We start from the raw sequence: 72,089 nt of genomic DNA, 5'->3' as shown, positions 1-72,089 counted from the left end.
TGATGTGTGTTTTTGTTTTGTGTGTTCTTGTTTTGTGTGTGTTGTTGTTCTTTGTGATGTGTTCCAGTTCTGTGGTGTGAGATGTTACCTCATTGTTATTTTGATTTGCATCTTCCTGATGACTAATGATGTGGAACATTTTTTCATGCGTCTCGGTCATTTTTATTTCTTCTTTGAGAAATTGTTCATTTCTTCTCATTTTTGATGGGGTTAGATGTTTTTTTTTTCTTGTAAATTTCTGTCATTACTTTGTATAGCTTAAATTTTGCCCCATATCTGATAGGAATTGGGTAAATAGTTTTTCCCATTCTGTGGGTGGTTTTTGTATCCTAGGCATTATTTTCTTAGAGGTTCAGAAGCTTCTCAGCTTAATATAGTCCCATTTGTTTATCTCTGCTTTCACATCTTTGAAGAGTGCTGTTTCTTCCTTGAAGATGTCTTTTTTTTTATCAATGTCTTGGAGTGTTTTTACCTATGTGTTGTTATATATAACTTAAGGTTTTGGGTCAGATATTAAAGTCTTTAATCCATTTGCATTTGACCTTTGTGCAAAGTGTTAGATGGAGTTTGTTTTTTTGCAAGTGGCTGACCAGTTGTCCCAATACCACTTGTTGAAGAGGCTTTCCTTGTTCCATTTTGCAGTTATTGCCCCTTTATCAAAGATTAATTGATTATAAGTCTGGGGAACATTCTCTATATACTGTAGTCTAATCCAGTGAAATGTGGGTCTGTCTTTATTCAAATACCGTGGTGTTTTAATGATTATAGCTTTGAAATATAGTTTAAAGTTGAGAAACGATGCCCCCATATTCTTTTTCCAAGGGTTCCTCTAGCTATTCACAGTTATTTATTGTTCCAGAAGAAATTCATGAGTGTTTGATCCTCTTCTTTAAAGAATATCAAGGATATCCTTAGAAGAATTGCATTAAATCTATAAAATGCTTTGGGGAGTATTGACATTTTAATTTTAAACCCCCAATCCATGAGCATGGTATGCATTTTCATTTCCTTATGTCCTTTTTTATCTCTTGAAACAGGGCTTTGCAGTTTTCTTTGTATAGGTCCTTCATATCCTTAATTAAATTAACTTCACAGAAATTGCATTTGTGTGACACTCATGTGTATGGGATTGTTTTTTGTTTTGTTTTTGTTTATTTTTTGTTTATCTTTTTTAGTTTTGGGTCACATCTGGCAGTGCTCAGGGGTTACATCTGGCTCTATGCTCAGAAATCGCTCCTGGCAGGCTTGGGGACCATATGGGATTCAAACCAAAGTCCTTCTGCATGTAGAGCAAACGCCTTGACTCCATGCTATCACTCCAGCCCTTGTTTTTTTGTTTTTTGTTTATTTTTAGGGCCACACCAAGTGACGTTCACGTGTTACTCTTGGCTATGTGCTCAGAAATTGCTCCTGGCTTGGGTGACCATATGGGTTGCTGGGGGATTAAATCACAGTTTGTCAGAAGCGCCCTGTGCCACCTCTCTGGTCTTTGTATGGGATTGTTTTTTGATGTCCATTTATTCTCTATTATTATTGTTGCACAAGAAGACCATTGCTATTTGCATGTTGATTTTGTAGTCTGCCACTTTACTATAGGAAACTATTGTTTCTAGAAGCTTTTTGTCATAGTGTTTAGGATTTTCTAAATATAATATCATGTGATCTGCAAGCAATGAGAGCTTGACTTCTTTTCCTGTCTGGATGCCCTTGATAACTTTTTCTTGCCTAATCTCTATGGCAATAACTCCCAGCACTATGTTGAATAGGACTGTTGAAAAAGGACAAACTTGTTTTTATACCACATTGTAGAGAAATTGCTATTAGTTTATCTACATTGAGAATAATATTTGACATTTGCTTGTGGTAGATGACCTTGACTATATTGAGAAAATTTCCTTTCGTTCCCATCTTGATGAGAGTTTTCATCAAGAATGGGTGTTAGACCTTACCAACTACTTTTCTACATCTATTGATATAGTTCATTGTTATTTATATAGTGTATTATATTTATTAATTTATGTATATTAAACCATTCTTGCATTCTGAAATGAATCCTACTAGGTCATGATTATTACCTTCTTTATGAGGCATTATATCCTATTTGCCAGAATTTTGTAAGGATCTTTGCATCTATGTTTATCAGGGATATTGGTCTGCAGTTTTCTTTTTTTGCAGCACCTCTGTCTGATTTTGGAATCATGGTGATGTTAGCTTTGTAAAATCTATTTGGGAGTATTCCTGATTCTTCAATTTCGTGTAAAGAGTCTAAGAAGGATTGGTAGAAGTTCCTCTTGAAAGGTTTGAAACAAATTTCTTCTCAGTATCTATTTTTGTGTCCACAGATTCTGATAATATGAGTCTTCATTGTCATTTATTTCCAGGAATCTTTGATTACCTCTTTGATATCATCTTTGACCCACTGGTTATTCAGTAGTAAGCTGTTTAATTTCCAATTGTTAAAGTTTTTCATCAGTGTACCTTTGTAGTTTACATCTAATTTCAGAGCCTTGTGTTCAGCGAAGGTAGTCTGCACAATTTCTTTCCTCTTGATTTTAAGGGTGTGTAGTATGTTTAAGAGTGTAATTTACTCTTGTTGTACATATCTTTTATTAGTAAGAAATGGCCATCTTTGTCTCTTTTCTGAGTCTAAAGTTTGTGTCATCAGATATTAATATTGTCGCTTCAGCTTTTTAAGGGAGTTCTTAGCTTGGATGACTTTTCTTCAGCATTTGATTTAGAGTCTATGTTTATTCTGACTATTCAGATGTGTTTCTTGTAGCAGAAAAATGTTAAATTCAGGTTTTTGATCAATTTTTCCACTCTGTATCTCTTAACAGGAGTATTTAGTCCATTGACATTGAGAGAGAGAATTATCATGGGACTAATGCCACCATTATGTAGAAGTTTGGTGTGTCTTTTTGTCTGTCTTGTCTTAAAGTAGTGTTTTCATTTTTTTCTTTTAAGGTTGTTTGTGAGTCCATGAAGATTTTGAGCTGTTATTTATCTATGAAGCCATGTATATTTCCTTCAAACCAGAAAGTAAATCTGGCTGGATGCATTCATTTCGTTGAGTTTTGTCACTATATCTCACCTCTACTTTCTGGTCTTGAGGGCTTCTTGTGACAGTTCTACTGTAAATCTTAAGGATGCTTCTTTGAATGCAATTTTCACTTTTGATCTTGCTGCTTTCAGTATTGTATTCCTATCTGTGGGATTCACAATTGTGAGTTGGATGTGTCTTGGGGTGCTTTACTTTGGGTCTCTTTTAGCTGGTACTCTTCAAGAGTGCAGGATTTGGTTGCATGTAGTCTTTAGCTCTGGGAGTTTCTATGTAACTATGTCATTGACTTTTCCTGGGGATTTTCTTCCTGTGCTTCTGAGACTCCAATGATTCTATGTTGTTTCTATTAAATTTGTCAGACACTTCTATTTTTATCTGTTAACATTCTTTGAGTATATTTTTTATCATCTGATAATTTGCTTTAAGGTTTTTTTCCAATCTCTTCTGCTGTTGGATTTGTTATGTATCTCATCTTTCAGATCACTGTTTCTGTCCTCGGCTGCTGTTTCTTTGTTGGAGAGGCTTTCCGTTAAGTTTTTCATTTTATCTACCAAGTTTTTCAATCCTGTTATTTTAGTTTGGAGTTTTCTTATTTTTATCTTTAAGTTTTGTTCAGTCAGATATATGCTTTCTTAGACTTGTATGAGCATCCTCCATATTTCTATTTTAAACTCTTTATCTGACAGGCCAATTAGGTGGTTGGTACTTTTTCAGTCATCAGAGCTGTCATCTTCATTCTCTATGCTTGGTATTGGGCATGCTTTGTTTTCTAATTGACAAGCTTATAGTGTGGTTTTTACTTCGTGTTATGATGTGGCTGATAGGCTAGAAGATGTGACAGAGTAAAGCAGAGTAGCCATGCTCTTCTGGCTTCACCTTTGTGGGTGAAAACAGCCTACCCCTGTAATCGGCCCTGGAGTGCTTGTTTGTTCTGATCCTCTTTGGCTACTGCACACAGGAAACAGAAAATCAGGCAGGAGCACAGGTGCAGCCCTTTACAGTGTCCCCTTTGTGCCTAAACAGGTAGGAATCAGCGCACATTCTTGGGGGGGCAAAAACAGCCTACTTCTGTGTAGATAAGTTTTGAATGACTATTTCCATCAGATTACTCTCTCCTAGATGTTACTTGGTTATTGCCTATCTATAAATGTTTGATAAAAAAATTGGTAAAATATTTTCTTTTGATGGTCATTTGTTTTAGGGCATACTCAGGGGTCCTCATGTCTCACTCCTAGCTCTTTGCTCAGGTATTATTCCTAGTGTACTTTAGGTATCCTCTGTAGTACTTTAGATCCAATCTGGGTTGGCTAGATCCAAGGAAAGTGCTCTTCCTTCTATATAGTCTCTTTTCCCCTTAACTATTAAGACATTATATATGGTAAATATGTGCACTGTTGTTTTTTATATAATAAAGTAGATTTCTTGACATTCTATATATGCCTTCCATCAAGAATGATAAATTGTTCTCAAAATATGTAAAATATTATATTATCAGTTAAAAAGAACACCACCAAATTTTCAAACATGGCAAGAGTGTTCTAAATATTTTAGCATATCATTATTGACATTTTATTGTGTCATTTTATTTATCATGCAACTTTAAATATTTTGAATTTTTTTCAAGAAAGAGGCACCCAAGTGGAGCTTAGGAAGCCAGGGAACCCCACCAACAATTATTGATCAATAGAATCTGCAGTTAACAAAAATGGTCTAAATATCGAGTATTCTTTTGGCCCCAGTGGTTGAGAAAACCAAACTTCCTCAATGATGCTAGAAGTTTCCAGAAATTCTCAGAAACCTTTGAAGATTGCATACTGCAATGTTTTGTGGACCACATGATATTTGGTCAGACATAGGCAGGGCATTGCAAAATATGAATAGCACAATATTTTATAGAGCTTTGGTTTAAATATTTATTTACTTATTTATTTGGTTTTTGCTCAGCAATGTTCAGGGACTACTGAAGACTCTGCACTAAAAAATTACTCCTAGATGTAGTTGGAGGATGTTGAGGAATGAACCTTGTCTATCACATACAAATGATGTGCTCTATGCTGTGTACTATCTCTCCACCCCTAATTCATTTTTATTATTTAATTAATTTTTAATTTATGCAAATGAAAATGTCCCTAAGAAGTACTTCGTGATTATAGCCAACATGGGATAGCCTCAAGGTCAGTTAGTTGGATTCTTGTGCGATAAGACCCTCTCTGTGTCCTCCTCAGGAGCACCTGTATTGCTTGATTGACCATATAGTTCTGGGCATTGAATGTGAATTGACTTCATGCAAAAAATACAGCATAATCCATCATTATCCCTCTGCTCCTTTACCTCCTATTTTAATGAATATTGCAACCAAAAACCACAGAAGTTTTTAAACAGAAGTAGGATATCACACTGGTATGCTGCAGTCTTTTTGAGGTAGTACATTCTTGACTATGGGTCTTTCCTGTTGTGCTTCTTCTACTTTATAAAATATTTACAAAGATATTATACCTTGGCCTACTTCTCAACGTTTGTAGTTTTACTGACATTACTATCTAAATAAAAAGTCTCTTATCACATTCATATAAGCTTTTATCCTTGATCTTACCATTTATAGGACAAATAAATAAATATTGCTTATGTTTGTATTCTAATGTTTGTCTCTACTAAATGTATTATTCTTTTGGTAATAGCTTTATTTTTACTTGTTTTTATATGTCCTTACTATATAAAATAATGTCCACATTTATATATGTTAACTAAAAATATGTATTTTCTACTTATTGTTTTTGTGTTAATTTTTCTTAGACTTTTGCCATATAAGAACTTCTGATAATTTTAGATTGATTTCTGGATAAATAATCTTGGAATATGAGTAGGAAATATCTATAAATTACATGTTGGTAACATTTAAAATATCTCTAAATCATAATCTATAAAGTGTATCCAACTAAGATGTAAGGAGTCTAGTTATAAATTAAGAATATCATAAAATAATATAATAACCAATCAGAAAAAGTATTGAAAATAAATAGTATTTTAAAGTAAGAGTAGAAGTTTTACATCAAAAGAATATTTGAAAGTTTAAAATTGAGTGTCATACTTTTAGTAAGTCTTCAGAATGCATGATAAATTATCTATATTCAACCTTAATTTCTATGCCTATAGCTTTGGATATTAAGTGGATTGATATTTTGAAAAGAATACTATAGCTATTTTAGTTCTACATCTCCTTATATATCATAATGCTACTTAGTTTTGAGCTCAAAATTTGATACAGATTCTTCCTGTATGAATATTAGAGGATCTAATAATTATAGTTTAATAAAATGAAACTCAAGGGTGAGATTCATCAACTAGAGAAATGTAGGATTTTTCCCTCATGCAATTTAATAACATCAAATGACCTCTATAATCACTTTCCACATAAAAGAATAAAAATGCCTTAACTGGACTCATACAAGTAGTTAAAAATGTGCACAGGCATATCATGTGGAAGTATGACAATTTTATTTAAGTTATATTTTAGTATCATTTTTATAGTTAGTGATAGTCAGATAAACTCTGACCATTAATATTCAAATTTTCTAAAATTGTATTATAAATTTTAAAATAGAGGGCAAACAGAAATTTAGACAATTTAAACACAGTAGGGTTGGCAATGAGTAAACTTTACAATGAACTACCCGACAGTTATATGTTAGCAATATTTCCAAATACCACTAAGGCAATCCTAACAGCAACATAAATTAAATATTACTGAGGTAATTTATGGATGAACACAAAAGTTTCATTTAGTGAAGATTCAACTATCTCTAAACTAACTAATTCAACTAACTCTAAAACTAGCCTTTAACAGAAGAAATTGGTTTTCCTTAACTTTGTTGATGCTGGGTTGCTCATTAAAAATGTTTCAAAAACATTCAAAAATATTCAAAATATTACAAAGCTATATTAATTATAATAGTTTGGAGACATATCAGGTGATGCTCTGAGCTTACTCCTGCCTGGATTTTCTCTCAGAATCACACCTAGATGAATTCCAGGACCAGATGTAGTGCAAAGGAATTGAACCTGGGCTGGCCAAATACATGGAAGAGCCTTATTGTACCATAACAATCACCCTAAAATTAATATATATTTATAACGTATTAGCGAAGAATAAATATTGTGGATTATATCCACTGCAATATTTTCATAATATACTCTTTATTTATTAGTGCACTTTCTTGTAGATAGCTGCATTACCTAGTTATTTTAGCTGACTAGGAGACTTCACAAAATTTTACCTTTACTTTAGAATTCCCCATTGGTTTGTTGAAAAATGGTTGAATCGATGCCACAGTTGGTGAATCTCCTGAACCAATAAATAATTTCTTCACATTCTTGTGAAGTTTTAGGTTTGTAGTTTAAAGTCATTTTCTCTCTAATCTTTCCTGTCCTGCCTTTTATTTTCAAAATTATATACTGTCCTTTTTAATGACAAAAAATATTTATAGTGTTTGCTTATCTGAGAGATGTAAAAACAAGACAGGTTAAGCGAATGTTTTGATAAAGTTGGTAAAATGTGAAAATAGGACGGAATCACTCACTACTGGTCTGTTAATGAAGCCTTGAGGTGATCTGAGAATGTTGTAGGGGAGAAAAGGATAGGATGCTCCAATGATTCAGTCATATAAATATATGAGAAGTATGGAGACTATTATGTATTAAGACAGGGGAATGGTTGTTTTCTATAAGATGTCATTAATACACTGAGGAGAGAGACACATAGAAGGAGAAATTGTGTGTGTGTGTGAGAAAGAGAGATAGAGAGAGAGAGAGAGAGAGAGAGAGAGAGAGAGAGAGAGAGAGAGAGAGAGAGAGAGAGAGAGAGAGAGAGAGAGAGAGATGTTAATAACCAACTGGCAAACAAATTCTTTTTTTTTTTTTTTTTTTTGGTGTTTGAGCCACACCCGACGGTGCTCAGGGGTTATTCCTGGCTGTCTGCTCAGAAATAGCTCCTGGCAGGCACGGGGGACCATATGGGACACCGGGATTCGAACCAACCACCTTTGGTCCTGGATAGGTTTCTTGCAGGGCAAACACCGCTGTGCTATCTCTCCAGGCCCACAAACAAATTCTTAATGAAAAGGATCACTCTAATCATTTGCTAGGGGTAATTCTTTGATCTTGTGAGTGGACATTATCTTCTTAACTGGCGGGAAAAAAATAAAAATCCAGACTCATAATCCACTAGGTTTAGAAACTATAGTATTTCATCCATGCCTTTGTGCCAAACTAATTTCAGTATCCTTGTTGGGAACTTGGGACACTTTATACATAAGTTTGGACATGTGAGCAGATAGTCATGGAAGTTTGCTCTCATCATTCTCCCTTAAAGAAACATCATACTGAGAAACAGACAACTTTATTTTTAAAGTCATTGCTTTGGGATTTCACATTTGTAATTGGGATTGAAATATAGCAGTTTTAGGTTTATCGACACTTAAATTGTGAGGCAAAATGTAGCATATTGAAAGAGATGTGAGTCTCTGAGATTAACCATTTTATCCCTCTCAAGAAACGGTATTGTAGATAAAACAAATTTTGCATATTGGATTTATAGGTAAACAAAAGTTTATTTTAAGAATTTTAAGGGGGGCCCGGAGAGATAGCACAGCGGTGTTTGCCTTGCAAGCAGCCAATCCAGGACCAAAGGTGGTTGGTTCGAATCCCGGTGTCCCATATGGTCCCCCGTGCCTGCCAGAAGCTATTTCTAAGCAAACAGCCAGGAGTACCCTGAGCAACGCCGGATGTGGCCCAAAAACCAAAAAAAAACAAAACAAAAACAAAACAAAAACAGAATTTTAAGGGGCTGGAGCAATAGCACAGCAGTAGGGCATTTGCCTTGCATGAAGCTGACCACCCAGGACAGACCTTGGTTGGATCCCTGGTGTCCCACATGGCTTCCGGAGTCAGGAGCAAGTTCTGAGCACATAGCCAGGAGTAAGAGTTCAGGATGAGTTAAATCTGTAATACTTTCATTATTTACACCAGATAGACATTAAAGAAAAAATTCTTAAGTGACTCAAAAATTAAATGGTATTCGTAGAGGGACTGTTGTTCACTGTGCATTTGCTGGAACATATTAATAAAATCTTAAGGAATAAGACTTTTACCTCCCATTCTATTTTCCTCCATTCTTTCTATTGTCTGGGAACTTAATAATTTAATGCATAGTTAATGTACACCAAATAATATAAAATTAGACATATTTTCATTGTGATCTTACTAAGGATTGTTAGAGCAATTGCTATTCCTGATCACAAAACAATACAATTTGAGTATGGGATTTTGATTTGTAGGACTTGGCTAAGCTCTCACATCAGAGAGAATAAAATTTAAGTTGTTTTTGTTTGTTTGGTTTGGTTTGATTTGGGTCCATACCCGGCAGTCCTGAGGAGTTACTCCTGGATCTGCTCTCAAAAATCATTCCTCACAGACTCAGGGTTCCATATGGGATGCCACGGACCAAACCCGGGTCAGTCCTGGGGTCGTATGCTTGCAAGGCAAACACCCTGCCGCTCTGCTATAGCTCCGACCCAAAAATGAAGTTCTTACAAGACAATCTGAACTGGAAAGGTCTGCCTCCTAATATCAGAGATTGGTTCTCCAGGACACATGCACTTAAGAATGTACTTCTCCCAAGGTAGTGTGTAAATAATTTGGCATACTGCAGAGATTCACTTGCAGAAATCATTTATTGCTGTGCTAGCAATCTCTTGAACAATAATTTGAAACTCCTATGTAAAAGTGTGGTAGATCACATTAAGCTAACAAAGTAAAATTATTTTAAGCTTTCTATTTGTTAGAGTTTGTTATAAAGTAACAGTAAAATAATATGCTGCATAGAATCTACATAATGTCTATATGTGCTCATATTAAGAACCATACATCTGGATAAATGTGAGAAATTTCTGAAATTGATAATAAGAAAGATTTATTATGAAAAAGTCTTATTAAGTGTAAGCTGTGGGGCCAGAGAGATAGCATGGAGGTAAGGCTTTTGCCTTGCATGGAGAAGGTCAGTGGTTCAAATCTCAGCATCCCATTTGGTTCCTTAAGCCTGCCAGGGGCAATCTCTAAACATAGAGCCAGGAGTAATCCCTGAGAGCTGATGGGTGTGACCAAAAACAAATACAAACAAAAAAAGGTGTAAACTATTATTTATTTCTGGTGAAATATATTTGTGTGCATTGCTGTTTTTAATGTTTTATTTACTTCATTTCCATTCACTGGTCCTGCTTTATATTTCAAATACACATAGTAACCATTAAATGTAGTTTTGCTTACTTGTTTTTTTACCCATTTTTATTTTCTATTTGCTATAATCAAACAATAGAAATTAATATTAATATTAACTTCAAAATTAGCTAGCTGCCTGCTAAACTTTACATTATACTTAGTGTTATAGAAGTTTGTTATAAAATATTTTATCATTTATAATATAATAGATTATAAAATATAATATATTCTAGAAAAATATTTAATAAAATTAAGCAGTTTATTTTTAATATATTCTTTATTTTTATAAATATGTATTAAAGCACTATTTAAAATTTCAAAAGAAATTTTACCTTTTCCCAAATATGCATATACTTTTACAGAAAATGATCTTTTGGAATTTTTAGTTTATGGTTTACATTTAAGAATATTTCAAAGTAAAATCCAATATAAGTAAACTTTGCTTAATTTGTTTTGATAATAAAAACAAATTTTAGACATACAACATATGCTTATATGCTGAAAAGAATTTTGTTATAGTGTAAGGGAAACTTGTGAAAGATTAGGAAGTAGAATGGGAAAGGAAGATTTACTTAGAAACTACAGAATGTCTCTAAGACTCAGAGATAACAAATTCTCAAAGATAACTTTTTAAGTAGGTTAGTAAATTGTCATTGAATGTGTTTAATATACAAAGAGCTAATTATCAGTTAAGAAAAGCAAAAAAATACTGTACTGCTTTAGTTTAGATGCAATGTATCTTATATGTCATGTGCAACTTCTACAAGTTATGGCTCTTATGAAATGCATAATTCAATATTGGATTTGCTTGAATATATACAACAAAATATCAGAGATTTAGTAGTGAGAAATTTGTTTTGTTTTTAAGAACTAAGCAAGAATATAGGCATGCATAACTAACACAGTCTCATATCACTATTTTAAATATTTATGATAAATGGATTAGTATATCTTTGTTTTTAACCCTGAAACAGGAAGAAAGGATGGGAAATGCATTATTTTTTAAATCCCCTTCAAGAGTTGGTCTTAGAACTTTTTGGAACCAATATCTGCCTTTGAAGATGTCTGTATAAAAAATGCTAGTTGACACTGAAAATTTTCCTAGCACAAGTTGCCCTGACAAATGTCATTATTATGTGTTGTTTGCCTATATTTGATAATTCAGCTCATTTGGCCAGTTTTAGGTTTCTTTAAAGGATAGTTGTAAGAGGATCAAAAATTAAAAAGAGAAAATAGATCAGTCCAGGTGTATTTTTATTCTATCACTTATAGCTCCACAATACACCCTTTCCATATATATATATATATATTATATATATATAATATATATACATATACATATATATACCCAGCATAAACATATAATAAATTATGTAAATGGAAAATTTACATGGAATTTAAATGGAAAAGTTTTTATAAATAAACCTGGATGCCACATTTTCAACAAACAAAGATAATAAAATATGTTAGAGAGAGTATGTTGGGTGTGGTGGTGTATTCTTTCAAAACCAATATTTTTAGAACTTAGGAAATAAAAACAAATTCAGTGATCTAAAAAAAGAGTTATTCAAAAATATTATTTGAATTAAGTGAGATCAATAGATATGGCTATAATTTAACTTTCTCTATGTCCAAACTAGTGTCTCAAGGGAGACCTTGGCCTTGGAAACTAAGTCTTAAATCTCTCAGTTTTAAGAAATAACAAACTGACAACCACTGTATACACACACAAGTTTTGTGTATCACACATAAAATGCTGAAAACCCAGTGAATTGTCATTATTCGACCTTTTTGGCAGCTACCCAAAAAGCTTGATTCTTCAGTATCCCTTGTATTTGATGTGACACAGTTTGCTTTCTGCAAACAGTTCTATGCTTAAGGCACTTTTCAAAACAAACAGTGGCCATTGTCTAGTAATACAGATGCCTGAGGTGGTGATCACAGTCAACAAAAGTGATGGAAAACTTGAAAAGAAAAAAGTGGAAAATGAGGTCTCCATAGGGTACATATAATCTCTGATATACACAGGAAATCTGGAAGTCCCATACATTTGAAAAGCTATAGGCACATTCAGAACACAATCTTAGGGAATATTTAATAAAACCCAAAACAGAACAAACCCTAGCTGGCCTCAAGAACAGTGGCAAATTGAAAATGAAAGCTGCCTGGCAGAATATGAAATAAGTACATAAGCAAACAAACACAGAGACACACGGAAACACATACACACACAGACACACACACATGCACAGCACACTACAGACACAAATTTCCATGAACATAAGAAATTTCTTCATTTTTATTTAAATTTTAATTTGATTGACTAATTGTTCCTTTACACTACCACTTAGGCCTATGGCAGTGGTCGGCAACCTTTTTTTTTTTTTTTTCCCAAATCATGATTGAAATTTATTTTGAGAGCCACACTAGGAGTGCACTGACAGAGTCTAGGAGCAGAGTCCTGACTCCTGGAGTGGCCACCCAGCACACAGAAGAGCCAAATTAAGTGTAAAGAGCCACATGTAGCTCGCGAGCCGCAGGTTGCCGACCACTGGCCTATGGAAATTTTATACCATGGACATCATGACTATATAAATGAAAGAGATTATTTTAAACATTTCAAAATTGAACACTTAGAGAGGCCATTGCCAAAGAGAAAGATGTATTTACCTCCTGCCATAAATACAGAAAATCCATGCAAAAATGTGGATTAAATGAGAAAATTTATTTTGCCCAATGACAAACTTTCTCCAGCAAGAGCATCGGAACAACTCTTAGAATGACTGAAGACAGAGGGCCAAGATGGTTTCACTAGAAGGTAATCCTATTCCAAAAAATAAGCTACAATTTAAACGTTATTATGAAAGTTCATACTTAACACTTTAGAGGAGAGAGTAATGATGAGCATCCGGTAATTCAATTTTTGATTCCTACTTACAAACTAGGACATGAATCAAGAATATACAGGATGTGAACAAGATTGGGGTTGAAATACAGAAGTTATATTGGTAACTATCATCTATCTATATAATGAACTACTAAATTTATACAGTATTACACACAAATAGAAAATAATAGTAAATTTTTGCATCAAAATATAAAATAGATTGGGGAGGGAGAAAAATATATATAAAATAAATGATAAAGATAGCAATATATTTCAAGATATCAAACAAATAAAATGCAGCAGTCAAAGAAGTTAATTGTAAACAAATATATCCAAATCATGTATATCATAAATTAAATTATTATTTGTAAAGATCTTTAAAAGTATCTAAGTGATCAATAATCTTATACAGTATTTCTGAAAATAAAAGGTGAACTTTGAAAATAATGATTCTTAAAGTTGGTAAATATTTTTCTGCATGATCAAGCAATACCTCTCCTTGTATTTTAGCCAAAGTAATTAAAATCTAAAATTCACATGAATGTTGATTATTATGTTGATGGAAATATTTTAAATATTTTATCAAAGTGTAAATCATACAACTAGCCATAGAGTGAATTTTTAAAACATGCTATATCTGGTATCAGAGTAAGTAGGGTGTCTGCCTTGTATGGAGTTCACTCAGATTAGATCTATGGCATCCCATTTGTTTACCCAAATCCCTAAATGAATGATTCTTAAATACAGAGACAGAGTAATTCCTGAGCATAGTCAGATGTGGTTTTATATATGTATATATATATATATGTATATATATATAATATAAATATAAATGTATATACACACATATACATATACACATATACATGTATATATGTGTGTATATGTATATATACATGTGTAGATATGTATACTCCATAAAAATGAACAATAAAAAGAAATAAAGTTTTACACAATCTAAAATGCAGATGTACATTGAAATAATACTTATATAGTCAAGTATAAGCCCGGTTTTTTGGCATGAATTTCGGCACTAACTCGGCTTATACTCGGGTCATACAGGTCATCAGTAGTCTCCAGTCATCTTCTGCCTTCTGCTGCAGGGGGAGGTGCTTCATCTCAGTCCAAGAGTAGCTGCTGAGCTGAAGACATAGGCAGCTGAACTGAACTCTATGCCACTGAACTAGTGAACCCACAATATTCTGCGCTTTGTATGAGACCGACAGCAGTGATGATGTTATTTGTGAACTCAGTGATGATGAAATGTCTATGCTTATACCCTCACATCAGATACAGCTGAAACTCTGTTTGGACATACAGACGAGGAGGAGGAGGAATCCAGTTTTGAAGGATTTTGACCTTTGTGATGTAGCTTGATTACCTGTTATGCTATCGTTTTCTGCACTTTATTTAAAGTTTTAAAGTTATTGTTGCTAGTTTACAGTTTTTCTTTAGCAATAAATAAATATTAAAAATCACTTAATCTACTGATTCCTCAATTATTGTGATTGTTTTGGGTATATATTTTTATTTTTGAAATTTACCTGTGGCTGCTGCATTTTCCTCCTTTGTTTTTACTCGAGTCACTAAGTTTTCCAATTTTTAGGGTAAAATTAGGAGGTCGGCTTATACTCAGGTCAGCTTTTACTCGAGTATATAGGTTTATATGTTAAATGAAAGGTTATATTTCAAGAAAATATATTTTATAAATAATTTTATATGAAAAATAAAAGTAATTTTATAGATTCAGAAATAATATTAGTTTTTCAGAGCTAATGAGAATGATTAAATATTCATTCTACACTGAGATGCCATTTTCTTCTGGAATGCTGAAAATCCTCTAAATCAGATTCTACTAATTATCATATAAGCACCGTGCATGTCCATAAATCTCAATACTTTTATAAATGGTACAGTTTGGGCTGGAGAGATAGCATGGAGGCAGGAAGTTTGTCTTGCATGCAGGACAGTAGTTCGAATGCCAGCATCCCACATGGTCCCCTGAGCCTGCCAGGAGCTATTTCTGAGTGTAGAGCCAGGAGTAACCCCTGAGCGCTGCTGGGTGTGACCCAAAAACCAAAAAAAAAAATTGATACAGTTTGGGAGGAATATCAATAGAATAGTGATCAAACCTCATTAAATGTGGCAGACTATGGTTCAACTTCGAGTACTACATATATTGCCAACCAAACTAACCCCTGAGCACAAAGCAGAGGAAAAATGTAGGGTGTGACCCTACAAAAAACAAAGCAAAAAAATACAGATTTTAGCATTTGAATTTTATTTCAGTAAGCTTTTATAAAATAAAAGTATTTCAACAGTAGTGATATATCTGGATAAACAGAATTCTGAAATTTATACAGTAATTTCTAAGAAAGAGTTTTAGTTCACAAATTAAATGCAATATAATGGTGTAGCTAAGAGAGTAATAACTACTAAGAAATTCTCTTGTTATCATAAAAGGTTTTGTAAACATGCACCATTTCAAGTATATGCAACGGAAAAGTTGAATGTCTACAATGGACAGGAATACAATTCTTTCTATGCTTCACTATAAGAGAAAGTCATATCTTTGTGGTAATTCATTGCATTTCTGTGGTGAATGATTAAATCAAAAACTTTATTTCAATCTTTAAGACGAAATTCTTAGTTTTGCATTAGGCATAATAGACCTGGTTTCAGAAAACAGAATAGTAGAATTATTGAAATAAGTCTTACTAGTGAATTTAGAGTGGCTAAAGTTAGGGAAACTTTTTCTTTATGACAAACATTTTCATTAGATTACAAGATGCATTAGTTTTCACTTGCTTCAATCTATTTATTCATACAAAGAAGGTAAATGGGAATTTTAAACTTAACAATATTCTGCCTTCTTAAAATATTATATTAACTCTTTTTAGAATGTTCAACAAAAAACTTGCCTTGTACTTTTTAGAGGTGAGCTTTCTCTCTTTATGCTTTACTTCAGTTGTTCTTTGACATTAGAAATATCTGTCTCCTTACATTGTAGCAAAACTAAAACAATCATCTTATAAAAAAATATTTTTAGGCTTCTTACCTACAGCTATATTAAAGTCAGAAATACTTTGTTCTATAAAATTGCAATTATTTACAGTAAGTTAAATCTGGTTTATTGAAGTTCATCATGTCTGTCTCAAAACCAATCTCCTTCTCCTATTTTTTAATGCACATCTTAATCCTTATTGTGCTTTCAAACTGTTTTTTGTTATTTCAAAAATAGAAGACTTAAGGACATACAGTTTTACCTATTTAAAATATTCCCTGAAACAAGAAAGGGAGATAGAGCAATTCTCAGAACTTCCTCAAACTGTGAAGAAGTTAAATAACCAAGTACCTTTCTCAATTCTGAAGAAAAAAAAAATCCATGTAAGTTTGGCATTCTAGTTTACCAGGAAGTCAGTTCATGGTCAAATTCAAGAGCATCCAAGGTGGAAGAGTAATAGCATGGGGAGGGGCGATTGAGTCATCTACATATGTCTTAAAGGACTAGACATATGTGAATTGTCCTCTGTCCACCTGAATACTTTTGTCTAGAGATTTAGCCATCTTGTCTTTTCTCCAGAAAATTTTGTCATTTTATAATATTTGCTAAGGAAATCTGCTTAAATATGGAAGCATCTATGGATTTAGTAATCCCATTAAAGTCCATTAATGTGTCTCAGGTGTCTGTTCATGATTTTAGTGAGCCATCACTGTTTTGTTTTGCAATGTATAACTGTATGTCTCATGGCATTTCTGAGTCAAGTCCCACTCAGAGAAATCACTATGCATTAGAGTTTCAATGCGGAAGCCTTAAATCTTGTGTTAGAAATCAAATTACATGCTTCTACTACCACCCCAAGTTTTGGGTGGGAACTGCCGAAGCACTCAAGACAAAATTTTTGTTTTCATTGCATCTATTTGTAAAACAACTCTAATTTATTGTATCTATTGTTTGATTCATTTTGACAACTAAAAACCAGGTAATACGATTATTTAGTGACTATTGGCTTTAGAGTCATAACCTATTGAATTTAAAGTCTTCATATATAGATATATATGTATGCCTTTTTTCCTATTTCTATCTTATTTCATTTATTATTTTGCCCATTTACCTCTGCAACTTTATAATAATTTTTGGGAATGAAAAATTGAGAAGAACCTTCTTGAAATAAAGTACATCAGCAAAATATAGTTCAAAATTAAAATAATGTCATATAACTTTATCAAAAATGATTTTTTCCTGTGACAAACTGAACTCTTACATGGAAGCTAAGAAAATTTTTTTATTTATGTGTGCATTGTATTATATCTACATTTGCACACAGTTTCCTTTATGTGGGATTAGAAGGATAATTGACCTAAAATTATCCTCATAGTTGGAATCTAGGATAATTTATAATGAATAAGAATAGCTTAAAATTTGAAACATGAATTCCTTAAAATATGAATAAAATTGTAACATGTGCTCAGAAGTGAATATATTAATTTTCCTATTTATAGAAAACAGAAATTCATATTTTCTAATGAAAGAATTTTATTTTATCAAGTGCTAATTACTCTGTGTAAATTTACTTTAGAACTGGGAATTTAGACCTATAGATTGAATGTGTGTCATCTGAAATGTTAAGCTGCAAGGAATAACATTTTCTGGAAATTAATAGTTATTCAAGAATTTTTAAATTTAAGTTTATGCTATTTAATGTTGCTTTTATGATCACAATTTTGAAATTAGGGAAATTGGTTTTGTGTTACAAATTTTTAAAGATTAAATTTTAAATTATAAACTTGATGACTATAAACTTGAATATTTGTATAAGATTTACAGAACAAGGGAAATAACACTAAAGTGATATTTTTATTCTAGAGTATTAGTAATACCATTTAAAACATTTAAAATTTGTTTATTGTGTGGTGATTTTCTAATTTGTTTCCTTGTTACTTACCTTGAAATACTTCCAATTGTTCACCTTAATCTTTTGCTCAATCTTTTATTATAACTATTTTTTATCATACTTGGAATCTTAGATTGCTTATAGAATATTAATGTCCAACTTGTTATTTTGTTTGATTTCATACTTTGGCTGAGTGGATAATGAGATAATTATTTTTTACAAGTATTTAAATTGGAGATACATGCAAAGCAGTTGTAATTTTCTCTTGGGAAAAATACCAAGTGTTTGTAATTTAAAATTGGATGCTAAACTTGATACTTTGCATTGCTACAATATAAGCTTGCTTGTAAACTAGTTATTCTCTCCCAGAAACTCCCTCCCTTCCCACCCCCACCCAGTTTTATCTCATAATGCATTTGATTACTGCTGCAGAAATAACAATGGATCTACTTTAGGATGAATAGAGAGAAAAGATGCAAATTTAAGCCAGACCCAACAAAGGGTATAAAGTTTGTAGAAAGAGTCTTGAATCTGTATTTGTCCTCTTCTGACAAGTTTATGCATATTGTTTCAAAAATTTAGTGTGTATGTAGATCCATGATATAAATGTGGCACTAAATTTGTCACTTGCCTTAGTTACAACTGTGAATTTCTTTCATGCCAAGTACTGTATCTTTCAAAGTAGAAGTGCAACTTTACTAATTTATGATCTACATGTTTTACATACTTCTACACTTAGAAGCAGGACTGGCTCTAAAGTCATTTATTAATAAAAAGAACAAGATATTCTTAAATTTGGAACTCAGGATCTCCCACCCAAATGACTACCAGGGAGACAGGCAGTAATGTAAATGCAGGGGAATTTATTCCAGCATGCTGGAGTCCAACATCTCCTAAGACTCCGAAAGGCTCACATGTCAAATTTAAAAGTGTTACTTAGGCCAGATCCAGGGTTCAGTGTCATCTAGCATCTGTCAGCTACTGTTTAGATGGATATATTCCTGGCATTTGTCCTTAGGGTCTGGTTCCAGGAGCTGGCTGTCTTGTGGGCCTAATCTTTTTTTTTTCTTCTTATTTGGGGCAGGGGCACTCAGGGATTACTCCTAGCTCTGCACTCAGAAATAGCTCCTGGCTTGGGGAACCATATGGGGTGTCCGATTTTGAACCTGCATCCATCCTGTGTCAGCCTCTGCCCTCCCTCTCTGCTACCACTCAGGCCCCTTGGGCCTAGTCTTTCTACCTTAAAACTGCAGCCTTTTATGGCTGTACTTAGCAAAGTCAGGTTTATAGTAACTAACTTCCTTAAACAAACAGAGTGCAGAAGCCAACGCAATGTTATCTCTAAGCAAAGGCACACATATTTTAACATCAACATTTAGGTTAAAGTTAATTATAAATCTTAGATTCTAGCAGTATCATTTTCCTTTTTTACAGCAGGAGTTTCATTAAAATATAATTATTTTAAAGGATTTTGGGTAACATAACAATAAATATTGTGTGTCATCTACAAATAACTAAAATCCTTAAGGTGCTCATTTAAATCAGCTGGAATCTCTGGATTTGTCACTGCTCCTTGCCATGTTTTTCTTGCCATTCTTAGTTTCTTAGTGTACTTGAAAGTTATATCTGCATCCCCCTTATGATATTATTTTTGTAAGTCATACAGACTATTTGCCTCTCTTACTGATTTATTAAAATAGCTCTGAATAACGAGAATAGCAATAACAATAATACCTTAGGTCTGACAGCATGTTATAGTTGGTAGAGAAAGGCTATGTATTCTCATTTGAGTTTTGCACAGTAAATTATTTGCAAGATGTGTATTAATACCTATATCTTGAGTGTTTTAAAAATCCACCCAGTAGTATCATAATTATAAGTTTCTTACACAAAGATGTTTAAGAGCAAAATGATGCTTTGTCCAGCATCTACTGAACACTGATTACCATTATATTTTTAATTTAGAATGGGACACTCTTCTGATGGAGAAAATAATTACCCATATATCAACTCTAATGCTTGTAACAATATCTCTGGATCCAATGTGCAAGAACCAAAAAGGTCATGCAATAGTGCTTAACATGCAAGTAATAGTCTATGACAGGTTCTCTTCCTGTTATTAAGAGAATAAAATCTCAAAGATACATCCAGCCCTCTGAATGATCAGGCAAATAGACATTACTGATGTGTCTGTGGATACTGATTGACACATTTACTAGTAGAGTTTGTTGTTGTGAGCCAAACCTGTTCGCAAGACGCCAGAGCCTGCAAACAGATCCTTCGTGGAGTTTCGGGAAAAAATCCGCGGGGAGAGAGTGGGTACATGGACGGCGAACGACGGAAATATATTGTAGAAATGAATGAAACCACACAGATAGTATGGGGACTCAACGTTATCAAGGAACGAGAGACCATTTTATTTTTTGAGCTAGCTGTTTTTAAAGGTTAGAGACTTGGAAGGCAGATGCAAATTCTAGGCATCAAAGAAACTGGGAAAAGAATGAAGGACTCTAGCTTAAATTAACATATAAAAGAGTTGAAACTGAAGGTGAAAAAGCCAGCTTGTTTTGGGTTCGCTTGTTTTGGGTAAAACAGAAGGAAAAGGTAATTTTCAGGTGGAATGTTTCAGAGTTTCGGGGAAACACTGAAAATTACAGAGGAAAACTGAAAATTGCTTCGTTTTGAGTAAACAGAGAAAAACTGAAAATTGCTTCACTCATGAGCTAAGTGTTAGGAAAAACCTGAATTTAGGCGCCAAGGTAGCAAAAATTACAGGGAGCTATTAAATGGGAGACTTTTGGCTGTTTGATTGCTGTTTTAGTTAGAAAGAATTTACTAAGGCCTGATTTCTAATAAAGGTTTAAAATAAAGAGAGAAATAGTTACAGCCCTTAAGAAATTATGTCCAAATAATCCACGCAAAGGGTCAAGTGATTTTGACTGCTTTAAGCGGGCCTTTTTGGCAGATAATTTCTTTTTTCAGGAGAGTACTACACTTTCGTGTGTGCCTCTCCTGAGTGGGGTGTAGCAGTTTGTGTTTTTCATGAAGGATAGAAAAGGTGACATAAGTGACTAAAATTTTTTAAAAGGAGATCATATTTAGTATTCAGACAGAATAAAATTGGAATTGACTTTGTCAATAGAATGACTGAGGAAACACAGGGAATCCTAGGAATTCAATAGAAAACGTATACCTCCCAGGGTACCCAATTCAGAGGAAATACTGAAAAAGTAAATCAGGTTCTTAATATGTTAACTTATATGCCTCAATAAATGAAATTGATTTGGGAGAAGGTCTTATCAGTTGCCTGTGTATGTCTGAAATAATAAATGAAGATCCTGTCCGATGTTTGATGTTGGTATAGTTTGCCAAAGAGCAACAAGTTAAAGAGCGTGAAACACAGAGTTTAACCACCACCTTTACAGTGTCCATGATAACCTCCAGGAATATTTTTTATTTTTCCTACATATGGAAACCTATCATGTGTTAAATATAAGATCCAGAAAGGGGTATTAACTGCCACCCTGAAAATCGACTTTATCTAAACTGCTGGTTTCCTTGGACTCTTTAGGCTACCAATCATCAAGGAAGCTGTAAGAAATCCAAATGATTTCAGGAATGCCCACAACTTTGAGGTTTTGCAATTTAAATGTGCAATTTAAACGTGCTGGTTCATTCCAACTTGAATGTATGACTACAGCTTAAATAAGACTGACATCACCAGATATTCCTGTGGGAGAGCTAAGGGATCCAGACATAAGGGATGTGGGGGTAGGTCAAACCCCTTGTTGATGGTCTCCAAGTCAAAGAATGATTCCCAAAAAGATAAATTGAATCCCATCCTTCCGTCCCCCCTTTTGGGGGAGCCTTTAATAATAATGTCCGGAGTAAATAATCAATGAATGCAAAAGAATAGGGGACCAAAGGTTCAGCAAAGAAAGTCTTTTGTCAGTTGCAGCCAGCTCCAAAAAGCAAACCGAACCAGCAGTCAGTTCTGGCAAAAGAGCTCCCTATGCCTCCCCAACAAGCTATTTATTTGTTTCCTTAATCACCCCCACCTGGAAGATCCAGGTGGGATGACAGGCAAAAACATTATTATAACAATCACACAACAATTCCCCCTTTTTTATAAGCAAACAATAATAGTATACAATACAATACAATAATAATATACAATACAATACAACACTACATAATTACAATTACAAAACTTTAATGAAATATTAAATACTATAAAATTAAAAACATTAATTTCAATTAATTAAAAACATTTAATTACACTAATCATAAGTTAAATATACTTTAAAAGATTTTAATCATAAAAAATACAAATATATAAGTTAAAAAAAATTTTACCAGGTTCAAAGTTACTCTCAAAAAATAAGGAGTATAGAACTCCTAAAAGTCCAATCAAAGACATTTGATGAATCAGGAAAGACGAGTTGTAACTTGATATAGAACACAGCACTGGAACAGTTAATGATGTATTCCTCAGTTCGATATCAGGAGGCTTGCAATTGTGATGAGATTCCTACAAATAAAACGTTAAGAACTAGGAAAAAAAGATGAATTGTGAGAAATAATAAATTAAGGCATAAAGTATCAGGAAAAAAAACCATAAACAAAAATTACAAAACCAATATACATGCAAATACATACTATACAAAATTATGGGAATAACACTCACTTATAATCGCCAAAAATATCTATTAGACAGGAATCAAAATAAAGCCAAAGAAAAATTTGAATTGAATCAAAAAGAAAAAAGAAAAAACACTTTGAAAATACAATAATGAAAAAACTGTTTAAATGAATATTTCAAAATAACAAAAAATTATAGTAACAAAAAAAAACTTTTTAAATCAAAGTCAAGCAAATCTAGATGATCAAGAATTTCATGTACAACATGACCATAAAATTCCATAATGCAAATATGAAACAATAAATATATTATAATCAGTCATCAATAATGAGCACTGTGAACAGAGTCTACCCAAAATTATGGTTATATCAAAACTATGATTATACCTCCATCTCAAAATCTATGCTGAGAGCAATAAAACACTGATGTTACAATGAAAAGTCAAAAGTTGCCAAATGAACATATATCGATACACAATCATAAAGCAACATTAACATGATTAAGAATCTTTCTTTCATATAGGTCTTAAGTAACATCAATATATTGCAAAATCTTCTAATTAATAGTAACCTAAAACAATACTGAAATTAAGGCATAAATACATCATACAAACAACCACAATGGGGATTCATCGTATTCATTCCTATTAAGCAATCATACCTAAAAAATGACCAGTAAAACATCAATGATAATCGACAAATAAAGGAAATGATCATTAAGTATTCATAGTAGATCTCTGAGAAATATAAAACAAGATATATGCTGCTGTAGATTTTACCGATGCAATAGGGATTTTCTTGATCTTCTTATCAAGATGTCTGAGATTAAGCTTCATTCAAATATAGAACATTTTAAACTTCAGCATAGGACAACTGAATGTCTGCCATCCTCCCCAAATGTAGATTATCGAATAAATATCAGTGGAAAATCAGAGAGTCCAAATCCACAGAGTAACAGAAACCATACTATTTTGCGAAGAAGTATTTCATTGGGAGGGACTTCTCCAAGTGTTTCCTGTTTATCCAGCCTTAAACACAATTGTTCTAAGGGGGGACCAGCTCAATTACTCATAAAGTTTGCACCTGGAAATGAGGGTAAAATCAATAATTTCTCAGGAGAGAGGAACAGAGATTGCACAAGTGAACTCTCTAATTCTTTGAAGCATTCTTGTAAGACAAGAGATGATTTCCTAGGTCAAGTGGATGTTCCTCTTTACCCATTACCGACAGAAAATCCAAGAATGGAGAGACCGTATACATTTAAGGATTTTGTTCTTCATCCAAGAAGTCACAAATCAAGAGTTAAAGGTTATCTGAGATTAAAAATGACCTATTTACCTAAAACCAGTGGCTCAGAAGACGGTAACGCAGAACAGGCTGAGGAATTAGAGCCTGACTGGGTTGTTTTGGACCAACCAGATGCTGCTTGCCATTTGCAGCAGCGGCAGCAAGAACCCTCCCCTCTACCTCCAGGATGGGAAGAGAGGCAGGATGTTCTTGGAAGAATCTACTATGTAAATCATGAATCTAGAAGAACACAGTGGAAACGACCAACTGCTCAAAACATCTTAACAGATGCTGAGAATGGTGACATTCAGCTGCAAGCTCAGCGTGCCTTTACAACTAGACGACAGATATCTGAGGAAACAGAAAGTTTTGACAACCGAGAGCCTTCTGGGGTAGATAGTTGGGAAGTTTTAAGAGAAGACGAAGTCACTGTGCGTAGAAATCAGACCTTCCACTCACCTCCACCATCAAGTAACTTGGATCAGACTCATCTTGCAGAAGGCTTGAATGACAGACTCACTATCTGTAGAAATTCAGCCACCAGCCAGCCAGTATCCAGTTCGATTCATTCAGCAGAAGAGGCAGCTTACAAACCTATATCGTTGAGGAACAGCCTACACTTCCAGTGCTATTGCCTACTTCATCTGGATTGCCACCAGGTTGGGAAGAAAAACAAGATGAAAGAGGAAGATCATACTATGTAGATCATAATTCTAGAACTACCACCTGGACTAAACCTTCTCTGCAGGTCACAGTGGCGAGCAGGCAGTTCTCACCAGGACAGAGTTCTTCTGCGGGCCTGCACCCACCAGCCTCCTCACGAGATGCCACCCAGCTGGGGACCCAAGTTTCTGAGGCTGAACATGGCTTTCTCCCCAGAGGTTGGGAAGTCCAGCATGCTGCAAATGGAAGGCCTTTCTTTATTGATCACAATACCAAGACCACTACCTGGGAAGATCCAAGACTGAAAATTCCAGCTCAACTGAGAGGAAGGACACCACTTGATTCTTCAGAGGACTTGGGGCCCTTACCGCCAGGATGGGAAGAAAGAACTCATACAGATGGAAGAATCTTCTACATAAATCATAACATAAAAAGGACACAGTGGGAAGATCCTCGGTTGGAGAATGTTGCAATAACTGGACCAGCAGTGCCCTACTCCAGGGATTACAAAAGAAAGTCTTTTGTCAGTTGCAGCCAGCTCCAAAAAGCAAACCGAACCAGCAGTCAGTTCTGGCAAAAGAGCTCCCTATGCCTCCCCAACAAGCTATTTATTTGTTTCCTTAATCACCCCCACCTGGAAGATCCAGGTGGGATGACAGGCAAAAACATTATTATAACAATCACACAACAAAGGGACTCTATCTTTATTCTTCTCCCAGATTGTCAGCTGGAAGGAAGCTCCTGTCCATTGTTCTAAAGCTTAGGTGTTGCCCAGTAGCTAAGACAATGTTCACTTCCCAGAATTACTGCCCCCAATGGTGACGCATCTCTTTTAAAGCAAGCTAGTTATCCTGTGAATATAAAAAGCTTATCCATTAACTAGCTTTTTTTGCTTCTAAATTTTTTTTCTCACAGTATAGCTCCTGCAGTCCCAGATCCATTGTATATGATTAGAATTTGATTTTAGTTTGTATTTAGGCCACATCCGGTATACTCAGGAGTTGCTACTGGTTTGTGCTCAGAAATCACTCCTGGTATTGCTCAGGGGATCATATTGGATGCTGCAGATCAAACCTGAGTGAGCTGCATGCAAGGCAAGCACCCTACTATTCTTTGGTTCCTAGGTTTTGATTTTTGTCTTTATAAATTTATCCCTGACTGTACTCAAGGCTACAAATTCTTTGGGAAGTTAGTCCACTCTTGATCACTGGATTTTACAAGACTTACAGTTTGGCCTCTTTGAGTGGTACTCATCTGTGACTTGGGAAATTTCATTTAATATGAACCTCCAGACAGATTGGAAACTGTGTTCTTGAAAGAAAATAGACCACTAATATGTGAGAGGAAAGATTCCTGGCCTTTAGAATTAAGAGACTTTCTTTCTGCTTGTTGGTGATATATCTTCTTATAAAGACCAAAAAAATCTCAAATCATATTCTTCATTGTACTTTTAATAAAGGAGTAACTAATTCATTGACCAGTTATGTGCTCATCAAATGCTGTTCTTCCTATTCTACTCCAAATCATAAAACAACTTCCCTTCATTCTTTGTATTACTCATTCCTTAATTCTGCTCCCCATCAGCAGTAAAAAACTAAAATGGACATTTCCCCTAACACCACATGATGTAATAATGATAAAAAAAACAGAATATTATAGAGCTTTTCTGTCAGGACTACATGTCAGGGCTGGTGCTCTCAAAAATTACCTGAAAAGAACAAGACTACGTGGTATTTTGATACATTGAGCTAGACAAAAATAATGGCTACTTTATAATTTGTTTATGGAAACTGCTTTTTTGGGGAGAAGTAAATATACAATTTTTTTCAGGAAGATATCTTAAGCAAAAATTTTACTGAGACTCCTTATCCCATCTCATCACATAGTTGTCTTTTAAATAACCAGCTTTCTCAGAATTCTACCAACATTATGTTTAAGAAGCAAAATCCCAGAAAATGTTCTTTTGGCAACACAGGTGATCTGATAATATCAGAATTCCCATTTATTTTATGCTGAGACCTACACTATGTTTTCATAAATACCCTCATTTGTCCCCAATTTAACCTTCTGTGTTTTTTTTTTAATTAGAAGAAAGTGAAGTGGCATGCCCTACTTCCTGTTTGGGCAAATATTTTCTAAAATAATGGTTAATAGAGAGATGACAATTATTTTAATTTCCTTAAACTATATATAGGTGTTTAAAAAAATCTTTCTCTTATTGTTAAATCCATTATGACTGTCTTTGAATACAGGTGGTTAAAGGCCACAAACCTGTAATGATGCAGTAGTTCTAGTTATCTCTGTGGACGTTTGAAATATTAAAATATTTTAATAGTGTCCAAAAAACAAACAAAAAAAACAAACAAAAAAACAAAATTATTATAATAGTGTACTTTGTTTATTTTATGGGCTCAGCTCCTGCTGAAATAGTATTTTTTGCTTAAATTGAACACCATGATTTAGTTGTCTATAATATAATTTTTCAGGCATTCAGTACTTTTCTTTTTATTAAACCCTAATTTCTTTCTTTTTTTCTTTTTTTGGTTTTTGGGCCACACCCGGTGGTGCTCAGGGGTTACTCCTGGCTGTCTGCTCAGAAATAGCTCCTGGCAGGCACAGGGGACCATATGGGACACCGGGATTCGAACCAACCACCTTTGGTCCTGGATTGGCTGCTTGCAAGGCAAACAATGCTATGCTATCTCTCCGGGCCCAAACCCTAATTTCTAACCTATCCCAAAATCTGCCCCCTTTGCACCACAAATTATTTTATTTCATATTGCTTTTTACACCAAAATGGTAAGTAGGACTATAAAAACAAGTTTGAGTAAAAGAAAATTTTTAAAAAATTGTTAAATCGCACAATGGTGTAATTAAAGTCATTGAGTGCTTCCTGAGCTATTTTTGCTACTGAGCTGTCTGTGTTGTTTTTACTGAGCTTATTTGGCTTCTTTGCTATTTTCCTGTCTAATGTGCTGTGTTCCTACTCTACTTTCAGCATTATAAAATTTTATTAGTTTCACATGGTCATTTATGGTCACATGGTGGCTGTGAGCTCTAGGAGCTTCAGTATCTTAGTACATGGAAATATTTTAGGCTTAGCATCTCTGCAGAAATTAATCTTGAAATAGTAAAGTTGGGACATTTGTATGGCAATGGCCAAAGGTATTGTTATTTTGATGGCTTATGTAAGGCAGGAACTTTGCTTATGTCCCCTCCTGAAGGCACTCCAGAATTTTTATTGAAATAAGTGTTTCTTTTTCTTTTCTTTTTAATTTTAAAATTACATTTTTAAACATTTTATTTAAGCACCATAATTACAAACTTATTTGTAGTTGGTTTTTTCTTGAATAGTTATACAATAAATTAGGCTTTACCAGTGAAAACAATGTACATTTTTATTGAATATAACATATAGGATAGACTTGATCATTTATACATATATATATATGTATATATACATGTACATATATATACATATATATACATATATTATATATAAATTTTGATTCTCACCAAGACATATTTTTTAATTTAGGAATAAAAGGTATATTTGGTGACACCAAAGGTGCTCAGAGCTTATTCCTGGATGTGCTTAGGGAATCACTCCCTGCATTACTCAGAGACCACCTGAACTTTTGAAAAAGAAACCGAGGTGACACACTATGTACAAGGCAAGAGCTTTAATGTCATGTCATCTCTCTGGCTTGAGACATAATGTAACCAACCAGTAATGAAAAGATTAATGAACAGATAGATGCTCATTGACCACGTGATACCTTTTAATTTCCATAAAAAACTTAATGGTTAATTTTTTTTCACTCTCAAACCAAGAGTTTTATTAACCTTCCATAGAGATAAGATGATTTTAACATTTGGTTTATTTAATTCTATGTGACAAAAATACAATTTTAAAATATTCTGAATCAATAAACTAGGCTTACAGGGAGTTATATTGAACATTTTTTAAAATGCTTTACTTTTATTACATTTGCTTTTTAAATTCTCACCTTTGGTGTATCATTTTTAAGTGTGGTATTAGTGATTTGCAAAAGCAAATTTGCATAAAAGTTTTGTACTTCATGTATACATATATTGAATGAGATGTAGGATAATATTACATTTACATATGTGTGTACATATATGCATACATGTGCACATATATTTATAAATCTTGGCCCTTGCCTAAAACCTCTAAAAATACTTGTAAATGTTTAAGTGATATGAGAGTTCTTTGGAGCCCTGGAGAGTCTTTTATTTAAATGAAATGTTTTTTAAAGTGTTCTAAGATATTGATGGAATAAAACATATTATCCATAAATTCATTTTTCAAATATGTGAAGGAAAAATAGCAATAGGATTAATAATATATATGTCTGTCATAAAACTTCCATAAATATATCTGAAGTATAGTTTTCAGATAGGTTAATGAATATTTCTTGGCAGTATAACCAGGAGAATAACTTACTCCAAATTTATCCATATAAATATTATATTTGGGGGAACCCTTAGATGTAGCCTAATCTATCTATCTGGCCATTCTCCTGTAAGTTTGATGAAATACTATCATGTTTTAATGTATAAATAAGAAATTAGTTTACTCTGGTGTAACAGACCAGAATGAATCAAAGTACAAGCAAGTATCTTTGCATGTCAAATTTATAGTAAATCAGCTAGTGTTTCCCAGGCTGCTTGGACAGGTATCCAGTATCAAAGGGCCAGGAGGCAGACATGTGGGATTGAGGTCATAAATACTATAGTTGATGCTCTGACCAAGTAGTGTGAAAATTAAGTTTAAATGTAAGACACAAGTTGATTTGAGAACTAAATGCTTCCTAGGGAAAATGATACCTCCATATTTGGTATTAGTATCATTTTTATTATGGCAGTAGTATAAGAATAAATTGCAGAAAACTGACTGAGAGGAGGAAATATTGTTGGAGTAAGTTTTTCATTACTTCATGTCTTAATTTAATAAGGAAAATAGATATCTGGAAACAATAAAGACACACTTAATAAAACTAGAATGTAGTTGGAATATACCACCCATTTATTTATATCAATATATGAATATCTTTATTTAGTTAATGGAAAGTGTTATAAGAAAATAATGGATCCTTAAGTGTGAATCTTTCTGAACAAACCTTATTTCATATTTTTGCTACCTCCTTGGAAAGTTTTGCTGCCTTTTAAAAGAATAACATTTTGATCAAAAGTACTCTTTTCCATTCTTTTCTTGAAAGTCTACTGTATTCCATAAATAATTCCACCATTTTCTTCTTTAAAACCCTAAACAACACATATGTATTTCTCTTGAAATATGTTTGTAAAAGAAAAATAGAGCGTGGAGGATTGCATAGGAATGCAGATGGTGCCTGGCATGCAATAGACATGAGTGGATCTCAGCAATGTTTAATCCAATGAGCTCCTATGGAGTAGACGCCCAAACCAGAGCTAGAAATAACCCAGGGAAGTACCAGAGTATGTGACCCAAACCTTATAAGAATATTCTTTATACTGTAAATAAAGTCTAGTAGTATATAATTTCTATAGAATTAACATATGACCAGTTCTGATAATCCATTTGAGAGCATTAAATATTGTAAAATTAAAAAGCATCAAAACCTACATTTTATGACATTCTGTGAGAAAATATTAGATCAAATTTATGTGTATATGTATGCAAATGTATAACTTCAAACAGAAAATATTGAATAATAGAATTTTTAAATGAAGTATTAAGGTGTCTTCTTGCTGTTTTATAAAGGTTTAAAGTCAATTTTAAAATACTACTTAGATTATATGTTTTCTACTTATAGACCACAATATCTATTTTTAAACAAGCACTCTGTAGTTCTAATATACTTTAAAAACATCTGAGCTGCATAGCTAGCTGAGTACTCAGAATGATAAAGGGACAGCAGTTCAAACCCAGAACCATATGATCCTCTGCCACTGAGAACTAGTGTATGTAGTCCAGGATATTTGTAGAAGCTACCATCGTAGTACCTCTCATTCCATAGCCTCTGAGAAGTTCACAGCTTTGTGATTGAGCATTGACCCATTTGCTAGATTGACATTATACACTTAGAAAATATTCCTCCCAACACCAATGCACACTGGGAGTTCTCATCCCCCCCACATTGTTAACCTACTTTACTCACATGTGAAGTAGGTAGAAGTGAAAAAAATATGCTTCACATTATTTGAGTAATGTTGATCACTTAGTTCCAATAGATCACTATTGCTTACACAGTAATGACTAATTTATTTTAATTCTCTATTCCTTTATCTATTGTTATTTACCTACTGCCATTAATGTAATTTTCTGTTCCAAATAAGACAAACAATACTATATTATTATCAGCATTACTTCAGCAAGGAAACAATCTTTATTAACAAGAGGAAATGAGAATGAAGGCAACTACTTTTTAGAAGATATTTTTTTGTGTTAAAAACACTCTATAGATTCAATTTTCTCATCAACACAAAATTCAATATAAATATGCTGTCTATATATTTGGAGGTAGAATGAATACAAGAATATCAATAGCATTCAGAAAAGAACTAAACTTAAGGAATCACCATGTTTATTGAAGAGTCTGGTTTACAATACATATAAATTCAGTTATTGATTATTTGAAAAATGTGAGTCTAAAAATATTTTGGCTACTAATTTTCTATTAGCTCTGGCCCTTTCAAATTAAGTTTAACACTATCAAATATTTTACAAAATCATAGGTGGGGGGCCTAATCGGTGGCATGGTGGTAGGGCATTAGTTGCATGCGGCTGACCTAGGACGGATGATAGTTTGACCCACTGCATCCCAAAATGTCCCTCAAGTCAGTAGCCATTTCTCAGCATAGATCCAGGAGTGTCATCGGGTGTGGCCCGAAAAACAAAAGTAAAAATCATAGGTGTATAAATATTTAGTATAAATATGTTATTTTATTATATCATTTATATACAGTGATTAATTTAGATGTAGTAATTGAAATATAATGTAAAAACATGAAGTTATCTTCAATATTAAATGTAAATATTAGGGAATGGCACTGATTTATTATCACTATGTACCTTAAATATTACTGTGAAAAATTTGTTATTTACTTTGGTCACAATAAAGATTATTTAAAAAAAAAGAAGTATAGCTTAGTATTGAAGTATATATTAATTGTGAAATTATGTGATTTTTTGTTAAATTTTATTAAGTATTTTAAATAATTTTGAGTTGCAATAAAGACTACACATTTTATTAACTTATTATTATTACTTAACTATTTAATGTACTCCTTTGATATATAAATACTAAGATCAGAAATAGATTTAAAATACATTGCTATCTTCATTTATATTTTTATGTTCATTTTTTGTGGGGGTTGAAGCAACTGGAAATTCTCATATGTCACTCTAGAGTTTTCACTCAAGAATTACTCCTGTCAATGCTCAGCAGCCCTTATGGGATACAAGTAATTGAATCCAAGTTGGCTGCATGCAAGGCAAGGACCCTACTAGTTTTAATACATCTCTATATTTTGGCTTAATTGCCTTAAACTCTACCATTCATCATAAAATACCAGATGAACCAGAGAGATAGGAGAGATGGTAGGACACATTTTTTTTTCATATACCCAACCTTAGTTTAATTTCCAGAACCACAAGAGGCTCACTGAGCTCCATCAGAAGTGATCTTGAACACAGAGCCAAGTGGAAGCCCTGATAATAGCCAAATTAACCATAATCCTCCTCTCTGATATATTAATTGGGAGCATTCCCTTTTTCACTAATATATGATAGTGTTATAATGGTATATGATATTCAACATTTTAATGAATACATATACATTACATATAGTATGCTGTCTTTTTATCTTTATATATGCCCAATATGTTTAAGTACATTTTAATTTCAAGAAAAAGTAAGGAACCAGTAAATCAAGAGCTGAACTTTCAGTTTGAAAAAATTATCTTGAGGGCCTGAGAGATAGCACAGTGGTAAGGCGTTTGCCTTGTATGCAGAAGGATGGTGGTTTGAATCCTGGCATCCCATAGGGTCCCAAACCTGACTAGGGTGATTTCTGAGCATACAGTCAGGAGTAGCGTCTGACCATGCCGGGTGTGACTCAAAAACCAAAAACAAAAATTATCTTGAAATTATTATAAAATTATTATAAAATTATGAAGACTGAAACAATCATAGTAAAATAAGATGTTAAGAAATAATGTAGGCAAGTTGATATTTAACAAGTTAAAACCTAAAATATTACAACCTAAGGAGATGGTTCAACAGGTAGAATGTTTGTATAGCAAAAGGTCAATCTTGGTTCAATCCTTGAAACCCCTAATGGTCAACTGCACCTTTCCAGGAGTGATCCTTGAGTGCAGAGCCAGGAATAAGCCCTAAGCACTGCTGAGTGTTCCTCTACTCCAAAAAGACTTGATGAATAATATAGCAACGCATTTTTGACAATTAAATTATATTCAAATTGGCCTTTTAAATAACATAATAGATGAAACAAAACAATATAAATATTCAGTATGAAATTCTTTTACATCATTAATTTTAAAGTTAAAAGTGTTTAGGCTTCTAAAAAAGACACAAATATTATTTCAAAGGTATTAAATTGGAATTGTCATAAATAATGCAAGTATATTTGTGCAATAACATAAGTCAGAACATATGGCATCTTGATAATAGTATATAATTATTTAACAGAATAATTATAATGTATAAATATACAATCATTTAATACATATTTGCTTACTTGTAAACTACTAAGATACAATAAAATTAACTGCTACTTGTATAATTTAGCCATATCAAACATAGTGGTAGCAAATTACTTCGTTTTTTTTTTAATTTCTTTATTTAAACACCGTGATTACAAACATAATTATAATTGGGTTTCAGTCATAACAAGAACAACCCCCTTCTCCTACGTGACCTTCCAATCACCAAAGGCCACATCTCTTCCCTCCCCCACCTCCCACTTGTATTCGAGACAGACTTTTTGCAATCATCACTCACTGACATTGTTATGCTAGTTCTCAGTGTAGTTATTTTTCTAAGTGCACTCACCACTCTTTGTGGTGAGCTTTATATCTTAAGCTGGTCCTTTCGACCCTCAACTCTGGGAATTATTTCAATGTCTTTAATTTATCTAAAAACCCATATATGAGTGAGACTATTCTGTGTCTATCTCCCTCTTACTAATCTCAATCAGCTTAATAGATTCCATGTATAGAAAAATTTCAGCTGCATAATATTCCACTGGGCATATGTATCACAGTTTCTTTATTCATTTATCTGTTAATAGGCATCTTGGTTGCTTCCAGAGTCTGACTATTGTAAAATGGGTTGCAATGAATATAGATGTGAGGAAGGGATTTTTTTTTATTGAATTTTTGTGTTCCTAGGTTGTATCCTGAAGAGTGGTATAGGTGGATCATATAAGAGCTCAATTTACAATTTTTTGAGGAATGTCCATATTATTTTCCATAAGGACTGAACTAGATGACATTTCCACCAGCAGTGAATGAAAGTTCCTTTCTCTCCATATCTGAGCCATCACTGATTGTTCTCATTTTTTGTGATGTGTGCCAGTCTCTGTGCTGTGAGATGGTACCTCATTGTGGTATTGATTTGCATCTCTCTGATGATTAATGATGTGGAGCATTTTTATGTGCCTTTTGGCCATTTGTATTTCTTCTTTGACAAAGTGTTCATTTCTTCTCCCCATTTTTTGATGGGTTGAGATGTTTCTTCTTGTTAAGTTCTGTCAGTACCTTGTATATCTTAGATATTAGCCCCTTATCTGATGAGTATTGGGTGAATAGCTTCTCCCATCACGTGGCTTTTCTATCCTAGGCATTATTTCCTTTGAGGAGCAGAAGCTTCTCTGCTTAATATAGTTCCATTTGTGTATCTCTTTGACTTGCTTAGAGAGTGCTGTTTCTTCATTGAAGATGCCTTTAGTTTCAATGTCCTGGAGGGTTTTACCTACTTGTTGTTCTATATACCTTATGTTTTCATGTCTGATATCAAGGTCTTAATCCATTTGCATTTGACATTGGTACATGGTATTAGCTGGATACCTGAGTCCGGTTTTTGCAAGTGGCTGACAAGTAGTGCCAACATCACGTGTAGAAGAGGCTTTTTTTGCACCATTTTGCATGTCTTGCCCCTTTATCAAAGATTAATTGATTGTATATCTGAGGAGCATTCTCTGAATACTCTATCTATTCCACTGATCTAAGGGTCTGTCTTTATTCCAATGTCATGCTATTTTAATGACTATTTTTTGTAATATAATTTAAAGTTGATAAAAGTGATGCCTTCATCTTCCTTTTCCCAAGGTTTGCTCTAGCTATTCTTGGGTGTTTATTGTTCCAGATGAATTTCAGGAGTGTTTGATCCACATCTTTGAAGAATGTTATGGGTATTCTGAGGATGCATTAAATCTGTACAATTCCTTTGGGATTATTGCTATTTTAATGATGTTAATCCTCCCAATCCATGAGCAGTGTATATGCTTCCATTTCCACATGTCCTCTTTTATTTCTTGAAACAGAGTTTTGAAGTTTTCTTTGTATATGTCCTTCACATCTTTAGTTAAGTTGACTCCAAGTTATTTGAGTTTGTGTGGCACTAATGTAAATGGGATTGTTTCTGTGATATCCATGTTTTTTTTATTACTATTAGTGTATAAGAAGGCCATTAATTGTGTGTTAATTTTGTATCCTGCCACTTTGCTATATATGTCTATTGTTTCTAGAAGTCTTTGATAGAGTCTTTAGGGTTTTCTAAATATATTATTATGTCATATGCAAACAGTGAGAGCTTGACTTTGTCCCTTTCTATCTGGATGCCCTTGATATTTTTTTCTTGTCTAATAGCTATGGCAAGAAATTCCAGAACTACCGGTATGTTGAATAGTAGTGCTGAGAGAGGGCAGCTTGTCTTGTACCAGATTTTAGAGGAAAGACTTTTAGTTGATCTCCATTGAGAATAATATTTGCCATTGGCTTGTTGTAGATTGCCTCTACTATATTGAGTAAAGTTCCTTCTATTCCCATCTTGATGAGAGGTTTTTTGTATCAAGAATGGGAGTTGGAACTTATCAAATGCTTTCTCTGCATCTATTGATATGATCATATGGTTTTTAGTTTTCTTTTTGTTGTTATGGTATATTATGTTGATTGATTTATGGGTGTTAAATCATCCTTGCATTCCTGGGATGAAATCTTAGTCATGCTAAATGACCTTTTTGTTGAGACATTGGATGCTGTTTGCCAGAATTTTGAGGATCTTTGCATCTGTGTTTATCAGGGTTATTGGTCTGTAGTTTTCTTTTTTTTGCAGCATCTCTGTCTGGTTTTGGTATCAAGGTGATGGTAGTTTAGTAAAAAACTGTTTGGGAGTGTTCCTGATTCTTAAACTTCATGAAATAGCCTACAGGCGTTTGGTAGAAGTTCCTCTTGAAAGGTTTGAAAGAATTCATTAGTGAATTCATCTGGGCCTAGGATTTTGTTTTGGGGACGCCTCTTCATTAACATTTTAATTTCCTCAGTATTGATGTGACTCTTTAGATATGCAAGATCATCCTGGTTTAAGTGTGGAAGATTATGGAAGATTATGAGTCAGAGAATTTATCCATTTCCTCCAGGTTTTTAAGTTTCATGGCACATAGTTTCTCAAAATAGTCTCTGATTACCCTTTGAATCTCTGCAGTATCTGTAGTGATTTCCCCCATTTCACTCCTAATCCAGTGTATTAGATTTCTCTCTCCTTTTCTTTGTGAGTTTTGCTAGTCATTTATTGATCTTGTTTAGTTTATTTTTTCAAAGAACTTACTTTTGCTTTTATTGATCTTTCGATTTTTTTTGATATCAAGTTCATTGATTTCTGTTCTAAACTTTTTTATTTCCTTCTGCCTACTTATTTTTGGTTCCTTTTGTTGGTAATTTTCTAGTTCTGAAAGCTGTGTCATTGGGCTTTTTATATAGGCCCCTTCTTCCTTTCTGATGTGTGCTTGCCAGGCTATAAATATTCCTCTTACTACTACTTTCGTTGTGTTCCATAAATTCTGACAACTTGTGTCTTTATTGTCATTTATTTCCCCGGAATGTTTTGGTTTCCTTTTTGATTTTATCTCTAAACCACTGGTTGTTCAGTAGTGAAATGTTTGGTTTCCAGGTGTTAAAGTTTTCTTTTGTTTTTTTGTTTGTTTGTTTTGTAGTTCACATCTAATTTCAGTGCCTTGTGGTCTGTGAAGGTAGTTTGTACAAGTAATATCCTACTGACTTTATAGAGATATGTTTTATTGACCAGCATGTGGTCTATCCTGGAGAATGACCCATGTACATTGGAGAAGAATGTGTATCTAGTTTTTCGGGAATGGAGTGCCCTATATATATGTACTAGTTCACTTTATTCCATTTGTTGTTGTTGTTGTTGTTGTTGGGTTTCATCCTGGTTGATCTATCAAGAGGTGTCAGGGCAGTGTTGAGATCTCCCACTATTATTGTTTTGGTATTGATATTTTATTCAGGTTTGTCAACAGTTGTATTAAAAATTTGTAGGTTCATCATTGAGTGCATATATGGTTAGGAGTGTGATTTCTTCTTGTTGGACATATCATTTGATTAGTACAAACTGACCATCTTTCCCTTGAAACTTTTCTGACTCTAAAGTTTGTTTTATCTGATATGAATATGGCCACTCCAGCTTTTTAAGTGTGTTGTTTGCTTGGATTATTTTCTTCCAGACTTGATTTTGAGTCTATGCTTGTTTTGATTACGCAGATGTGTTTCTTGTAGGCAGTAAAATGTTGAATTCAGCTCTTTTGATCCATTTTGCCACTCTGTGTCTTTTAACAGGTGTATTTAGTCCACTGACTTTAAGAGAGATAATTGCCATGGGATTTAGTGTCATCTTTATGTAGAAATTTGGTATATCTGTTGTTTTTTTCCTTAAAGTAGACCTTTCAGCTTTTATTTTTGGGCTGGTTTTGAGTTCATAAAGTTTCTGAGCTGTTATATATCCATGAGGCTATATATATACATTCTTCAAACCTAAAAGTAAGTCTGGCTAGGTTTAGTATTCTAGAGGAAGCATTCCTTTCATTCAGTTTTGTCACTAGATCCCACCACTGCCTTCTGTCCTTGAAAGTTTCTTGTGATAGTTCTGTTGTAAATCTTAAGGATGCTCCTTTGAGTATAATTTCCCTTTTTCACCTTTCTGCTTTCAGTATTCTATCCCTATCTATAAGATTTGTCATAGTGGCTAGGATGTGTCTTGAGGTGCTTTTCTTTGGGTCTTTTTTCACTGGTACTCTTTGGGTATGTAAGATTTGGTTAGCTTTGAGAGTTTCTCAGTTATGATGTCCTTAACTGTTGATTCTTCCTGGAGATTTTATTCCTGGGTTTCTGGGGACACCCCCCCAATATTAAGGCTCATTTTGAAATAATTTTTTACTTTAAATTAGTTTTTGTTATATTAAAATATTTTATTGTGAATTATGTCATTGTTATGGTGCTTTTTCACTCTTAGAAGTTGTCTTTATGCTTATCACAAAAGTGTTATTCTAACTCTACCATATTCCAAAGGACCATGCATGCTTGTGCCTCTAGACTTTGTTCTCCAGTAACTTCAGTTCTATGATAAGAATTCATGGGTTACTTTTGGTTGATTTAATCTGTCATCTTGGCGTTATTTTTTTATATTCCACATATGAGAGAAAAACAAAAGCTAATTGTAGTTTAGAGTCCCTTCATGTAACATGGTGTGACTTACTTCTTCTTATAATAAAAGTTTATCTTTTCCGGCATGAGAGCAATAGTATATGAGCTAATATACATGTCTTACATGAGATCCACCATGATGTGAGTTCCAGCACCAGGGAGTTCTTCTAGGTGCATATCTGAAGGATGGATCTCCTCTAAAACTTTAGCACTTAAGGTCCCTAGAGAGCCTCTAGATATGCTTTATCTTTTATCCTTTTTTAATCAAATTAAATTTATTAGAATTTTATAATTTTTCTGAATAAATCTTGCTTATTCTTAATTTTGGTTCTCCTTTCTCTTCACTGCTATTTTGTATTTTTTTAAATTTATAATTTACTGGCTTTTGTTTTACATGACTTTAATCTAATAGTTTTTTGGGGGGTGGAGGAACACCAGTGACACTAAAGGATTACTCATGGCTATCTGCTCAAAAATTGCTTCTGGCTTGGGAGACCATACGGGAAGCTGGGAAATTGAACTGCAGTCAGTCCTAGATTAGCTTGTGCAAGACAAACACCCTACCACTTGTACCACCTATCTCACCCCTAATAGTTTCTGTGTATATAAGTTGAGACAATTTATTTAAGATTTTTGCATTATTTTGTAATATATATCTGTATTTCTATAAATTACCACGTTAGAATTTCTTGGCTGTGTTCTATATTCACTTGCTCATAAATTTTGAAAATAATTTATTTGACTTCCTCACTGATTCAGTTATGTTGTAAGATTGTATAGTCTTGAACATTTGAGATTTGTATATGACTTCTAGTTTTTATACCACATAATAAAAAGATACTTGACATTATCCTACTTTTATAAGCTATCATTATATGTTTATATCTCAAAATGTGTACTTGGGAAAAATTTGTTGTTAAGCACATTTTCAAGTGGTGTACCTATTGGTATATACAGAACCAATCAAGTATATTTCTTCATCAGAGGACCACGTTTTACTTGTTTATCTGCATGTTTATAAGTTCAAATTATTGAATCCAAAGAATGCTGTTCTTTGGTTGGCTAATTATTGCTTTAAATATTTTACCACTATTAGGTGTATTCATAAATGTGTCAAATAATGATAAAACTAGATAATTTAAAAAGCGTATTTAAATAATCAAAGCCTTTTTGATGATGTTCTAATCACTATAAAATGACGATCACTAACACTGTTATTTTACATTTTTTGGCTAAAATATATTTTAATAAGATAAGAAAACCTTCCTACTATTTTTAGGTTACCTAATACTGGTAAAATTATTTTCTAGTCTTCATTTATGCCTATGCTTATTTTTGATTTTCAAAACAGTTTATATAGATAAAAATTTGTTGAGGATTGTACTATAATCCAAGAAATGACATTATTTTTTTTTTTGGTTTTTGGGCCACACCCGGCAGTGCTCAGGGGTCACTCCTGGCTGTCTGCTCAGAAATAGCTCCTGGCAGGCACGGGGGGACCATATGGGACACCGGGATTCGAACCAACCACCTTAGGTCCTGGATCGGCTGTTTGCAAGGCAAACACTGCTGTGCTATCTCTCCGGGCCCAACATTAATATTTTTTAGAAAAGTTAGCCATTACTAGATAGATGAAATTATTCATACATTAAGAGTTTGATTTTTGGGGCCATGGCAGTGGTGCAGTGGTAGGATATTTGCCTTGCACAAGTCTGACCTAGAACAAACCATAGTTTGATCCCTGTTATCCCATGTGGTCTCCAGAGCCTGGAGCGATTTCTGAGCACAGAGCCAGGAGTAAACCCTGAGCATCACAAGGTGTGGCCCAAAAAGCCGAATTATTTTTTATTTTTGTTTTTGTTTTTGGGTCACTCCTGACAGCGTTCAAGGATTACTCATGGCTCTGTGCTCAGAAATAGCTCCTGGCTTGGGGGATCAATGGGATGGTGGGATTCAAACCACAGTTCATCCTGGGTCTGATGAGTGCAAGTCAAACACATACCACTATGTTATCTTTCTGACCCCAAAATTTTGAATTTTTATAAATAAAATAAAATACACTTTATTTAATCTCTTTAAAACAATAAATATTTTTATTTTATTAACTTAAGCCATTTCTGCAATATTGGCTAAAATAATGTAGAATACAGTTTAAGGAAAAATAAAAAATAATTTATAAATATTTAGTTGAGCTCAAATAGAAGATAAAATTATAAGAAAGTAGAAGAGAATTTCAAGAAAGTAGAAGGTATTTCATGAACATCAAATTTTTTCTCAGTGGGACTTTCATTAAACATTTTACAAGATGTCTTTTCAAGTGCAGTAATGCCAATATCAGAATGACTAAATAATTTTTAAAATTACTATATTGAAATGTTTCAGTATTGACTAATTTATCAATTATATAAAATAATAATATATTTATATTGATAATTAATATACAAATTACATATGCTCTTTCTACTAATCTACAAGAATATGTGCTACTTTAAACAAAGTACAAAACAAATAATTATTCTATATTTGGTTTATGTTTTTTTGGACACACCTGGTGACACTCATGAGTTACTCCTGCTTCTGTGTTCAATAAATACTCCTGGCTGGCTGTGGGGACTATATGGGATGCAATGATCAAATCTGGGTTGGCAAATTGCAAGGCTCTGTTATCACTCTGGCCCAGATTATATAATTCTTAGTAATGATTTTATAAAATATAAATGTAAAGTACATTTAAATGAATTTAAGATTAAGTAAATTAGAGGCCAGAGCTGTTGCGCAGACAGTAGGGCATTAGCCTTGCACTCACTAACCTAGGACACACCGAGGTTCAATCCCCCACTTCCAATATGGTCCCCTGTAGCATAAAAGCCCTTTGGATAGGCTTGGATGGTGGTGGATGGTGATGTAGGGATGAGAGGCCTTTCTCCTCCAGCCAAGGCCACGTGTGTCCAACCCCCTCCAACTGGCCTGTCTCAGGTTTCAGGATAGCAGCGGGTAGAAAACTCACAGGCAGGATTCTGGAGATATCATCTTTATTCATCCCTGGCCAACATGTGTGACCTATCATAACCATTTACGCTGGATCCCTCTTCAGCTCTGCATAGTATCTTGTCCCTCAGCCATATCCTCTTGATCCATCGTTCTTGCTCAATCTCTCCCCCAACTTCTCCTCCAAATCTCCTTTAAATCCCCTCTCTCACCTTCCAGACAAACCTTTTGTAATCCCTCAAAGACCATGCCCAGAAATGGGCAGGTCTTTCTTGCAGTTAAGATTACAGGAATAATGGGGTTGGACAACAATCTCCCTTTCCTGAATATTTATGAACAATAGTAAGCTTTTGTAATCATGACTCAACCTTTAGCCAAAGGCAGGTAATATTCCCATAGCAACAAAATTTAAAGTGAAAATTAACATATCAGCCTTTTCCAAATACATAACTTTTTTCTGCAAAATATACCTGTAATTTAAAATTATCTTAATACTTATTTAACCAAACACTATCCTGAAACTTCCTTATTTCTATTTTTAATGCTATATAACCTTTTTCCTGGAACTTGTATGTTTCTATTTAACCTTTCCCTACACACAAGTACAAGATCATTTATACAGAACATACATTTTGAAAACAGACTACTATATCAAAATACACAGTAAAACATTATGCAATTGAGAACATTAATTGTGGAAAACAAAAAAGCACAATTAAATCAGCAAGAAAAAGACTTAGATTAAAGTTAGATGCTGGCAGTTCTAAATCAGATATTTCAGTTGGGCTTTACTGTTATTTTTTCCCCTTTTTTAAAATTTTTATACCACTACCTAATATTATCCTATCACCAATACCAATTGTCCAGACACGGGGCTTTCCCATGTGGCTTCACTTCCATGGAGTCCCCGCTTGCACTTTCCTGAACTGGAGGGCAGATCCCAGTATGAGCTCTGTGCCCTCTGGCCCGGGATCTTTTCCTTCACCGCTAGGACACTACCCTGCCACTGCTGCAGCCTTGGGAGAGGCCCACTATTCTGCGATCAGGGAGGGAGAAGTCCAGTGCTTTTTGCTGAGTGAGTGATCCGCTGCTGCTGCTTCTGCTGCCCATGCTCAGGCAGCCACTGCAGAAACGTCTGGGTGTTCAAAGCTAAGGTCATCTAAGCCAAAGTCCGAAGTTTCAAAAGTCAAAAGCCAAGTCCAGTCTGAAGGTCATAATTCAGAAAATCAGTTCATTTAGATAAACTTTTTCTTCCTGGTCCGTTTCCAATCAAGGCCCTCCATCAATCTCTGAGGAGGCTGAGGTCTTTTCGAAAAAGGATTTTTTGCTGCAAAGTCGCAGTCCTGGGTCTCGGATGGGGTGATCCAAGCTTCCACCACCCTTGTTTCACTGGCCCTTCTGCCCCCAGAAGAGGTCTTGCCCATCTTTGAAAATGGCTCCATGTGGTGGCCCAAAGTTTTGGGCTCACTCCAGCTGAAAAGAGCCAAAAATCAAACTCAATCATAGAAATCTCACCATAATCGGTCCAAGGTTCAAATCCACGTTCAGGGCACCCGTGTAGAATAAGGGAAGGGCCCTTTGGATGGGATTGGATGGTGGTGGATGGTGATGGAGGCCTTTCTTCTCCTGCCCAGGAACACGTGTATGCACCTCCCCCAGCCATAGGGCTGCAGCTTCAGGATAGCAACAGGTAGAAAACTCACAGGCAGGCTTCAGGGTATATCATCTTTATTCAGGCCCTGGCCAACATGTGTTACCTATCATAACCATTTATGCTGGATCCCTCTTCAGCCCTGCATAGTACCTTGTTCCTCAGACATCTCCCTTCCATCCATCTTCCTTGATCAATCTCTCCCAAAAACTCCTCCTCCAAATCTCCTCTATCAATCCCCTCCTGACCTTCCAGCCAAACCTTTTGTAACCCCTCAAAGACCCTGCCCAGAAATGGGCAGATCTTTCTTGTAGCTAAAGTTACACAGGAAGAATGGGGGGTGGGGTAACAGTCCCCCAAGCCAGGGGTGATTTCTGAGAGCATAGCCAGGAGTAACCCCTGAGCATCACCAGGTGTGGCCCAAAAACTAAAAAAAAAAGTAAATTATATTTTTAAACTGGAATGTACAATATTATGACTGTTGTAAATTTAACAAATGCTTATTGTAAATATAGCCAGATGTTTTTTTCCTTTTACTTTGATTAGTAGAAAATGGTAATGTTGAACCTAAAACGATAGCACAGCAGGTAGGGCATTTGCCTTGCATACCACTGACCAGTGTTCAATCCTGGAATCCCATATATTCCCCAAGCCCCTGGCAGCAGTAAACCCTGAACACCTCTAGGTATGCCCCACAAACAAACAAACAAACAAACAAAAAGAATATGATAATGTTATTCTGTGATTTATACAAAATGAGGAAACTGTATGTGTGTGTGTGTGTGTGTGGTGTCACAGGCAGATGCTATTAGTTGGACCAAACCAAATCTCCCACAGATATGCTCAGTTCATTAAGTTATCTCTATTTCTGCTCTACTTTAGTTTCCTTAATTGACCATACTCATAAATCACCGATATCGAAGTAGAATAGAAAAGGAGTAAGGATCTTAATTGAATTTCCTAGCAAAACTATGCATATAAGTATACTTGATACATAGCAATTGTTGTACAGTTTAAATTGTGTGATTTCCAGAAAATATCAACATATATTTTATCAAAGTAAATAAATCTTAAATCTTAAATCTCTACAGACATATTTTTTGTGAATTGACCAGTGCCAGTGGACTCCACATATGAATAAAGAAATTCACAGAATTTTCAAGAAATTTATTTTGTAGTATATGTTTAAAAATGTGAGGAGAGATGACTGTTGACTGATCAGAAAACATATAATGCTTTAAAAATAGAGGGTATTTTTTTTGCTTGTTTGTTTGTTTGCTTTTTACCAATAAGAGAGGTCAGGAGTTATTCATGGCTTTGTGATCAGTAATTACTCCTGGCAGACTCAAAGACCATATGGGATGCAGAGGATGGAACACTTGTTGGTCACATGAATTAAATTCCCTACCTGTTGCTCCATTGGTCCTATTTCATATTTTTGAAAGAATAAGACTTTATATAATTGAGCTAGCAAAGTGTTACAGCCTGTTTAATAATATTCATGACTTTTAACACATACTGTCACTAAACCTCAAATAATTACAGTAATTAGAAATGTACCGACACAATTTAATTATTAAATAACCCTGAAAAACAACCCCAAGTTTAGGCTAATTGAACTACATAAATTATATATAAATACATCTTAACATTATTATTTACTTAAGTTTATAGAAGGAAAATTTAGTGATATTTTTATTCAGTTAATTACTATATATTATTTTATTATTTATTTAAAATAATATGTTTATTTAAGCATTATGATTACAAAGATGCTTGTAGTTGGGTGTCATTATAAAGAACACCCACCTTCCACTAGTGCAACCTTCCACCACATTAAAATAATTTAGTTATTTGACTTTTAGTAGGTAGATGGTCTGTTCTTAACCCATATATAATTGATAAAAAGCCTTTTATCTAAAATTAAGTAAGAATCAGGAATTAAAAATACAGTACTAGGGGCCGGAGCAGTGGGGCAAGCAGCAGGGCATTTGCCTTACATGTGCTAACCTTGGACAGACCACTCATGGTACAATCCCCTGGTGCTCCATATGGTCCCCCAAGCCAAGAGTGATTTCTGAGCACATAGCCAGGAGTAACCCCCCCAAAAAACAAAACAAACAAACAAACAAAAAGATAAAGGAAAGATACAGTAGTAAAATCAAAGATACAAAAGACTACCCAGAGGGGATAAATAAAAACCAAAATAAATAACCAAATAAAATGTCAAAAATACCTTATCAAAAACATTAAAGTACCTAAACTCAACTAAGTTTCTCCTGTCAAATGTGTCCAGAACTGTTTAGGTGTATGTGAGAGTCCTAATAGCAAAGTGTTATATAGTTATCATCTAATAAATTAACATTGTATCCTATGCAATCATATTTAGAGGAGCTAAATATATAAAACACAAGGTGTTGAATATTGTATTTAAGGATTATGCATTAGGAAGAAAATTAAATAAACAGGTTACTGAAACAATCAATTAGTTAAATTTAAAGTAAGGAAAGATATTGATCAAAGAATATAATTATGGTAGGTCAATTTTCTGTTTTTATTTCTTTGCCTAAATGTTAGTTATTTTGGTATTTATTTATAAATTGTTATTGAGCTAAAGTACTTTAGTTCAATTTTTGTATTATTTTAAGTATACAAATAAAATATATTTTCTATTTTAATATTTATTGTATTGTTTTTTCTACTTAATGTAATAATGTGCTAGTTTTATATTGATATATTCATAACATTTTAATGTTCATAAAAGAAGTGTGCATTCCAATGTATATATATATTTTTTATTTAAAGAAAACCATAACAAACTTGACAGAACTTGTTTATTTGTTTTTAGGAACAGTTTTTAGAACATTGAAATATAAACAAAACTTTTGAACCAATGAAATAATTTAAATCTATATCCATTTTCACATAACCAAGTTACTGTTTCCAGTGTCAATCTGACAAAATTTTATATATTTTGAGGCTAAATCAAATAAGTTGAAATTATAAAAATGAAAACTTTGATAATAAAATAAATTTCACTTTCAATAAGATTCTGTATACAAAAAACAAATAAAAATATATATGATTAAGTTAATAATGTTACTTTTTAGTTTTCAAAAATAATCTATGAAATAATACATATGAAAATTAAAATACGATTCTAATCCGGTGTTCCTTTAGGAAATATTTATAACATAAAAGTAATTTGTATTATCAAATTTGATTCAAATTATTGGAGAATATATAAAATATTAAGTAGTTTTATTTCAGATGTTAGAGTTTAGAAAATTCACAAATGAAGCATATTATAATTTTAGCAATCATTCATCTCAGGCTATGTGAAGCTATTATGCTTCTGAGAAGTCATTTACATTGCTAACTTGATGACAGTACTTTACATATATTATCCAAAATATATTTTAATACCTATTCTATGTAAAATTTGTTGCATCACAAAATCCTGAATAATAATGAATCATAACAATATCAAATAGATTTCATAAAAAATTAAAAAATTGCCTTTTTAATAATTTGCCAATAATTATTACCCTACATCAATATTTTTTAAAGATACTGCTAATGAGACTGCTTGTTCTATACCCTGTTATTTTAAAGATTATCAAACACACAATCCAGTCTGCAATATGAATTGCTGATTTTGGATATCACACTATATCTGCTGAGAGACTACTTGAATGTACTTATCTACTAAAGAAACTTTTATTAATTTAGTAATCTCTCTCCAAAGTCAATACTGATGTTGCTGACTAAAGCAAAATGCAAGAGTATGAGTGATCTGAGGAAGGTAGGGAAAATTAATGAATTTTTATTAATCTTGTTTTTGTAAGAAATATAGTTGATGTTTGTATTACTATCACTATTGACAGGTTTTATTTTCTAATTTGTTGCAATCTAATTTTACTTACAAATAAATTAGATGCAAAAGACATAACTCAATTCAAATGCCAAAGCAAAGATATCTGCTATGTAGGGTGATTTAAAGAGCAAAAACCATGGTTCAAAACAAGACTGTGGGCACTATCAACTAGAATGAGGAACAGAAGCTCCTACATCTTCAGTACTTTTTTCTGTGTGTGTGTGTGTGTGGTTTTTGGTCACACCCGGTAGTGCTCAGGGGTTATTCCTGGCTCCAGGCTCAGAAATTTCTCCTGGCAGGCACAGGGGATCATATGGGGAGCCGGGATTTGAACCGATGACCTCCTGCATGAAAGGCAAATGCCTTACCTCCATGCCATCTCTCCGGCCCCTGTACGTTTTCTTTTTCTCAGTTTTTACACGCCGTCCTATCTGTTCACTTGAGTCATGTTTTCTTCATGTAGGGAAATAGCCTTGATATTCTCTTCAGACTTCCTGAAATATGTGTATCCAAATACCCAAATACTAGTTACTGGAGATTATATATATAATATATATAACCAAATATATATATATTTGATTTTTGGGTCACACTCGGCAGTGCTCAGGGATTACTCCTGGCTCTGTGCTCAGAAATCACTCCTGGCAGGCTTGGGGGACCATATGGGATGTCGGGACTCAAACCAGTGTCCTTCTGATTGCAAGGCAAACGACTTACCTCCATACTATCTCTCAGGCCCTGGAGATGATATTCTTTAATTGTTTTCTTAAACTGAAATGTCAGTTTATTTTGCATTATATATAAATTTCGAGTTTCCCATGTGCCAGGCAAAGACCCTACAAGCTATATGATAATGCCTTCCCACCTTCTGAATTAGTTATTCATAACTTTCCCATATCTCTGAGATTTTTTATTATTTTTCCACAGCAATTGTCAATTAAATCTATAGCAAAGTATTAACATAGAGCAACAATGATAAAACCATTAAGACATCGAAAAGTTTTGCATCTCAAGTGACATATTAAAGATTTCTTTCAAAAATAACCTTGATTGTCTGACATTCCTTTATGAAATTCTGAGACATATTTCAGCTTTTCTGCATGTAATTTCATCACTCCATAAAGTCTGGAGAGAGTTCCTGAAGTTCTCGGTTATTCCACTTGGGCCTAATTCCATTACATTTTTGGACCTGTGTCAATTAATTTTCTTTTCTCAGATAATAAATTTACACTTCTATTTCTCTTCTGAGCAGTTAGACATTTTCAGTGTGGGACATTCCATTAAAATTATGTGACAGATTGCCCTGTAGCATACAAATTTCCACATACGTTTTGGTCTGATAATATGGTTCTTAGTAGTTTCCTTCCAAAGTAATATTTGTACACAAAAACATTAATTTTGTGCATTTACAAAGTGTGTGTAATTTAAAAGGGATGTCATTGTTTCACACATATATCTGGATTTCAAGATGATTGATTAAGTTCTGTTTAAAACTTTGCTCAGAAGTACTGTACATAATCTCATTTTATATTCCTCTGTGAAAGATCTGGTTTTCTAAATCATATTCCATTGTCATGAGCATGTTCATCTTCCACACAGAACACACAGGCTGAAATAAGATCAAGTCTGAACATTTCAGGATATAAATTTCTAAGATTACTGCAGTTGGGACTATATATCTCCCTTGTACTAGAACCTCTAAATCTTGCTGTTTTTTACCACTTTTGTGCTTGCAAGATTGATGCTGCATGATATTTTGTTTATTTTCAGCAGCTACATATTATGCTTTCTGTTATGATGCTTATTCTGTAGATTATTTTAAAATACCAAGAAGGTTCTACTCATAATTGTAGCTGTCTCATGACCCAGAGTGAATAAAATCAAATTAAAAAATTTTAATGATTCTTAAAATATAGAAAGTTAGGAGCATAATGCATTATATTAATTATTTTTGTTGAAATTTTATTATAATTCATAATTTGTTTTTGCAAATCACATTCATATCTGTATTTAAAATTGTTATAAGTTAACTGTTCAGTGCATTAGTTCACTTCTAATCTCTAAAAGACACAATAGAAGTACCAGGTTATTACTCTAATAAAACAAATTATTATTATAATGAAAAGAATATAGGGTTTTTACTATATTTAAGGTTTTTATATATTTATTTTGTTGTATATTTAAAAATACTTTATATTAGGGCTGGTTTGCACAGATTTTTATTAATTTTATTAGTTTTATGACCATATTAATATAACACTATTATAACTTTGAGGGTCAAAATGTGTTAATCTGTAACAAAGCCCAAGTACACTTCTTACTCTGTAAAAAGTGGTGTTTACAAACTTGGAGTTGGAAAATAGCTTTTTTTGTTTGTTTGTTTGTTTGTTGGGGGTTGGGCCATCTCTGGCTGTGCTCAGGGTTACTTCTGGTTCTGGGTTCAGAAATTGCTCTTGGCATACTCTGGGGACCATATGCAATGCCAGAGACCCAACGCAGGTCCATCCTGGGTCTGCCAGAATGTGCAATGTATATGCCCTACTGCTGTGCTATATCACTCTGACCCCAGGACTCAGCTTAATTTTTCATTTCTTCTTTTGAAAAGTGTAACTATTGATCTATGAAGTTTCTGGATTTAGTTCTTTTGTTTTCAGGAATGTCGGTCTCACAAGGCTGCTCTGGAGACCTGGAGCTGCTTGCTCCTGGTAAACCGCTATGCAAGGTGGTTCAGTAGTAGCAACCAAAGAGGAAGTGTTTGTTGGGCATGGATTATGCTGACTACTCTGCAGTGACTCTAACTGACAAAGCGTAGGGCACCATGTAAGTTCTGTTGGTCAGGCCAGCATCTGTCACAAGTAAAGGATACTTTTAGGTATTCCATTTACTCTCTAGCACTGTTTTATTTTAATGAAATTCTTCATGTTCTACTTGACTAAATTAAGAAAGAAATATGTGGAACCAGAAGGATGCACAGTGGGTAGGGAATTTGCTTTGCATGTGGGCAGCCCAGGTTCTATCACTGGTATACTATTTACCCCCAAGTACTTCCAGTAGTAATACCTGAGCACTAAACTAGGTGTATCTTCAGAACACCACCAGGTGTGGTCCCAAAATATATAAACACACATTAAACAACAAAAAAAGGGAATATATGAACTTAAAATTGGCATGAATTGTATTTAAGTTTGAGATTGAGAGCTAGATAATATTTTCAAGTGAGAATAAAACATCAGGAGAAGCTATAAAAATGGGGGCTGGAGCTGTGGCACAGCATTAAGGCGTTTGCCTTGCTCGTGCTAGCCTACAATGGACCACTGCTTGAACCCCGGTGTCCCATATGGTCCCAAGCCAGGAGTGATTTCTGATGACATAGCCAGGAGTAACCCCTGAGCATCACCAGGTGTGGCCCAAAAGCCAAAATAAAATAAAAAATTTAAAAAATAAAAAAATAAAAATGTTGAACTGAGAAAAGGCTTAAAAATTATGAATATAGAGTGGATGAGTTTAACTGAGGATAAAAGAGATTGATGTATCTGGAATCAGAATAATTAAAAAACAAATAGTGCCTGTCTAATTTATCTTCTAAAAATAAAGTCACAGGTAAGGTTTCTTCCTGAGTTGGATTTCTGAGTTTACTTATTATGTGAAATAACATATTTGTCAATTCTATGCTTTTACATTTTTTTAAAGATTATGAAGTAAAATTGGTTAAATTTTAGTTTAGTTACAATCCATTCACAAATATACAAATAAAATTATACTTTAAATAATCAATCCAAATTATACAAAGCAGAAAAAACTTTCTCTACTACAGTATGCAACTGTGACAGTATTATGAAGCTTTGTTAGTAATAGCATTCAAATATCGCTATAAGTTCAATAAAAGTGTAATTTGAAGACTTAAAGACATATTACATACCAATTTACAAAATTATTTACCATGTATTCAGTCTGTTTCCTGAAGCTCTCACAGTAAATTTTGGAAAACTATAAGGCAGTCTTTTGATTTGAGACAATAATATTCCCCTGGATAAGAAAAATAAGAAAAAGGATATTCTGTGAATTACTTCAACCATGTAAGTGTTAAATAATAATCATAAAGATACATAAAAACAAACACTTTATTTATGTCAGAATATTTACTACTAACTTACAGAGCTTAAGTTTGGGGATAAAAAGACTTAGTAATGGTATTCAATTTTAGTCAATATTTAATAAGTAAAAACTCAAAGTATAAATATATGATCATTATCTTTGAATATAAAATTGGTAATACATGATTCCTTGAACAAATGTTGTAATTAAGTGTTAGAACTAATGTTTCTCACATATTCTCCTGGAATTTAACCTTGACATCTACTCCTAGAGTACATGATAATAATTTGTGTAATAATTATAATTCATTATAACAATTAATGTCTTACTAATTAGAGCAAAAATATCAGAACAAATGTTTGTTGTCAATTATATTTAAAGAATGTGGGTAAGGGCATACTTCTCTACTACGAAGGATTCTAGCTGTTATTATGTTATTAATAATTGTTTACAATACCAGCTTATTTCAGGCTCTCACTCTTCACTCTTGACAGTTCTCTGAAAATTTGTATGTCTGAGGTCAAACCTGGGTAAGGAGCCTGCAAGGTAAATATTCTACCCTCTATCATCTTTCTAGTCCCCAAAATGTATAAATGTAATATAAATATAAACCTAGTACCATATTTTCTGGCATCTAAGATAACCGGGTGTATAAGACGACCCCCTAATTTTTCAGTTAAAACATAGGTTTAGGCCTATATTCGCTGTATCAGACACAATGTTCCTGTGCTGCAATTGTTATGTACCACAGTGAGACAATCACAACAAGCAAAGGTTCAAAGGTTCTATGGTAATAGACGTCCTCTCTGACTCTGGCCAATCTGAGCAGGCTTTTTATAGTGTAGATTCGGGTCCAGAACATTGTCTAATTTGCATGCATAAAAAGCCTGCTTGGATTGGCTGAGTTAGAGAGGTGGTCTGAGCAGCCTTGCAGTGATTGGTGCAGGATCGAGTTGGAAAATTCGTTTTCTGGCAATATTCAAACAATTTTTATTTAGCGGCATATTGAAACATTTTTCTGGATATGCTCGGCTTATAAGACGACCCATGATTTTCGGTTGACTTTTTTTTTTTTTAAAGTCTTCTTATACGCCGGAAAATACAGTAAGTAATGCACTTCTTGAGATGTTGAACAGTATTGAAACTCAACTTAATCATGGTATGTTTCTATGGTTCAATAATAGCTATGAGTGTTTCTTGTAAATTTCTTTGTCCCTAAAATATTTCAATTCCAGATACTGAAAAAATCTAGTCTTTTGGAAGTAATTATTTCAAGAAAGGCACATCATTCTTTGAAATGTGGCAACAAATAGCTCAATTCATTGATGACTATTAGACTTGAAAAAATTTTTTTGAACAAATTAAATGGCCAGGACTGAAAAAAATGATTCAGTTATTTCAGACAATTCATAAATAAAAAATTTTTCAAAAAAATTTTAAGTAGGGGCCGGCGAGGGGCACTAGAGGTAAGGTGTCTGCCTTGCAAGCGCTAGCCAAGGATCAGGACCACGGTTCGATCCCCCGGCGTCCCATATGGTTCCCCCAAGCCAGGAGCAATTTCTGAGCGCTTAGCCAGGAGTAACCCCTGAGCATCAAACGGGTGTGACCCGAAAAACCAAAAAAAAAAAAAAAAAAGTTTAAGTATTTGTTCTCTAACAGTGAGGAAATATAAAGGCTATAAGATACTAAGTGTATGGATGTTATAAAATTCAATAATGAATGTTCAGTTTTGCTATTAATGAAATATTAATTATTATCATTGATACCATATATATTACACAAATTTATGAAGACCTATGAGTGTTGTAAAAATCCATTACTTTAACATTATTCTCTTTATTTTAGTTTTTGAGCCATACCCAGTAATGCTCAGGGCTTACTCCTGTGCAAGGTATTGGGTATATAAATGAGTCAGCTGCATGCAAGTCAGCACCCTATTTTCTGTTTTTTTCTCTCAGACATCATGTAAATTTATTTTCTTAGTAGTTTCCAGTATTGTTTCTTTTGCTATTATCTTTCTGGTTCTTTTTTGATAGTAGAGAATGAAAAGTTAAATTAATTCTTTTTCATTATTCCTTACAAATTTCACAGATATATATTTGACTACACTCTTTTACAAGTATAATTTTGTGTCATCCAGGCTTAATTAATTAAATAATTATATGTTGATGAATAATATTGGAGTTTTAGTTTTGAATATCATGTGATATATACAAAATATGCAGTTTAAATTCTCAAACTTCTACTTGCTATTTTGATTTTAGCTATATACTCCAGAAACAAAGAGTTACAATAAATGTATCAATATATGTATGAATATATGACCTTTCAGTTTATTTCCTTAGAACCCTAGGTTTAATATAACTTTGATCTGTCTCTTTGTAGTGCTGGAGATTGTACCTGGTCAAGTGCTCTATTACTACATCCCATGTATAGAGCTAAGTTTAAAAATCCTGTATGATGGGATGCAAGAACATTACACAGGACAAAGGGAATATGTCAATGATATGAGATAAGGCCAATGAGTTAGTGAGTTAGCAGATTAGATCTCTGACTTTTATAAAAATGTAATGGCAATGTTTCAGCATTTTAGAGAAATGAACCTTTTATCTGAATTATACTGTAAAAGATTATTTTGGTTGCTTTGTAGAAAAGATACTGAAAGAAGGATGCATTTTAGTATAATATAGATGTGCCTTGATATATTGTGTAAATAAAATACGAATGTCAGATTTTCAATCTGTTTCAAGGTAAAATAAATAGACTTTTTTTAATATTAGAGTGGTGCATATGTATGATCTGGTGATGATTTGGTGCTTTGGAACCTGAGAAAGTGGGTTAATATGATACAAATCATATACTGGGAACTTTCTAGACTTCAAGGAAAATCAAGGGAATATAGATCAAGAATTCTATTTTATTTCCTAAGTTTTTGTTTGTTTTTGTTTTTGTTTTTCGGGCCACACCTGTTTGATGCTCAGGGGTTACTCCTGGCTACGGCGCTCAGAAATTGCCCCTGGCTTGGGGGAACCATATGGGACGCTGGGGGATCGAACCGTGGTCCTTTCCTTGGCTAGCGCTTGTAAGGCAGACACCTTACCTCTAGCGCCACCTCGCCGGCCCCTGAACTTCTTTTTTTTGTTTGTTTTTGTTTTTGTTTTTCGGGCCACACCTGTTAGATGCTCAGGGGTTACTCCTGGCTACGTGCTCAGAAATTGCCCCTGGTTATTTCCTAAGTTTAAGTTGCATTTTTAATATTAATAATAGGAATAAGGAATTCCTTAATAAAGAATTTGAGTGTTCTATTAAAAGGTACCAGTTAATGACACAAATATGAAAATGTTGGAGATAGCATAAAATTATGCAGTCAATTAGGAAAAATGTGTGTTGGAATCTCAGGATGAACCCAACATATAACCCCACCCTACAAAGACTATATATGAGAGTGATTTATTTATGAATAGAATGATGTAAGAGAAATAAGGAATGGCATGCATAATCCAGAAAAAGAGAATATAATTTAGAAAAAAATCAAGTTAGGTGATTTGATACTTAAAACTGTTCACTGAAGTAAAGCAAACAGTGAATCATTTTTTCGATGACTTGAGGATACAGTTTTTAAGAATGGCTCTATGACTTTTTTTCTTTTTTTTCCTTCTTTATTTGAACATCCTGATTACATAAATGATTGTGATTAGGTTTCAGTCATGTAAAGAACACCCCTTTCACTAGTGCAAACATTCCCACCACCAATATCCCCAATCTCCCTCCATCCCACCACCACCCCACCTGTACTCAGGACAGGCTTTCCAGTTCCCTCATTTGTTCACTTGATTATGGTAGTTCTCTGTGTAGTTATTTCTATAGCTGTACTCACCACGCTTTGTGGTGAGCTTCATGAAGTGAGCTGGTGTTCCAGCCCTCCTCTCCTTGTCTCTGAGGATTGTTACAAAAATGACTTTTATTTTTCTTAAAACCCTTAGATGAGTGAGACTATTCTGTGTCTCTCTCTCTCCCTCTGACTTATTTCATTCAGCATGATAGATTCCATGTACATCCATGTATAGGAAAATTTCATGACTTCATCTTTCCCGATGGCTGCATAATATTCCATTGTGTATATGTATCACAGTTTCTTTAGCCATTCGTCTGTGGAAGGGCATCTTGGTTGTTTCCAGAGCCTGGCTATTGGGAATAGTGCTGCAATAAATACAGGTGTGAGGAAGAGGTTTTTGTATTGTATTCTTTTGTTCTTAGGGTGTATCCCTAGGAGTGGAATAGCTGGGTAGAATGGGAGCTCAATTTCCAGATTTTGAAGAAATCTCCATATCACTTTCCATAGAAGTTGTACTAGACGGCATTCCCATCAGCAGTGGTTAAGAGTTCCTTTCTCTCCACCTCCCCGCCAGCACTGATTGTTCTCATTCTTTGTGATGGCGCCAATCTCTGTGGCGTGAGGTGGTATCTCATCGTTGTTTTGATTTGCATCTTTCTGATGATTAGTGAGGAGGAGCATTTTTTCATGTGCCTTTTGGCCATTTGTATTTCTTTTTTTATCAACGTGTCTGTTCATTTCTTCTCCCCATTTTTTTATGGATTAGATGTTTTTTTCTTGTAAAGTTTCTGTCAGTGCCCTGTATATTTTGAATATTAGCCCCTTATCTGAAGGGTGTTGGGTGAACAGTTTCTCCACTTGGTGGGTGACTCTTGTATCCTGGGCACTATATCTTTTGAGGTGCAGAGCTTCTCAGTTTAATGTATTCCCATCTGTTGATCTCTGCTTCCACTTGTTTGGAAAGTGCAGTTCCCCTCCTTGAAGATGCCTTTAGGCTCTAATGATTTTTTAATTTACTAGTATGTCCAATAATGCACATATGAGCACCAAAATAAAATTTCTCCAGCAATCTACACAGCTAAGGTAAATCTCAGGGTGGAAATTTTATCCAGATCTTGAGGACTTGTGTTATATTTGTATCTTTATGAAGCTGGACAACATTTCCACAAATCTAGCAAATCAGTCAATAGCGATAAAGAGGTGAGGCAGAGAGGGGTTTTCAGTGACTGTTAGAAGGTCATTTAGTTCTACCTTGATCAAATTCAATTCTAGATATATATTTACAAAGCACTAAGTGATAAAGTATCCCATATATGTATATTTAAATTTAAATCCCCAGGTTGATTGTGTGTGTAAATAAGACGTGTACAAGAGCATTAGTTAAAAATTAGGAAAAAAAGATTTTGCCAGAACTCAATATTGAGTCACTCAGATATCAGAATTCTAAATTCTAGAGCTACAGAAAAAATGTGCTATAGAGATGTTTCAAAAGCATATATTGTGGGGGCCGAAGCTGTCATCCCATATGGTCTCCCAAACCAGGAGCTATTTCTGAGGGCATAGCCAGGAGTAAACCTGGGTGTCATAAGGTGTGACCAACACCAACAACAACAACAACAAATGAACAAAAAAGATATATTGTATTCTATGGTAATGTATTAATTATAGCAACTTATATAAACACACATACACTACACATTATTTAAAACCAAAAGAAAATCGAAATGGTAGTGCATTTGTAGTCAGCCACTACTGTGAAATTTTATATGGATGTAAAAATGCTATTTCTATAAAAACCCAATAATATTTTTCAAATATATGGAACAAATAAAAAGTATGTTCTATAAAATTAAACTCCCTGTAAATAAATAAATTCTGAGAAATAAGATTCTACGGGTAACATATTATAAAACTTTAAACTTTTCTATAAATCTACAGATTTTCATAATAATATTCCTGTCATAAAAGCATTTCTTCAGACTAATGGAATAACAGTGAGGTCCTAGAAATCAAAACTGAGTTATATGGATATTTTTATGATAAAGAATTATGAATTGGATAAAGAAAATCTTTTCAACAAATGATACTAATGAAACTAGTTAACCAGAAGACAAAGAATGAATCCAACCCAAATGCACAAAATTTAATTAAAAATCGATTGAAGGCTTATTTAATAGACAAAAATGTATAAAACACAAGAAAACAATAAAAACACTGACAAAAATTTTATTTGACCCATAAAACATAAACAAATTTACATTATTATAAACCAGTGCTACATCAATAAATTACAGCATGTTTATATATTTAGACATATATATTTAAATATATATCACTCACAATGATCTAAGGAAAACACTTTGTGAGAATTCATAAAATAATAATGTTTGAAGACTTATTTTTGAAAAATTTTAAATTTTTTTACAACTGTAAATAGATTCCTTAATACCTGAGATGTAAGTTAAGGAAAGAGGTTAATTATATAGTATGCACATTTATAAATCCTTTATCTTAAATGTGTGAGCATATATTCCTATTTCTCCTGTCTAATAAATGCATATTTTCAGCTTCATTTCTTTACTTATTTTTTGCAAAACGTCAATGGCATTTATTTTTAATATGATTTACTTCTTTACTAATAAATGATATATTAAATATTATTTTAGCATTATATACCAATTATCAGAGATAAGTAATGGTTCAAATATAAAAGCAAAAAATAAGGCCAAAGAATTAAGTAAGTAAAAATTTAAGTAGAGTAATTTCTTTTTTTTTTTTTGGTTTTTCCGGGCCACACTCATTGATGCTCAGGGGTTTACTCCTAGCTAAGTGCTCAGAAATTGTCCCTGGCTTGGGAGGACCATATGGGACGCCGGGGGATCGAACTGCGGTTCCTTCCTTGGCTAGCGCTTGCAAGGCAGACACTTTACCTCTAACGCCACCTCGCTGGCTCCAAGATAGGGGTAATTTCAACTGTTGGGGGCCAGCGATTCAACTGTAATTGAAGACAGTATTTGTATTTGATTATAAGTTATTTCAATTTATATATCTATTATTGTATTAGTCTAAACTATTCTTTTTTTTTTTTTTGTTTGTGGTTTTTTTGGGTCACACCCGGGCAGTGCTCAGGGGTTACTCCTGGCTCCATGCTCAGAAATTGCATCCTGGCAGGCACAGGGGACCATATGGGATGCTGGGATTCAAACCGATGACCTCTTGCATGAAAGGCAAACGCTTTACCTCCATGCTATCTCTCCCAGCCCCTAGTCTAAAACTACTTCTAAACTGCTGCTATAGATCTGGTGAAACCCCCACTACTAATTTATTTATTAAATAATTATAAGTTTAAATAATTATCAACTTCATATATTAAATATTTATCAAAATTGCCAGAAAATTTCTAATGTATTGAGATATCAAAGAAGTTGATAAAAAAACGTTTCTTTAGGGAACAAATAGTTTAATGAAGATAAAATACAAGAAGAAATAGTGCAAACTATGTTGAATGTTGAATAATAAAAGGAAAACAATGCAAATACCTACATAAAAGCAAAGGATTAAACATTTTGACTGGGAAACACATCACAAAAAGTATGGCTTGTAACCAAAGCCAAACTACATGGCAAGCCATACTTAATATCATGTTCACTAAATAAGTCAGAGGGAGAGAGAGAGATGCAGAATAGTCTCACTCATCTATGGATTTTAAGAAAAATAAAAGTCATTTTTGCAACAATCCTTGGAAATAATGAGAGGAGGGCTGGAACTTCATGAAGCTCACCACAAAGCTCACCACAAAGAGTGGTGAGTGCAGTTAGAGAAATATGAACACTGAGAACTACCATAATCATGTGAATGAATGAGGTAACTGGAAATTCTGTCTAGAGTACAGGTGGGAGTGTGGTGGAGAGGAGGGAGATTTGGGACATTGGTGGTGGGAATGTTGCACTGGTGAAGGGGGGTTGTTCTTTACATGACTGAAACCTAATCACAAGCATATTTGTAATCAAGATGTTTAAATAAAGAAAAAGAAAAAATATTATGTTTACTAATAAAAAACATGTTGTTATATCTTAAACTGAATGAGGAAACTACATGAGAAAAGTTAACAAAGATTCTGGAGCTCATATTATATAAATTATATAGAACATACAAAATATTCATATAAATTAGCATTAACATTAAATGAAGAAAAATTAATGAGAAGTTTATTCAAAAATCATAATTTGGTTATGCACTTAATAATTCAAAAAATAACTATATTGAGATTAGCTGGAATCTGTCTCATAAAATATAAAAGACAACTGTTTACAACAATTGTTAATGATACAGACAATAAACAATACGCAGAGAAGATTAAGATGCTAATAGTGGATGGTAACAAAAATTAGCCAGAAATTCACTGAACTTTGGATGGTACAATCAATAAAATGTCATCAGTGTATAGATTAAGGACTCATGGGCATATGAATGACAATTTAGTTGATTTTATTATTAAATTAAGTCAGTTTAAAATTGGGGTAGCAAACTATAAAAAATCAGCCCATTGGCAGAAAAAGAGATCGTATTTTGTAACCAAAACTCCCTTCTTCTGTTTTTAAGATCATTCATTTGGGCCAGGAAATACCAAAATATAGGTCTGACAGACCATTATATTTTGATATTACAGAAAAAATTATTGAGATAAATGTGACGTTTAGTGAGATAGGGATAAAAATATATTAAAGCCAAGGTCTCAGAATTAATTTTTCAGGAAAAAAGTTAATATATTTTTATTAAAATATGCTAAGCTGATTTTATTTGCATTGCCATATTCTCTCAATATTTTAGCCTCAATATTATTTTGTTTTATACATAAAAAGAAAATTACATTGCATTTTAATTGTAAAACTGCTAATAACTGCACAGTATTTAACATCATTTTAAACTTACTCAATTTAATCTAGATTTTTTAAGTTAAAAGTATATATCCGGAAATAGTTCACATATTTCAGTGGGCATAGAAAGTTGATTGGGTATCTTGAATAATGTTAAAATAAAATACTAAAATTTTCTAGGATTGAAATGGACCATACTCAGTATATCTAATAGTATACAAAGTAACACATGTTAGACTAATTTAACTTTGTAAAATCTCTATCATGAGTATAATTCAAATTCATTTTTTTGCCCATAGGAATAGTGAGGCAGGTATGCATTAATTCATGTCATAGTACAAGAATAGATAGCAATAAAAGCATTTTCCAAACAGATGAATTGTCAAAAAACATGAGTTATCTTCAATTTCCAATTAACCAAATGCGTATAAAGAATTGTCAAAAGAACATGAGTATTATCTTCAGATTCTCCAAGGGGTTAACCTTTATGTTATCTGTTAAATATGAATTATGTATTAGTCTCTCAGATTTCCATATATAAAACTTTGTGCCTTGGTCCTGTTCTTAGAATGACCTTGATGTAATCAGAGATAATAGTGTTCTTTACCAAAGACATTAATCAATAACTTTATAATATGAAGCACTATGAATATTTAATGACTTCAACCTGAATAATTCAAATTTTGCATCACCAAAAAATAAAGTCAGTTGATTGAAATTTCTATATCTCACCTTCCCTATTCTATTGACAACTCCTTTCTAAAAAGGGCATGAAATTGTATGTTGGTGATATTATACATATGTTCTTATTTATTATGTGTATGTAATTTTCATTTGCTTCTATTTCCATCAATAAATATGTTTATTTCCTTCATGACTTTATATTTCCAGTAAGAGCTCATCTATTAAACTCTACTCATTTTTTATTTTGAATGGTACCCTGTTTAAAACTACAACACCATAATAATAATAATAATAAAAATAATAATAATAATAATATGATAATAATAATTTGTTTTTAGTTTTTCCTGACTATGCTTAGAGATTTACTCCTCATTAATTACTCAGAATTATTTCTTCTGGTATTTGGGTATTATGAAAAGCTAAGGATTAATGCTGTATCTGTTGCATGCAAGGCAATCACCGTTAACTTGAACCCACTAGAGATATTTTTTTAAATTTTTATATAATAATAATTTGTATTTTGAACAAAGTGCATTACATATCTCTCACAGTAATATTTTGGGTACATATTAACATTAAATTAGGGGATTCCCATCACCAAAGTTATTTTTCTCTCAATTAGAATCAGGAATAACACCAGAGCTCTGCTTGTTGTGACTCAAAAAATAAACAAAAATTAAGAATAAACATCCTCCCCTCAACAAAAGAATATATTTCTTTTTTCTGAAGACTATATAGTTATTAGAAAGATTTATTTATTAATAATTCATGCAAGAAGCTCTTAGAATTTATAAAATCATTGTGCTTTTCTTTTCGTTTCTTTTCTTTTTTTCTTTATTTCTTTTCTTTTTCTTTTTTTTTTTTTTTTGGTTTTTTGGCCACACCTGGTGATGCTCAGGGGTTACTCCTGACTACGAGCTCAGAAATTGCTCCTCATTTGGGGAACCATATGGGACGCTGGGAATTGAACTGGTAATTGACGCCTTACTGCTTATGCCACCGTTCCAGCCTCTTTTTATTTTTCTTAACTTATCATTTATGTTTGTTTTATTTGATAAGTAAAACTAAAGGAGGAAGTAAGGGGACATTTTTGCTGGGTATTTTGTGGGATTGCTGTCATAGATGGAACACCAGACCCCACACATAAATGGCATGAACATAACTGAATTACATAACCTGCCACATTTGCTTCTTAATTTTATAACACATAAGAAAAAATAAAATGCAAAAAAGCCCTATAAAACTAAATGAGAAATGAGACACATGCTAATAACCACAATATTGGCTTTAGAGAATGAAAGACAATACTAAATATATAACTTCCAATAATGAGAATCAATAAAGACAGAACTGTCCTCTTGTAGATGAATTATGTTTTAAATGTCCACTCGAGAATTCATATCTTTGTAAATGTTTTCAGAAGTGACTACATTGTTTAAATCATACATTATGTAGAATGTCATAAAACTGTATTTTAAGTCAGCTCCATGCAACCTAAAATTATTTATATTTATTACTGAGAAATGTCTAAGATATGTCCTTTGGTGAAAACAGATTTATCATATTGGCTATTCACCTGTGTTATTTCTCTATAATTTATCATTGACATATATTATTCATTCTTCACAGCATTGGCTTTGCTGGGATAAATTAAATTTTTCATTGTCGTTCTCTGTCTATTTTATTGTATAATGTTTCTAAGAAAACTTTTATAGTTATCACAGAAATTATTAGAAGTCATTACATTAAAGTATTTAAAGTCTTCAGTTTAGTTGGAAGTATTTGTATTTGATGAGAATTTTTAAAACTAAAGCACACTTTCTTTTTTGGGGGTAGAATTATACCTAGCAGTGCTAAGGAAAGGCTTCTTCTGGCTCTGTTCTCAGGGGTTACTACCAGGATAGTGTTCACGGACCATGAGGTACCAGGGATTATTACCATAAATATTATATTCTTAGCTCAAAACTTCTTTACTGTCCAAAATATGCTTTCTTATCTCATTCAGAAGAAAAATGATTTATAGACTGTCAGGGAAATAATCTAGAGTTAATTGTATCTTTTAAAAAGTCAAATATAGCTAGAAGGAGCTATAAATTTGGTTACACAAGTAAACATGATAGAAATTTGACAAAATGTTTGTTTGTATATGTTTTGTTTTGCTTTAATTTTGTTTTGGTTTTGGGCCACACCCGGAGGCACTCAGAGATTACTCCTGGCTCTGCACTCAAAATTCACTCCTGTCAGACTCTGTGGTCCATGTGAGATTCCAGGTATTGAATTCCCTTCCACTGTTCCATCTCGCACCAGCCCTGACAAAATGTTTTTTTTTTTTTTTTTTTTTTTTTTTTGGTTTTTGGGCCACAACCTGTGATGCTCAGGGGTTACTCCTGGCTATGCGCTCAGAAGTTGCTCCTGGCTTCTTGGGGGACCATATGGGGCGCCGGGGGATCGAACCGCGGTCCGTACTAGGCTAGCGCAGGCAAGGCAGGCACCTTACCTCCAGCGCCACCACCCGGCCCCCGACAAAATGTATTTTTAATCCCAATACTATACTGTATTACTCTATATGTTACATAGATGGAGATTATATATTATGTAAGTAGTATCATCTCCATATTCCTGTTATATGGTATAGGGAATTAAACATTTTTTGCTTGTTTTGGGACTTAAACAGTGATGTTCAGAGATTACTCCTGGCTCTGCACTCAGAAATCACTCCTGGTAGCCTAGGGGAATATATGTGATGCAAGAGATCAGTCACATGTAAGACAAACAATCTAACTACCATGCTATTGCTCTGGCTCCATGGGAATAAAATTTAATTATATTAGGCTATTATCTTAAAATATTAAATTCTAGATATGGCAAGCACTAAATACATGCAACATACTATCAGATAAAAATAAAATAAATATAAAGTAAAAATTACAATTATGTGTTAGTTCTGTCTTAAATTTATTATAACATATATAGTAGAAAATAAAGTTAATTATCAAAGGTCCAGGTCAAGATATCAGGTGATAATTTCTATCTATTATAATAAAAGGACCAGTATACTTACCACCATTTTCCACAAGTATTAGCCATTTTATTAGATACTAGAATATCTTAAAAGATTATTTTTGATATCATAAAATGAGAACAGTGTCTTTCTCTTGTGTGATAGGAGATATGTTTTAATATAATCATATAATAAAAACAATGAGATGTAAATAAATTTAATTGAACAACTACAAAAGTGCTTATTAGGGTCAGAGAGATAGAACAGCAGTAGGGGGTTTGCCTTGCACTCAGCTGGTGCAGGACAGATGGTAGTTCGAATCCTAGCATCCCTTATGGTCCTCCAAGCCTGATAAGGGCGATTTTTGAGCATGGATCTGGTATTAACCCCTGAGCGCTGCTGGATGTGAGCCCCCCAAAGTTTTTATTTGGTAAATAATTAAAATAGAAACTAATAAAAGATCCTACAATAAATAAAAGTAAATGCCTTTAAAAATAACACAATTTAGAAATCTAAGCCACATTTATTGATTAAAAAAAAGAAACTATAGCTTAATTTAGTAGGTAATCAGAAAGGTGGGACTTGAGATAGTATAAAACCAAGATTTTACTTTGAATATTATCAACACCATTTTTATGGACAGCATCTTGTATAGTTCTCTGTACACTGTTAGAATGAGCCTTAGTACAAGGTCTAATAAAATATCCTCTAAAAAGAAAAATTATTGTGAAATTACAAGTTACAATATCTATATGATCTATATACAAATACACTATATAACAATGAAGAAATGAACAAATTTTTAGTATCATACTATCTCCTAAAACTGTCATAGCTTGAACAAATCATAAAGAATTGAACTTATACAATGATGAGACAAAAATATTCTGAAATAACAAAAGTACATATAACGCTTTCACTCATTTAATCTCTCAAACTATCGAAGAATATGTAATGACCACCCATCTCAAAATCTTTTTTTAAAAAAAGGAGGCTAGAATGCAGCCTCCAAAAATTATTTTATAAGACCAATGATACATTGAAGAGATAGTATAATGGTAGAGTGTTTGCCTTAAAAGTAGCTGAACTGAAACGGACTTGGGATCAATTCCTGGCATAACATATGGTCACCTGAGCCTGACAAGAGCAATTGGCGAGTGCAGAGCCAGTGGTAACCCCTGAGAACTGCTTGGTAGGCCCAAAAGCCAAAACAAAAAAAAAATGCCAGTCATGATATCACAAAATAAAACATCTACTGACAAATAACTAAATTATTTGCAAAATATCTGTAATTAATTTAGCATTGTATCATTAGAATTAAATAACTTAACCAAGAATAATTAATCTCAGGAATGTAATAGTAGCTCAATATAGACATGTAAATGCAATACACCACTTAATAAATATAATAAAATTAAAGATTGTGAAAAGTGTTTATGAATATTCAACAAAAATTTATGATTAAAACCCATCAATACATTGACAATAGGGAAAGTAATTCTTATATGATAAAACACATAATAGAACACACAATGAGCATCATGAAGAGGAACTGAATGCTTTAATCCTAAATTATGACTATACAAGGATACCCACTCTTATCCCAACTGTTTAATATAATGTTAGCAGTACTAAACAAGTTATTTAGGCAATAACATTCTTTAAAATAAAACTAAACTGTATAAAATATGAATTAGTGTAATTATTTATAAATGACAAGTTCATATACATCTAACACTACACCAATAATATATAAAATATTAAAGTGATTTGATATAATGCAGTATATAGAAGATTTAAAATATAATTGCAATTTTATATACACCAATAATTTTATAAAGAAAAAATAAGGGGAAATACTATTTGCAATTACATCAAATAATAAAGTTCTTTGGAGTATACATTACAAAATTAATGAAAGATTTCATTTCTGAAAATGAAAACATGTAGAAAAACTATGAGACCTATTAGAAATTGTAAGCACAAAAATAAGAAGATGCATTTTGGGGCCAGAGAGATAGCATGGAGGTAGGTCTTTGCCTTGTATACAGAAGGACAGTGATTCGAATACCGGCATCCCAGATGATCCCCTGAGCCTGCCAGGGGCGATTTCTGGGCGTAGAGCCAGGAGTAACTCTTGAGCGCTGCTGGTGTGACCCAAAAAACAAAAAAGAAAAATATACATTTTCATTAATTGGTAATATGAATAGTATTACAGTAATATATTTGAAGAAAATAAACTAAGATTTCTAAAATTAAAAAAATGTTGTTTTTGGTCCACACTCGGTGATGCTTTAGGGTCACTCCTGGCTATGTGCTCAGAAATAGCTCCTGGCTTGGGGGACTATATTGGACACAGGGGATAGAACCGAGGTCTGTCCTAGGGTAGCGAGGGCAAGGCCTTACTGCTTGTGCCACCACTCCAGCCCCAGATTTTTAAAATTTTTAAAAAATAAGGAAAAATAAAAAAGTGCTAAGAAAGTTTTTACAATACTATACTTAAAATCCTGAAGACGGTCCTTCCTGAATACTTGAAGCTCTCCTCAATGGCCTAGGGAGCACACCCCCACTGCATTCTGAAGCTGCCCAAAGAATGAGTAAAGTCTGGCTGTGGGGGTCACCAGGCAGAGAGCTGAGCCTTCTGGCCTGCGGAGGCTCTGCCCTGCTGTGCCTTTGATGACTCTGAGGACTCCAAGAAAAATCTTTGCAGTACCCGTCTGTCTTTCCTGAATACCTGAAGCTCTCCTCAGAGGCCTACAAAGCGCACCCCCAACAGACTGCATTCTGAATCTGCCTAGCAAGTGAGTGAGTCAAGTCTGGCTGTGGGCGTGGCCAGGCAGAGAGAGCTGAGCCTTCTGGCCTGCGAAGCTCCGCCCTGCTGTGCCTTTGATGATTCTGAGGACTTCAAGCGAAAACTTTGCTGTGCCTATCTGTCTTTCCTGAATACATGAAGCTCTCCTCAGAGGCCTAAAGAGTGCACCCCCAAAAAACTGTCACCTAGAGGCCACAGAAAAGTGCGCCTGCTCTGCTTCGTGCCTGCGCACACTTTCTAACCAATGAACCCCACAACGAAACGCAGAAAAAAATCACACTATAAGTGTGATAATGAGAAAACCTAGCAGGCAAACACCATGCACAGAAAATGAAGACTATAGCTCATATGACCTAAAAAATTCCAACCATCTGAATAACCTCTCAGATAAGGAATTTAGAATAAAAATATTTATTGAAGATGTCTGTAGAACTCAAAGAAAGCATAGATCGATCTAAACAGAATACAAAGACAGAAATCAGAAAACTCCAAACTGAAATAACAGATCTGAAAAACAGAGTAGCTCAACTGAAAAACTCAGTGGATGGCCTCTCTAGCAGAGTAACAGCAGCTGAGGATAGAATCGGCATGCTGGAAGATGAGATGAAGAAAAACTCAACACAGCAGAAGAGGCCCAGGTAGAAGATCTCCAGGAAGAATCAACTGTCAAAGACATCATCAAAGAGATACTCCCAGAGTTAAAGACTACATACAATCAAATCCTGCATGCCTGAAGAGTACCAGCTAAAGAGACCCAAAGAAAAACACCCCAAGACACATCCTCATTACAATGACAAATCCCACAGATAGAGATAGAATACTGAAAGCAGCAAGATCAAAAAGTGAAATTACATTCAAAGTAGCATTCCTAAGACTTATAGCATTCATGTCACAAGAAACTCTTAAGGCCAGAAGATAGTGGCGGGATATTGTGACAAGACTAAATAAAATGGATGCCTCACCTAGAATACAGCACCTAGCCCGACTCACATTTAGGTTTGAAGGAAGGATACATAGCTTCATGGATAAACAAAAGCTCAGAAACTTCACAGATGAAAAACCAGCATTAAAGGAAAAACTGAAAGGTCTACAAGAGAGACCAACAAACACAGCAAACTTATCTACAAAGATGACATTAATCCTATGACAATTATTTCCCTCAATGACAATGGACTAAATTTACCAAATAAAAGACACAGAGTGGCAAAATGGGTCAAAAGATGAATCCAACCTTCTGCTGCCTACAAGAAACACACCTGAATAGTCAGAACAAACATACACTCAAAATCAAAGGCTAGAGGAAAATCATTCAAGCAAACAACAACCTTAAAAAAGCTGGGGTAGCCATATTAATATCTGATGACATCAACTTTGTACTCAGAAAAGTTGTAAGGGACAAAGCTGGACACTATGTACTAATCAAGGGATATGTGCAACAAGAAGAAATCAGACTATTAAACATATATTCACCCAATGAGAGATCAGCAAATTATCTAGTAAAATTACTGACAAATCTGAAGTAAGACATCAATAATAACACAATAATTGTGGGAGACCTCAACAAGGCCCTGTCAACACTTGATAGGTCAACCAGACTGAAACCCAACAAAAACACATTAGCCCTGAAAAGAGTAATTGAAGAAAGAGGACTATATATATAGGACACTCCACCCCCAAAAAACCTGGATACATATTCTTCTCCAATGTACATGGGCCATTCTTCAGGATAGACTGCATGCTGATGCATAAAACATACCTTCATGAAATCAAGAGGATAGAAATCTTGCAGGCTACCTTTGCTGACCACAAGGCTCTGAAAATAGATGTGAACTACAAAGGCACACAGAAGAAAAATTTTAACAATTGAAAACTAAACAACCTGCTACTGTACAACCAGTGGGTCTGAGATGAAATCAAAGAGGAAATCAAAACTTTCCTGGAAACAAATGATAATGAAGACACAAACTGCCAGAATCTATGGGACACAGCAAAAGCAGTGGTGAGAGGAAAATTTATAGCTCTACAAATACACATCAGGAAGGAAGAAGGGGCATACCTGAATAACTTAATGACGCAGCTCAAAAAAATTAGAAAATGACCAACAAAAGGAACCAAAAATAGGGAGACAGAAGGAAATACAGGTGACTAAAAGGCACATAAAATGTTCCAAGTTTCTAATAATCAGAGAGATGCAAATCAAAACAACAATGAAGTATTATCTTACATCACAGAGACTGGCACACATCACAAAGACCAAGAATAGCCAGTACTGACATGGATGTGGCTAGAAACTATCTAATTCACTGCTGGTGAGAATGCCATCTAGACCAGCCTTTCTGGAAAACAATCTGGATATTCTTTAAAATGTTGGACGATGAATTCCCATATGATCTAGAAATATGACTCCTAGGGATACACTAGGACTACAAATACAAAATTAAATAATGCTATTTTCATAGCAACACTATTTATAATAGCCAAAGTCTGGAAACAACCCAGATTCCTGACAACATATGAGTAACTAAAGAAATAGTAGTACATCTATATAATGGAATACCTATGCAGCCTTTCTGGAAAAAATGAAGTCACAAATTTGCTTAAACACTGGATGGATATGGAGAATATTACGAAGTGAGTGAAATAAAATCAAAGGGAGTGATATAAGCACAAAATAGTCTCACTTATCTGTGGGATTTAAGAAATTAAAATACAGTATAGTAATAATAATCCACATACAATGAGAAAGACCAGCCCCATGATATGAAGCTTACCACAAAGATTAATAAGTGCTGTCTAGAGAAATAACTACATAAAAAACTACCACTGACAATGATAAAGAGAAATACAATGCTGTCTCAAAGACAAACAGGGATAGGAAGGAGGAAAAGGGGAATATTGGTGGCAAAGAAAGTTGCACTGGTGAAGGGAAGTGTGCTTTCTTGGCTGAACCCATTGTGAAACTTGTTTGTAACCATGATACTTAAGTTAATTATTATTTAAAAATAAATAAAAGCTAAAAAGTGAAAATTAACAATGGGAAATTAACAAATGGGGGAGTGATAAGCACAGTGGTAGGGTGTTTGCCTTGTTCTCTATCAACCCGAAGTGGACCCGGCCTTCTCTCCCAAGTATCCCATAAATCCATAACCCTGCAGGAGCAATTTCTGAGTGTAGAGACAGAAATAATCCTGAGCACCGCTGGGTGTACCTCCCCCCAATTTTACCAAAACAGAAAGCAAGTTGTTAAGACAAAATCTGGGTCATCAATACTCCATAATTTCAAACTAACTAAACAAGTATTATTAATAAAGTCAGCAAGTTATCAAAAAGTACCAACAGATTCAAAAATACAAAACAGTTTAGTAAAACACATTTAACAGGTGACTTAATAGAAATAAAGTCATAACATGAACTAAAAGATTTACTAAAGAAATATAAATGTAAAAATAAATGGAAACTACTTAATATAACATGTATATTTAGATACTTAAAGTGAATTAAACTCGATAGATATATGATATGAAATCATAAAATTACATAAATTCATCTAAATGTATATGTAGACATTAATGTCATATGAATATTGGAAAAAGCATTATAATATAAGAATAAAACGTAAAAAAAATCAAGTGTTTAATAAATTATTCAATCAATTTCTGCACATTATATTGTGATTCATTTGTGCCCTTTAGACTGGAATCCTTCAGTTTTTCTATTTTTTAAAACATTGAGGTTTACTGATTCACCAAAGTTGTGAATAATTGTGTTTCAGGGGTACACTACTCCAAAACCTCAAAAAACCTAAGATACTTGACAATAGATGAGTAACTAAAGAAACCAGTGATACTTCTATATAATAGCATACCAGTATCAATTTCCCTCCATTGGTGTACCCAGTGTACTTCCATCATTCAGCCCATCTTTGTATGACAGGACATTTATTTATCTTATTTATTTATTTATTTTATTTATTTAATTATTTAAACACCTTGATTACAAACATGATTAATGGTTGGGTTACCATGTCATGTAAAGAACACCCACCCTTCACCACCGCAACATTCCCTTCCACCAATCGTCCCAAATCTCCCACCTCCCACTCAACCCCGCCTGTACTCTAGAAAGGTTTTCTACTTCCCTCATTCATTTGCACTTATTAGGATAAGTTAATGTGCTTTTTACTCTAAGTACACTCATTACTACTTTGTTGTAAGCTTCATGAAGTGAGCTGGAATCTTCAGCCTTCCTCTCATTAGTCTCTAAAATTATTGCAAGAATGTCTTTTACTTTTTTAAAACCCATATATGATTAAACTATTCTGTCTTTCTCTCTCCCTCTGACTTATTCACTCAGCATATTAGATTCCATGTACATCCATGTATAGGAAAATTTCATGACTTCATCTCTCCTGACAGCTAGCATAATATCCACTTGTGTATATGTACCACTGTTTCCTTTAGTCATTCATCTGTTGAAGGGCATCTTGGTTGTTTCATAGTCTGGCTATGGTAAATAGTGCTGCAATGAATATAGGTGTAAGGAAGGGGTTTTTGTATTGTATTCCTAGGATATATCCCTAGGAGTGGTATAGCTGATCTAGGGAGCTCAATTTCCAGATTTTGGAGGAATCTCCATATCGCTCTCCATAAAGGTTGGACTAGCTGGCAATCCCACCAGAAGTGGATAAGATTTCCTTTCTCGTCACATCCCTGCCAGCACTGCTTGTTCTCATTCTTTGTGATGTGTGCCAATCTCTGTGATGTAAGGTGATACCTCATAGGTTTTTAGATTTGCATGTCCCTGATGATTGTTCCCCAGACATACAATCACCTAATTTTTGATAAAGGAGCAAGGAATCCTAAATGGAGCAGAGAAGCCTCTTTAAACAAGTGGTGTTAGCACAACTGGCTCGCCACTTGTAAAAAACTGAACTTAGACCCCCAGCTAACATCGTGTACAAAGGTAAAATCCAAATGGATTAAAGACCTTGATATTAGACTTGACACCATAAGGTGTATAGAACAACATGTAGGTAAAACACTCCATGACATTGAGACTAAAGGCATCTTCAAGGAGGAAAGTGAACTCTTCAAACAAGTGAAAGCAGAGATTAACAAATGGGAATATATTAAGCTTCGAAGCTTCTGCACCTCAGAGAAAATAGTGCCCAGATACAAGAAACACCCACTGAGTGAGTAAAACTATTCACACCAATACCCATCAGATAAGGGGCTAATCTCCAAAATATACAAGGCACTGACAGAACTTTACAAGAAAAAAAAAACAAAACATCTAATCCCATCAAAAAATGGGAGAAGAAATGGACAGGCAATTTGATAAAAAAAGAAATACAAATGGATAAAAGGCACATGAAAGAATGCCTCCACATCCCTGGGCATATTTAAGTTTAGTTATTGTGGTTTAGCTTTAGATATCATGCTTTCAGTTTTTCTATAGATCAGTTACTATAGATAAATAACAACTAGACACCTCTTCACATTTTCCCCTCTTAAAGTGTCTCTCCTTTGCAGTAGTCCTAGGTTCTAGAGTAATCCCTGGGAAATCCCTCACCCTCAGTTGATATTTTGCTGCTTCTTTTCCCTTTGTTCCATATATCACAGATAAATGCATTGCTCAGTAATTGTTTTTCTTACCCTGACTTAGCTCAACATATATTCAATTCCATTCAAGTTTTAGAAAATTGCATATCTTCATCATTTTCTTTGTAAGTTGTATTCCATTATATTTGTATATATACAGAAATACTGTATATTATATATTTACATTGATATACATATTATACAATACCACTTCATTATT

The 72,089-nt window shown here is 33.7% G+C and overlaps 1 protein-coding gene across 1 annotated transcript; it reads left to right on the top strand.

Annotated features, from left to right (window-relative positions):
• The first annotated feature begins 23,571 nt into the window (after positions 1 to 23,571).
• Positions 23,572 to 66,408, top strand: LOC126001786 (E3 ubiquitin-protein ligase NEDD4-like). Its single transcript, XM_049769018.1, is given in 3 exon segments — positions 23,572 to 24,610; positions 24,613 to 25,229; positions 66,256 to 66,408. Coding segments are annotated over 3 exon segments (1,809 nt in total).
• The last annotated feature ends 5,681 nt before the right edge of the window (positions 66,409 to 72,089 follow it).

Source organism: Suncus etruscus, chromosome 2, assembly GCF_024139225.1.
Source record: "Suncus etruscus isolate mSunEtr1 chromosome 2, mSunEtr1.pri.cur, whole genome shotgun sequence".
Lineage (NCBI taxonomy): Eukaryota > Metazoa > Chordata > Mammalia > Eulipotyphla > Soricidae > Suncus > Suncus etruscus.
The sequence above is the reverse complement of the archived record's forward strand: the minus strand, read 5'-3'. Positions and strand labels throughout refer to the sequence as shown.